The 51,903-nt window shown below is 33.6% G+C and overlaps 9 protein-coding genes and 1 pseudogene across 16 annotated transcripts; 1 reads left to right on the forward strand and 9 right to left on the reverse strand.

The window, feature by feature from the left end:
- Positions 1–459: 459 nt before the first annotated feature.
- On the reverse strand, positions 460–3,053 carry LOC103847293 (NAC domain-containing protein 78). 2 transcript variants are annotated; one of them, XM_018655719.2, is made up of 6 exons: positions 2,662–3,053; positions 2,309–2,586; positions 2,034–2,225; positions 1,302–1,859; positions 1,127–1,229; positions 460–1,039 (listed from the first exon to the last, which is right to left on the reverse strand). In XM_018655719.2, exons 1-6 carry the CDS (start codon positions 2,825–2,827, stop codon positions 669–671), a joined length of 1,668 nt encoding a protein of 555 aa, XP_018511235.2. In that variant the 5' UTR covers positions 2,828–3,053; the 3' UTR covers positions 460–668. The 2 variants fall into 2 exon arrangements, with proteins under 2 accessions (XP_018511235.2, XP_009122601.2); XM_009124353.3 differs by having other exon boundaries at positions 1,127–1,226; positions 2,662–3,041.
- LOC103847294 (zinc finger protein ZAT5) lies at positions 2,855–6,515 on the reverse strand. Its single transcript, XM_033282207.1, has one exon. It carries the CDS (start codon positions 5,047–5,049, stop codon positions 4,012–4,014), a length of 1,038 nt encoding a protein of 345 aa, XP_033138098.1. The 5' UTR covers positions 5,050–6,515; the 3' UTR covers positions 2,855–4,011.
- A 1,601-nt stretch (positions 6,516–8,116) lies between these two features.
- LOC103847295 (salicylate/benzoate carboxyl methyltransferase) lies at positions 8,117–14,680 on the reverse strand. Of its 2 annotated transcripts, XM_009124356.3 has the most exons (5): positions 14,365–14,680; positions 9,603–9,735; positions 9,072–9,464; positions 8,706–8,963; positions 8,117–8,627 (listed from the first exon to the last, which is right to left on the reverse strand). In XM_009124356.3, the coding sequence occupies exons 1-5, from the start codon at positions 14,400–14,402 to the stop codon at positions 8,268–8,270; spliced, it is 1,182 nt and encodes a 393-aa protein (XP_009122604.1). In that variant the 5' UTR covers positions 14,403–14,680; the 3' UTR covers positions 8,117–8,267. The 2 variants fall into 2 exon arrangements, with proteins under 2 accessions (XP_009122604.1, XP_009122603.1); XM_009124355.3 differs by having other exon boundaries at positions 9,072–9,735.
- A 111-nt stretch (positions 14,681–14,791) lies between these two features.
- Positions 14,792–16,793, reverse strand: LOC103847297 (salicylate/benzoate carboxyl methyltransferase). Of its 3 annotated transcripts, XM_009124357.3 has the most exons (5): positions 16,583–16,793; positions 16,348–16,477; positions 15,680–16,072; positions 15,328–15,585; positions 14,792–15,203 (listed from the first exon to the last, which is right to left on the reverse strand). In XM_009124357.3, exons 1-5 carry the CDS (start codon positions 16,618–16,620, stop codon positions 14,844–14,846), a joined length of 1,179 nt encoding a protein of 392 aa, XP_009122605.1. In that variant the 5' UTR covers positions 16,621–16,793; the 3' UTR covers positions 14,792–14,843. The 3 variants fall into 3 exon arrangements, with proteins under 3 accessions (XP_009122605.1, XP_018511136.1, XP_018511135.1); XM_018655620.2 differs by having other exon boundaries at positions 15,451–15,585; positions 16,348–16,751; XM_018655619.2 differs by having other exon boundaries at positions 16,348–16,714.
- Positions 16,794–19,564: 2,771 nt separating this feature from the next.
- On the reverse strand, positions 19,565–23,500 carry LOC103847298 (salicylate/benzoate carboxyl methyltransferase). Its single transcript, XM_033281476.1, has 5 exons — positions 23,401–23,500; positions 23,183–23,312; positions 20,545–20,937; positions 20,101–20,358; positions 19,565–20,006 (listed from the first exon to the last, which is right to left on the reverse strand). The coding sequence occupies exons 1-5, from the start codon at positions 23,436–23,438 to the stop codon at positions 19,647–19,649; spliced, it is 1,179 nt and encodes a 392-aa protein (XP_033137367.1). The 5' UTR covers positions 23,439–23,500; the 3' UTR covers positions 19,565–19,646.
- Positions 23,501–26,196: 2,696 nt separating this feature from the next.
- LOC103847299 (salicylate/benzoate carboxyl methyltransferase) lies at positions 26,197–28,767 on the reverse strand. 2 transcript variants are annotated; one of them, XM_009124359.3, is made up of 5 exons: positions 28,470–28,767; positions 28,236–28,365; positions 27,125–27,517; positions 26,745–27,002; positions 26,197–26,656 (listed from the first exon to the last, which is right to left on the reverse strand). In XM_009124359.3, exons 1-5 carry the CDS (start codon positions 28,505–28,507, stop codon positions 26,300–26,302), a joined length of 1,176 nt encoding a protein of 391 aa, XP_009122607.1. In that variant the 5' UTR covers positions 28,508–28,767; the 3' UTR covers positions 26,197–26,299. The 2 variants fall into 2 exon arrangements, with proteins under 2 accessions (XP_009122607.1, XP_033137366.1); XM_033281475.1 differs by having other exon boundaries at positions 28,236–28,671.
- A 52-nt stretch (positions 28,768–28,819) lies between these two features.
- Positions 28,820–35,588, reverse strand: LOC103847300 (pullulanase 1, chloroplastic). 3 transcript variants are annotated; one of them, XR_004452226.1, is made up of 28 exons: positions 35,290–35,584; positions 35,067–35,208; positions 34,945–34,997; positions 34,767–34,875; positions 34,527–34,666; positions 34,258–34,457; positions 34,008–34,157; positions 33,632–33,692; positions 33,342–33,462; positions 33,025–33,115; positions 32,859–32,952; positions 32,651–32,746; positions 32,425–32,565; positions 32,179–32,229; positions 31,986–32,056; positions 31,775–31,867; positions 31,530–31,620; positions 31,099–31,170; positions 30,820–30,876; positions 30,667–30,735; positions 30,516–30,572; positions 30,265–30,339; positions 29,941–30,107; positions 29,699–29,837; positions 29,440–29,549; positions 29,250–29,349; positions 28,966–29,135; positions 28,820–28,935 (listed from the first exon to the last, which is right to left on the reverse strand). XR_004452226.1 is itself a non-coding variant. In XM_033281473.1 (27 exons), the coding sequence occupies exons 1-27, from the start codon at positions 35,518–35,520 to the stop codon at positions 29,025–29,027; spliced, it is 2,892 nt and encodes a 963-aa protein (XP_033137364.1). In that variant the 5' UTR covers positions 35,521–35,584; the 3' UTR covers positions 28,820–29,024. The 3 variants fall into 3 exon arrangements, 1 of the variants encoding a protein (XP_033137364.1); XM_033281473.1 differs by having other exon boundaries at positions 28,820–29,135; XR_004452227.1 differs by lacking the exons at positions 28,820–28,935; positions 28,966–29,135; positions 29,250–29,349; positions 29,440–29,549 and having other exon boundaries at positions 29,718–29,837; positions 30,285–30,339; positions 35,290–35,588.
- Positions 35,589–36,811: 1,223 nt separating this feature from the next.
- Positions 36,812–38,110, reverse strand: LOC117128875 (annotated as a pseudogene).
- Positions 38,111–44,188: 6,078 nt separating this feature from the next.
- On the reverse strand, positions 44,189–45,986 carry LOC103847303 (S-protein homolog 9). The gene has a single exon (XM_033281477.1). The coding sequence runs from the start codon at positions 45,745–45,747 to the stop codon at positions 45,334–45,336; it is 414 nt and encodes a 137-aa protein (XP_033137368.1). The 5' UTR covers positions 45,748–45,986; the 3' UTR covers positions 44,189–45,333.
- Positions 45,987–46,673: 687 nt separating this feature from the next.
- LOC103847305 (zinc finger protein ZAT6) lies at positions 46,674–47,834 on the forward strand. The gene has a single exon (XM_009124366.3). It carries the CDS (start codon positions 46,910–46,912, stop codon positions 47,594–47,596), a length of 687 nt encoding a protein of 228 aa, XP_009122614.1. The 5' UTR covers positions 46,674–46,909; the 3' UTR covers positions 47,597–47,834.
- The last annotated feature ends 4,069 nt before the right edge of the window (positions 47,835–51,903 follow it).

Consider the following 51,903-nt stretch of genomic DNA (forward strand, 5'->3'; position numbering starts at 1 on the left):
CGAACCGGTCTTGCAACCACCTAAACCGGTCTTGCAAGTTCTTCTCTCTCTCTCATTAAAAAAAAACTCTCTGTAACTTGATCCTTAGGCGATGTTATTGTTTCTGCAGAGCGATACTAACTGATGAAGAAGAAAGACCATATGACTGTAGAGCTAGACGCCATGTGCGTGAGCTGGTTATGTGAAACTGATAGATCTTCTTGTACAGCCCCGGAATGCTTCTGACGTTGAAACTTGGTTCTTGTTGATGTTTCTTCATATAATCAAATCATATAAATATATTAATTTTGTTATTTTATATTAGTCTAGAATTTTGAGGATTTTTCCACCTTTTACTGGAGAACAGAATATACATTCTGCTGATAATATCATTTCAGTTTGAAACGTCTTAAATCAATGTTTCCAGCAGAGATAAGTTGATTAACTAACAAAGAGCAAGGATCACATAGTGACTGTCAATAAAGGAAAGAGATGATATGTTATTATAAGCTCAGGCTTAAAACTTTTAAAGAGAATTCGAGCTACACATAATCCTTACAAGAAAAATAAAAATATTGGGGGGAGGGGGCAGCAAAGCACTGCCAGAGTAACACCTATATAACTGGAGAGAGAGGTACAAACACCGAACGAAGTTTTTTTCTTCAGACGATTCAAACTTTTTGATGCTATCACCGAGCAGAGACCATGGTTACTATCTTGAAGCTAACGGAGAGTAAGAGAACCCATAAACACAGGAAGATTAACATAGCTCTTGTTGCTGAAGTTCCTCCTGTTTTGCTCATGGCATCATCCCGTTGGACCAAGCCAAAAGAAAGGACCACGTTGAGGTCACCACTCTTGTCATATGCCCAGCCCATGTCGCTATCCACTGCTGGAGTCATGTTCGATATTCTGATCATACCTGCAGTAACGTGAACCGAACCTGAAGATTGCGCTGCGTGTAGCCGGATTGCAGCGTCCTTTGTTTGGAACTGGGAAGCAAATGAAGGTGGAACTCCAAACATGTGGCTCGACTTTTTAAGGAAAGGGTACTTCGAATCTGCAGGATTGAGTTTCAGAAAGAGTTAGGATCTGTCATCAAACAATATGTTTGACGTGTAAATATATGAACATCTCCGAGCGTTACCTGAATCGAAGTCAGTGACATCTGCATCTTGTTTTGAGGAAGACCCTTCGCCGCTTTCCTTTTTCTCCACCACCTCCTTCTCCAATTCTTCAGGGGAAGGCTGGTGGTACAAAAGTAAGTTAGAAAGGGATCCAAAATGAAGAAGACATAAGCAAGTCGAAAGCAAGACTCTTACCTTCTGGTCGAGGCCTTCTTGTTCAGGAGGAGCATCTTGAGATCCCAACAACTGTGAAACGTCGAGAGTCAAATTCTGAGCTTCCTCATCGTCAAAGAAGTTGAGATAATCTTCAAAGTTGAAATCATCTTGTAGACCACCACCGCTGAGATCGTTCGTTTCCAGGTACAGATCATCACAGAGTGGAAGATTGTTGCTAGGATCCATGAATGGCTCGTCAGGCAGATAGTCAGCTTCGATAGGAATGTCACTGTAGCAAGGATCAGCCACAAACACATTATTGTTGGAAGTTTCCAGATTCACCGCGTTCTCATCTTCCACACCACACCCAATTTGTTCAACCGGATACAGAGAACAAGGCTGGATGCTACAATCCCGAATGATAGGCTTCTGATCCTCTTCAAAAGTTTCAGTTGGCTGTTCAATGTAACCACCGGAGTCAACAACATAGTTTCCAGAGTCTTCATAGTTTCCTGATTCAGCATTATTGCTTGATTCTCCATGACAATAATTAGTTTGAACAGGAATAGCATCATATACCACCAGATTCTCAGGCTTCTGCAAAAGAAAATCAGATTCGGACGTTTAGAATGCTAAAACCTAAGCTCACTAACATACATCCCTAAGCTCCACTCTTGAGCATAAGTGAAGCTAGTACATTATCTAGCAACATTCTAAAAACTCTCACACTATAAACTGACACCATAAAGAGAGATAATTTCATACACAAACCTCATCAATCTCGTCAATGTCGACATAGACATCATCATCAACAGCCAATCCTTCACTGAGAGCATCTTGCTCTGGTACAAACGTCATCTTATCCTCTTCCCACTCCTCCTCAAGATAAGGAGCACCGTACTGCTCCCCATTCTTAGGCCCAGTCCCGCTCTTCTGAAATATCCTACACAGCACAAACGCATCCTACACAAACAGAGACTCAAACAACGTCAATAACTTTTTAATCCATTACCGTAAAGAAACAAACTTTCATAATTTAAACTTACTAGTGGGGCACCAGCTCTCTTCAACTCCTCATCAGTAAGACGATACTCATGCATAACCCAATTAGTCCTCTCACCACGAGGAGCACGACCTTTATGATAAACAAGAGTCTTCTTCATCCCCACAGCCCTCGAACCATTACGAATCTCCCGATCCTTCCCCGTCGTCTTCCAGTACCCTTTCTCCGTGGCGCGATTCGTCTTGGAACCGTTGCTGTACTTCTTATCAAGCATACTAAAGAAGTACCACTCCAAGTCTCTACTTTTCAGCTTCGACTTATCTACAATCCACCCAAAAAAAACCCAAAAGTCAAAATCAATCGCAATTGAGCTAGCTAACCACCGAGAGAGTTAACCTGGTAGATCCCACGGCTCGGATTTGTAGATATCGGTGACGGAGATGGCGTCGAAGTTGAAGGGCTTGTTGCAGACCTTGCGCTTGAGGTAGTAGCGGACGAGCTCCTCGTCTGTGGGGTGGAAACGGAACCCAGGAGCTAGCGACGTCACTGAGCCAAGACCCATCAAGAAAAGTTTAAGTTTTTTTTTTTTTAATTTTATCGGCTGATTAAATTAGGGTTTTGAGAAGAATTGGGGGAAAGACGGAGGAGAGAGAGAGAGAGAGTCGATCACGATGGTGCCATTGGGGAATTAAACAACCGTGGAAAGAAGAAACGAAAGCAATGACGCGGCGAAGGTTTTTTTAAAATCGTCCACGATGGTGTGAGTTCGGAGAGGAGGTTACAGTGACGGGAAGGTGATAGTTGATCAGCGACCGCGTCTAGTTAGGTGACACGTCATCGACATTGTTGCTCTGGAACGTTCTAACGTGTCGAATTACCCAATTTAGCAACCTACGTGGAATCGAATTAATGTACTGTGGGCCGCATCATAGGCAGAGAGGCCCATTCGTTTGGCGTCAATGATAGATAAATCTTTACTGTGAATAGTATACTAGGCCTTGTATTTGAAGTGTGATTATTTATCCTTTCCAGCTGATTTGTATTCTGTAATGACTGTGTTAATATTTATATGAGAGTTTTATCTTAACAAGTGTTTGCTTCCATGAAATTTGATAAAATTGAAGTGATTATAGTTTCTTGGCGGAGAGTAATTTCAGAATATGCATATATTTTCTAAGGTAAATAAAGTATTATAAAGTTTAAGAAGATAATCAAATTGTTGCTCAACTGAGATCCAGGAATCTAGGAAAAGCATTCATTCCAACTAAACAGAATGTGAATAGAGTATATAATGTGACAACATTATTGTAAGCAATCACCACTGGCAATAAACTTTATTGTAACAGAAAAAGAATTAAAACAATAGACTCGACCTTCGTCACGCACTTATCATGAGCTTTAGTTTTTTCTTCGGGGATAAAGAGAGAAAATTAATTTTTTCGATCAGAAGTATAAAGAACGTTTTAATCAAAAAAAAAAGTATAAAGAGAACGTGACATCAATTTTTTCTACACATTTCTTTTTGTAACAAATCGAAACTAGCAAAGTAATTATATTTTATAATTCCTCTGAAAAAGACACCCCAATGGAAAAAAAGAATCTCGCAAGTCTTTAACAAGCAAAGAATCGGTTACATACAAAAAAAAACATTTGATATACAAACAATGAATTACCACTTTCCCAGTAAATAAAAAAGAAGAAAATATATTAAAATGATTTTCTGTTTTTTTTAGGTTATGATGTTTATCAGTAACGGCAATCCACCAAAGTAGGAGCAGACATGAGAAGACACTTTGGTTCTTCTCTTTGCATCGTTGGTTGATGTTCTTGTTCCTGTTTTTGCTTCAAAGCAAAGGTAAACCCGTTGACCCGATTCTCATCTTCGGATGCGGGTAGATTCAGATCCAAATCCAATGACACGACCGTCTTCTTAGCTCTCTTTGTAGCTGGCATCACCAAATGATCTTGACCGTCGGATATTTGATCGAACGACATAGAAGACAATGATAACTCCGTGTTGGCAGCAGCCGTGGCCACCGTCACGGTGGTAACCGGCGCCGCAGCAATAACCACTGCGCCTCTATGCCGTCTCATGTGGCCACCTAAGGCTTGCCCGGACGTAAACTCGGCTCCACAGACTCCACATTCATGAACCTTATTGCTACCAGCCTTACCATACACGGCAAGCGATCTATTGTTATTGTTCTTGTAAATAGTTGAGGTTGTGACGAGTGAAACGGCGTCACTTTCGTAGATATTCTTCTTAACGTCAATGTTGGAATATAAGGATAACGTGGCTTTAGGTTTCTTGTGGCTAGCTCTATGGCCGCCTAAAGCCTGGAAAGAAGGGAAGGTCCGGTCACAAGTTTTGCATTGATAAACGTAGTAACCGGCTTTGCCACCACCGTTAGATGAAGAAGTCTCTAGAAACCTCCTGCTGCTAAATCTAAACGTGTTATTGTTGTTTGCTTCGTGGTTAGGTATGGGAAGAGAGTGACCTTGAGACAAGAGGATCAAACAGTTGGCTATGTCTTGCTCTTCCTCGTCTTCTTCAGCCTTCAAAGTTGCGTTGTTGTTAGAGAACCAAGAGGCTGATGAAGATGAAGACGTGATCACACCATCCTTTTTGGATTCTTCTAGAATGTCACGTGCATGGGAAGAAACTATAGGAGGGGCGATAGAGAAAGGAATGGGAGACTGTGGACGTTGTCGCTTTGTACGCTTCCCTTTAAAGATTAATGATTGCTCCTTTGAAGCCGCTATGGCCTCTACAAACGCTTCCATCAAGAGATGAAGATCACTAAAGGAGAAGAGGATTTGTGTTGATGTTGATTATGAAGAAGTTTAAGAATGAGATATATGCATATATAGTAATGTGTTAAGAGGAAGATGTGTGTGGGATGGAGAGAGATGTGTGGAGAGATGGATACATAAATAGTGAGTGATATAGGAAGAGACAAGTCAAAGAGAGACACCAGACATATATAAGAAAAAACTTTGCAAGTGTGTGAATATGTTTGGACTTGTCTTTTTGTAGCCTCTAAAATTTTAGTAATTCTGTTATTGTCTCTCTCTTCTAGTATTTACCCAACTTGGCAAACTAATCACAAGACAATGAGATAAAGAGAGAGAAAGAGTGTGTGTAATAATTTGCAACAAAACGTGCCAATTTAGACAATATCTATAGTATTATTTGTTTATTCCACTTCATTATCCGTGTTGTTACTCTGTGTACCTATTTATTTTGGGTATGAACACATATCAAATAGTTTAGTAGTTTTTTTTGTTGTTGTTAAAATTAGTTTTCACTTTGATATGTACGTTAACAAATTTTAGGCATCACTTCAAAATAGTCATTACAAGATAGAATATCACAAAAGTATATCTAATTATATGATTTAACATTATATATTTAGTTTTAATATTTAGACATGATTGTTTTTGTAAATTTCAATGATAAAACTTCACTATTTTAAAAATTATCTTAGAGAATATGTAGTTTGTATCTTACATTGTAATTGTTGATTTATTTTTCTGACAAATCCTATCAAGTTTTAATCTACAATCTAGTTCTAAATCAAATCAAACGCATTCTAAATTTGTTCTAAAACTGTATATATATTATTAAAGAAAAAATAAATGAAGGAAGGGAAGGAGTAATGGTAAGTGCAATGCAAGCCTGTCCCTCACGGAATCTACGGCTCGCCCTTCATCTATCTCTACCACTACTCCACTCCATCTATCATTATTTGTTCCTTTCTTTTAAAATATTTCTCTTACATATATATACGTGTACACGTCTATACGTAAATGTGTATTGAAAAAACATTATCTAAAATTGTCTGAAAACTGACTCTAAACAACCAAAGGCCAACCAATTTGTCTCAAGGCTACGATAATTAGACTTCAAGCAAGATTCAAGTCAGTTGCACAAAAAAAAAAAGCAAGATTCAAGTCAATAATATTTGTCTAGTGATGATGTTTATTAAACCGGTACAAAATATCCTAAAGTTGTTTAAAAGAAGGGGGAATCGAATTTCACCATTATATATTGTAGGGGTGGGCGTTCGGGTACCCGTTCGGGTTCGGGTCGGGTATTTCGGATTTTCGGATATTTCGGTATAGAGGTGTAGAACCCGTTCGGGTATTTCTGTACTTCGGGTCGGGTTCGGGTATTTTAAGTTCGGTTTCGGTTATTTCGGATCGGGTTCGGATATTTAGATTTTGAAGAAAAAAAAATAAAAATTTTCATTTCTCAAATTTCTTGTATTTAAATATATAACTTTTCACTTAACTATTTTTTATTTTTAATAGATTGCATGGTTAATATATTTGGACATAACATTTTCAAACTAAAAAGACATTAATTTGGTTATTGTTTTTAAATTTTGGATGTAACTTTTTGTTAATTGCTGAAATAAGAAGTTTGACATGCATTTTAAGCGAATAGCAAATCATCTTCTACGTAATTGTATGTATATCATATGAATTTAAAGTATGTGTAGTATCAATATAAATATTTTATATAAAATGAAAGATGTAAACTATAAATATAAGGTTAATTATCATATGTTCGGTTATTTTTGGATATCCATTCGGGTTCGGATATTACCCGTTCGGGTTCGGATATCCAATCTCTCCTAATTCAATACCCGTTCGGATATTTTGCTACTTCGGTTCGGATTTCGGTTCGGATTTTTCGGATCGGGTTCGGGTGCCACTTCGGATTTCGGGTAAAATGCCCACCCCTAATATATTGTATAAATTCACTTTGCACATAGAATATTACGTTAATAAAGTGTAAAATGGAGAGATAAATACAAATTTATATCATAAATAACCACATGTTGGCGTGTGTATGTGCAGATCGAAAGTATATACGGATTCCGTTAACGGATGCATGATGCGAAGAGCACCCACTCCACGTAAAGAATATTACCAAGTAGCAAGCAATCAGCAAGTGCAGCTAATCGTATCTTCAAGAGTTAATTATCTTATTTTTATATATTTGTAATACCAGAAATCTATTGTACATGCTCCTCTCCGCCGCTTTAGTATTTTTCTGCGATATAATAATTCTCCCATGAAAATACTATTATTGATATGATTATGGATTAAAAGAAATCGAATGATATCATTGATAATGATGTGTGATATATAACAAATTAAGCTTAGAAGTTCTATTAAAGAAGTAGATAAACCAAGTTGCTTTGGTCTAGTGGTATAGGAGCTCCAGCTGGAGTGTCCGCCCCTGGGTTCGAGCCTTGGCCACTGCGGAATTTACATATGGGCTGCAGCATCCGAGACCGAAGACCGTTACACGGTGAGCCACATGGTGACGTCCTGGCAGCGTCCATGCTCACTTCGGTCTCTAGTCTGGACCACCTCGGTGGGGTCAGGATACTCGGTTAGCAAAAAAAAATTAAAGAAGTAGATAGATAATAAATTAAGCTTAGAAGCTCTTTTGTAGAAGTGGGGATTAATTGAAAATGTTAAGATGAAATATGCTATATATAACTAAAATGAGGCAAAAATATATCTAATATAGGGTCTACTATCCATTTATTGGGAGACTAATTAGGTTAGTAGCTAAATAATTATATAAAGAAAAAAGATAGTGGCTAGTCATTGCATGCGTACTCCCAATGATTAGGGAAGAGTACCGACTTGATAACATGGACGGCATGTAGGCATTGTATATCTATACATATTATTGCATATGTATATAGTTGATTAATAGGTACATGCAAAAATCCTTAACTGTTGATAAATAGAGCGAGAAAGAGTAGTGGGAGAGTTAAGGAGCACAACTCGTTTCTCTAAGGATCATTATCGAGTGTGTGTGAGCCTCTACTTAATCTCGTGTCTATTTCATGGTCGCACGTTCACAAATCCACATTTACAAAATAAAACAACAATATATGACACAAATTACAAGCCAATAAGTATATTTGATCTTGAATATGACACACACAAATTAATCATCAATACTTAAACAGAAGTTATTTCCGGATCAATGAAACGACTAGAGAGACACTCGTCTTGATCCTACAGCTTGCATGCTGAGACACACGAAGCGCATACTTGTTAAACAATGTGTCAATATTGATGTCATCTCCAAAGTGAGCAATGAGCATCCTCTCAGTCACTGCTCTTATGCAACTAGCTTCTTTTTGCCCTGCTTTAACTCCATATGATTGCAAGCTACAGTCTTCAACACTATGACCAAGATCAAATCCGTGTGTGTCCAAGTCGTTTATTTTGAAGGAATTCTCTTTTCTTATTAGATCTGTCACTTCTTCTTTGCTCGGATCATAAAACGGCATCTTGAACGAACTTACCTTCGATGCACTCACAATACCCTACATAAATAGACCACAAACGATTAAATATATGAAGTAAAAATATTTATATTTTTTAAACATATTTAAAATTAGTACCTCGAGAACTAGATCATGGAGAGATTCGGATAGCAGTGTCCAGAAATGGCAGCAATCCCTATACAATGGATCATCAAGAGTCTTTCTCCCAATTAACGTGAGAACCATGCGTCCATTAGATACCATCTCTTCAGAGCGCATTCTTAGAAATGTCGTAAAATCTTTTTGGAATTGATTCAAGTAAGCCTTGTATTCACTTAGAGGACTTGAACTTGTTATGTACACACTCATCTTGTTCTTCTCCAGTCCTTCCGGAACCTTATAAGACCAAAATTCCATTGTTAGAAGCTTATATTTATATATTGATAAATGTGTGTATAATTAAACGGAACGTTATAACTAAGTATTTATAATATTAATTAAGACCTTAGAGAGAAAGTGAATACTGTAAACTGAATGTACGAGATGGAGACTCTTGCGAGAGAAGAGCCTCGAGTAAAAGGAATAAGGTACGGCAGACACGAAGCACGATCCTTCTCTTGTGAGCTTCTTGTTGAAGGAAGTTATGAACTTGAAAGTTGTGTTGAAATCGTTACTAGGGAGATCATTCAGACAACAATCTATCTCTGGTGGGTTTTTGTTCCACTCTTTACATAATGCATTAATTGTGTTGACGATCTCAGACATCGCCAAAAATGTGTTTTGTCCGGATGAACATCCCAAGTCTGCTACTTTAATGCATCTAGGAAAGTCCAAGTTTTTCATCATTTCTTTGGTGTTTTCAACCAACACTCTTTTGGACCTTGATAAAACTCTTTTCTGAAATTCAAAAAACATATTGTATTTTTTTTTAATTTGGTAGCTAGTAAAACATTTGGGTGTCATATTTATATGTTCACACTTTGGAGAAGTAGTTAGGCAACTGATTATTTGTATATATGTATGCATATATAAAACCTGAAGAAGAGAATTGGTTGAGTAACTGTTGTCTCCATCTCCTCCGCTCATGCTAAGAGCACTCACAAAAGAGTATCCACTACTTCTCTCGTCATCGCCATTAGACTTCTCATTATCACTCTTACAACCACAGCTGCATGTATAATATACACACGCATTGAAGATGAATCCAACATTAAAAGAAGGAGGATTGGTGCGGATGAATATTTAATGACAAACATTATGCTTTTATAAATGCAACTAATAAAGTGATTATTAGATCAGCAAATGATTTACATATATAATTATCAAATAAAATTAGTATATGACATATAATTTGCTTATTTTTGAATAATATAAATATAAATATATATTTATAATATATATATGCATATTGATTTTTATTTTTATTGACAATAATGAATTATATTAACTATAAATTTAATTATATTTAAAATGTGAAATAATTTTATTTAAAAAATATATATAAAAACTAATTTTAAATATTATTTTTTAAAAGTAACTCTTATTTTAAAAATTAATTTAAAAAAATAGTTGGATATAAATATTTTTTTATATTATTAGATAATATAAATTAATTATTTAAATTATTTTAAAAAAAGTTTATATTCTAAATGCAAATAATGTACCAAAAGCTTTAAATGCTTTTTAATCATTGTTGATTGAATAATAAGAAGTATAATGTTTATTCTAATGCTATGCCAATCAAATCCTTATAGAGAGACAATTAGTACACTTTAATGTTGTAAAAAAGGAGCTGCAAAAATAAGAGAGCTGCAACTCTATTTTATAGAAGGGAACCTTGATGAAATTTCATTATAAATAAACAAAAAAATCTTTTTGATGGAATATATTGTTTTTAACGTGATATCTCCATTGTTCTTAAATGAGATTTCTTATCCGTATCTACAGAAAAATGACATTGGGAATCGTTTCTTCTTAGAGTTATCTGGACTAATGAACTGTAGAAAGCTTCTAGACGAAGATAATGTTAATGTAACACTACAAGAAAACAGCGACATACTGAGGGAAAATATCGTCGGTATGTCGTCGGAATAACGCTATTCCGACGACATACCGACGAAAAAAATCCTCGAAAATAACTCCTCGGAATTTCATTTTTCCTCGGAAATTCCTCGGAAATTTCCGACGGAATTCCGAGGAAACGAATTTCCGAGGAAATTCCGAGGACCACAAGTTCGTCGGAATTTCCTCGGAATATTCCGAGGAAGATGTTGTCGGAATATCCCGAGGGATACACTTCCTCGGAATATTTCCAAAATTAAAAAAAAATATAAATTTATTTTTTTAAATTGAAATTCGAAAATATAAAACTAAAATTGAAATAGAAAATATATTTAAAATACAAAAAAATAAAATAGTTTTTATAAATAAAAAAAATGTTTTATAAATACAAAATTAGTTATAATAAATATAAATATTTTTATAAATATGAAATCATCTTTTTATAAATACAAAATAGTTTTTATAAATACAAAAAAAACTAAAATAGTTTTTATAAATAAAAAAATGTTTTATAAATACAAAATTAGTTATAATAAATATAAATATTTTTATAAATATGAAATCATCTTTTTATAAATACAAAATAGTTTTTATAAATACAAAAAATAATAAAATAGTGTTTATAAATCAAAAAAATGTTTATAAATACAAAATTAGTTTTAATAAATATAAATATTTTTATAAATATGAAATCATCTTTTTATAAATACAAAATAGTTTTTATAAATACAAAAAATAATAAAATAGTGTTTATAATAAAAAAATGTTTTATAAATACAAAATTAGTTTTAATAAATATAAAATAGTATAAAAATTAAAAAAATAGTTTAAATAAATCACAAAAACAGTTAATAATTACAAAAAATAGTTTTAAAAATATTTAAAATGTTAAATAATTACAAAAAATAGTTTTCATAATATTAAAAATGTTTAATAAATATAGAAATTTATATTTTATATATAAAATACATAAAACGTTTTATAACCACAAAAAAATGATTTTAAATATTATATATATGATTTTTAATCTTAAAAAAAGTTTTATAGATTTTAAAAATGTTTAATAAATATATAAATGAATTTAAAATGCAAAAATAGATTTTATATACAAAAAACGTTTTCAATATATATATATAATTACAAATTCGATTTTTATAACCACAAAATTAATAAAAACTAAAAAAAAAAATTCAAATCAAGTGATACAAATCAAATCTACCATTCACCCTAACAAAATCTATAAATCTACCATTCACCCTAACAAAATCTATAAATCTCATTCCAAAATCATCAAATCTACTTAAAAACCATACAAATCTAACCTAAAAGAGTGGGATAGGGTTCATACATGAGGATTAGGGTGGAAATCGCGAGGGAGAAGAGAGAAAGCGCCGCAAATCGCAAGGGAGAAGAGAGGAGTCGACGAAATCGCAGGAGAAAGAGAGATTGCGGCGGAGAGAAATGGGGAAGAAGGTCGGGCTCGACCTAATAAAATGAGGGGTCCGACGGAAATTATCCGTCGGAATTTCCTCGGAAATATTTACTATATCCGTCGGAATTTCCTCGGAAATCATTAATTCAATTTTCGCGAAATATTTGGCGGCTTGGTTTACCCGGTTAAATGAAAATATTCCGAGGAACCAGGTTTCCTCGGAATTTCCTCGGAATTTACCGAGGAAATTCCGAGGAACCAGGGTTTGGGGTTTCAAAACATCGATTATTTTCGCCTTATTTCATTTCTTATACAATTATAATGCATACCATTGAGGATTCTTTGTATAGATGATCATAAACCATGAAATAACAAAATTTCAAAAATAATTGTAAGTATTCTCTTTACCGTTTGTTAAAGTGTATAAGTGTTTCTCTTATGTTGTATGGTTTTCGTTCATGCAATCGTAAAAGTGTTTGTTATTGGGTAAAACACCAAAGTTTGACTTCATAATCTGATTAAGACACTTAATGAAGGTTATATACGTGTTATTCAATCCGTAAAACGTTGTTTTCGGTTTAAAATCCCAAGTTCCTCGAAATTTCCTCGGAATTTTCCGAGGGAATTCCGAGGAAAACTCTATCGTCGTCGTAATTTCCTCGGAAAATTCCGAGGAAATTCCGAGGAACCAGGTTTCTTCGGAATTTCCTCGGAATTTACCGAGGAAATTCCGAGGAACCAGGGTTTGGGGTTTCAAAACATCGATTATTTTCGCCGTATTTCATTTCTTATACAATTATAATGCATACCATTGAGGATTCTTTGTATAGATGATCATAAACCATGAAATAACAAAATTTCAAAAATAATTGTAAGTATTCTCTTTACCGTTTGTTAAAGTGTATAAGTGTTTCTCTTATGTTGTATGGTTTTCGTTCATGCAATCGTAAAAGTGTTTGTTATTGGGTAAAACACCAAAGTTTGACTTCATAATCTGGTTAAGACACTTAATGAAAGTTATATACGTGTTATTCAATCCGTAAAACGTTGTTTTTGGTTTAAAACCCCAAGTTCCTCGGAATTTCCTCGGAATTTTCCGAGGGAATTCCGAGGAAAACTCTATCATCGTCGGAATTTCCTCGGAAAACTCCGAGGAAATTCCGAGGAAAAGGAATGTATAATCAAATCTCTAAATCGACAAGATCTATTCCGAGGAAATTCCGAGGAAAACCTTTCTGCCCTCGGAATTTCCTCGGAATTTTTAAAATCCCCCCAACGGCTCTCTAACGTCTATAATATTTCCTCGGAATTCATCGGTTTTTTCCTAGGAATACTATTTTCCTCGGTATTCCGTCGGAATATTCCGACGAACTGAATTTTCCTCGGTATTCCGTCGGAATATTCCGACGAACTGAATTTTCCTCGGAATTCCGTCGGTATATTCCGAGGAAATTCCGAGGAAGCCAAATTTTGTGTTTCCTCGGAATTGCCTCGGAAATTCCTCGGTATATTCCGAGGAATTCATTTTCCGTCGGAACGTCCGTCAGAATACCGCTGTTTTCTTGTAGTGTAAGGGTGCTGTGACGCTAGTTGATTGGTTCAGTGATCAGGTGATCAGTATCCCCCATGCCCTGGCCTTGTTGTGGGTTCGTACTCTCATATGAGAGCACACGAATATGTGATCTACATTTAGATAAGTGGCACGCGAAAAGAGACGAGCCATGTGTTAATAATGTTCACGTAGAAATATCAGTTTCTGTTTTTTGTTTTGTTTTTTTGGGGTAAAATATCAGTTTCTCTTCTCTGTTATCGAATAATTTTTACAAGCAAACTGAATTAGTTCTTTTTTAACCAAAAAAATATCTCCATACGACTTATTTACAGAAAATCCTTTGAATAATATCAGAAACATGGCTAAAACATATTTTCTTGTTTTTTAAACTTCCGTTTAGATGTAGCAACAAATATATTTGTTTCAAAAATAACCATCACTATAATATCCGAAAGATAATGATGCATACATAACTCTTTGAAATTTGATCTGAAATAACATTATCATCAAAACAAGACCAAATTTTTGATGAATTATTCCGAAACTTCACATCTACATATGATTGATCCTAAACAACTGAAAAACAGATGAACTAATGATTTATTTTATTGTAATGTTTGAATAGAAAAAAAAGAAACACAGCAAAATTCTTCATGGTTATTTGCAAGATCAATTGACTAATTTCCCCCAAGTACTTTACAATACCTACTCGACTACTGGACCAGGATAAAAGATGAATGGAAGAGACAAACCTCGAATAAGGATTGGTGTTGATGAATGTTGAATCCATTGTTCGCACTATCACTTTAAGCTAGCTCAAGTACTGAAATCAAAGACGATAGGTACCACTACACGTTATGTTGTATAAGAAGGCTATGTCCTCGCACACTTTATTTATAGAGGTGGAACTTGATAAAATATCTCTTTGTGATATACATCGTGTAGTGATTAAATGAAGTCATTTCAATATCCCACATGTTGCATGTCCCAAAAAGACCATCTGAATGAATTATGTCAAGTCACTTCATTTATCAATTTTCTAATCACAAGTGTGTATCTTTGTCGTTTTAACTTTTTAATTTTTATAATAAAAAATGTAGTGATTATTTTTCAAAAAGTTTGTTTATATTATTTTTTTGTCGGTGTTTTATATGGATTTAACCCTGGCACATCACACGCATTATTATTTATTAATTATTTATATTAAAAAAATATTATTAATTATTAAGTTTTAGTTCCGAATCAGTGAAACGACTAGACTGACAGACGTTTTGTTCTTGCAGCTAGCATGCTGAGAAACATGATGCGCGTATTTTTCAAACAATGTATCGATATTAATGGCATCTCCAAAGTGAGCTACAAGCATCGTTTCAACCACTGCTCTTATGCAATTAGCTTCTTTTTCCCCTGCTTTAGCTCTATCTGATTGCAAGCTATAATCTTCGTTACTATGGCCGAGATCAAATACATGTGTCTCCAAGTCCTTTATCATGAATGAACCCTCGTTTCTAATAATTTCTCTCATTTCTTCTTCGTTCGGATCATAAAACGGCAGGTTGAACGACTTCACTTTTGATGCACTCACAAGACCCTATACAAGAATCATGATAAACGTGTATAGATCGATGAAATTAACCATCTGTCTACATTAAAAATATCAATAAACATTTTTTTTGTAACACTATAAACATCAACGTAGACTAATAATTCAATACCTCGAAAACTAGGTCAGAGAGAGATTGGGGTAACAACGTCCAATAATGGCAGCAATCTCTATACAATGGGTCAACATGAGTCTTTCTGCCTAATAATGTGAGAACCATGCATCCATTACATACCATTTCTTCAGAGCGCATTCTTAGAAATGTCGTAAAATCTGTCTGAAATTGATTCAAGTATGCCTTGTGTTCACTTATAGGACTTGAACCTGTTATGTACACACTCATCTTGTTCTTCTCAAGTCTGTCGGGAACCTTACAAGTCAAAAAAGCAATTGTCATAAGCTTTGTACTTATGAAACAACTAATATATTATTATTAGTGGTACGCAATAAAGTACTTATGATACCTTAGAAAGGTAATGAAGACTGTAATTTGAATGAATGAAATGGAGACTCTTACGAGTAAAGAGCCTTGAGTAAAAGGAACCAGGAACTCCAGAGACAAAGCATGGTATTTTGCTTGTGAGCATATCTTTGAAAAAAATCATGAACTTGAACGTCGTGTTGAAATCATTACCAGAGAGATCGTTCAGACAACAATCTATCTCTGGAGGTTTTTTGTTGCTTTCTTCACATAACGTATTGATTGTGTTGACGATATCAGACATGACCATGAACGTGTTTTGTCCCGAAGAACATCCCAAATCGGCTAGTTTAATGCATTCAGGAAAGTCCAAGTTTCTCATCATTTCTTTAGTGTTTTTAACCAGGATGGGTTTGGTCATTGATAAAACTCTTCTCTGCATATAACAAAGAAAGCCGCAAATATGTTGGTCCTTGTGTTTTCTTTTTGAGTTGTGTTGTTGTTGTTTCCTTTTCATGTAATAAGTTGTTATCAACATTGTGAAAAACTGAAAATGGTATAATATTAACATTTTACCAAAAAAAAAAGAAAGCGGCAAATATGTTGAAGTCAAAATAGGTTGAGTATAGAATATTATAATATATAATGATACATTAGTTTGTGTATGCATGTCCTACAAAAAAAAAAAATGTATATAGAAGATGAAAGAACCTGAAGAAGAGAGTTGGTGGAGTAGCTATTGTTTCCATCTCCTCCACTCATACTTAAAATACTCACAAAAGGGTATTGACTACCCTCCTGATCGCCTTTGTTCATCTGGGTTTCACTCTTCCCATCACACCTGCATGTGATCGCATGTATAGACAAAAACATAGATAAATGCATACATCTATGTCAAATTAGCATATACAATCATGTAATATGAAGATGAATTGGTGAGAAGGACCTTGAGGAAGAAATCGAACGGGTGAATCTTGAATTCATTTAGCACTGCTTAAAGAAAATTGTTGAAAAAAAGAACCATAAAAATATGATATGTTTCTTGAGGGAGGCTACACATCATTAAATTTATATATTGAATGTGGGACATGTCATCTTCAATTTGAAACACACCACGTTGTTTCAACACAAAATTCTATCTAAATCTCTAGAGATTTCTGAGAATGATTGCTATAGAAGATGGATATACCTACTGATTTTTACTGATATACAAAATTCTATCTTAATAATAATAAGGTATAAATAGTACTTTTAAGATTTAACCATTTTAAGACTCATTAATTATTTATTAAAAATTATTATTTATATTAATTTAATATAAATTAAACCACTAACATAAAATCAAGTTGAAATAACAAATTATTAAATCAACAAAACCATAATGCAGATCTGAATTATCTCAAATCCTTAAAAAATAGTTCCATTTAAAATAAAAAATAAGTTATATAAACTAAATTTAATAAAAGTATAGAAAAATGTTTAAGACACAAAAAATGAATTTACTTTCATTTGAGATAATAATTTGAAAGTTTTAAATATAAAATATTTTATTTAAATTAAAATATTAAAAAGAAAATTAGTTTGAAATAAGTTTAACAACGGGTTAAATAAATAAAATTATAATACGAATCAGAATTATTTGGAGTCTTCAAAAATTAGTCTTATTTAAAATAACAAAATAAGTCATATAAATAAATTTAAGATAAAGTTCATAAAAAATAAAAATATATAATTTTTTAAAAATTAATACGTAAAATAATTTTTCAACAAAATATATTAACTCCACAGTTTTAAGTGTAGATATAGATTGATTGCCTTGTTGGTTTGCTTCCTTCTGGCAACTTGTTATAGTATTATTACAATATTTCCGTCGTTTAGGGTGCCGACAATTTGTCACCTTTATGGTGGGACATATATCATAAACGTGAAACAGGTGAGCTGTTGCAAAATACACCACAACATTCTTACCCAATCAGTATAGAGATTTGTTGAGTGTGATTGATATATGTGAGCGTAAATGAGAGTAGTTAGTATAGAGAAGAGAATAAATAATAGGGCAATTCTCGTAAATAGATCATTTCTAAGTTTTGATCACAAAAATAGAACACAAAGAGGAAAATGACCAAAATATTTTATTTAATAGGTAAAATGACACCAATACCCTAGATAAATAAAAAATATAAAAGAAATAAAAAAAATTAAACAAAAAATGTTTTTTAATAGTTTTAGATTATATGTTTTCAAATTCGAACTTTTTTATAAATTTTAATTTTCTTTTGAATTTTTTTTAATTCTTTTTTAAATTTTTTTTTTGTAATTCGAAAATACTTTTTGAAACTATTTTTAAAATTTTATTTTAAAATTTTTAATATTTATTTTCTATTTTATAAAATTTTAAACCTCAAACCCAAATCTCCACCCCTTAACTCTAAACACTAAGGTTTTAATTAATACTCTAGGGGTAAATAAGTGTATATTTTCCCTTTTTAATGAAATATTTTGGTCATTTTGATTCTTAGAGTTTATATTTGTGATATAAACTTTTTTTCTGCTATCCTAAGGTATTTCCCTAAATAATATAATAAAGAAAAATAAAAAAATTGAAACCAGCGTAATATAATGAATAAATATTGGTAAAATTTAATTTGATCTGTTATTCGTTTCGATTTAATCTAAATATCTAAGTATCTAATATTTTACAAATCAAAGCAAATACTTATATTCAGTTTCCGTCAAAAACATAACAAATCACAAATACTAATATTTTTAAAATAGATATCCGATCCATTATATAAATATATGTACATATATATAAATTATATGATTTTTTATCAAATATACGTACATATATATATATATACTATATATAAATTATGTACTGATGGCACACTAAAAGAGATACACATAAGTCATATATGAATTAATGATGAATCTATTCCTCGATCAATTTGTATCGATTTTACTTATGTTTTGGTTACAAAATAGATATAAATCAGGTATTTTAAAACCAAATAACTGATTGGGACCCGAACCCAAAAGTACATTTGGTTATACCGGTTCTTTGAAGATTTACCCGAACCCGAGAGAACCCGAACTAAACTTTGATATAATCCGAATGAGGCTGATTTTGATAAACCCGAAAAACCGAGATCCGATTAGACAAAACTGAAACCCGGTTGGGACCCCAACTGTTGGGTATCACCTATTTTAGATTCTTTATCTATTCAGATTTTCTAGGTTTTTTGTTTTCTTTCGATCTTTGAATAAATTGGTGGTCTTTGACACTGAATTCCACTGTTTTTTTTCTTCACACAGGTACTAGCACCGTACCAATTTGGTGGGTTCAACGAAAGCTTCGACATTTTGCCTTCTTAATTAATAAGATATGATTAAGGAAAGTTATGGATCCACCACAATTATTATCAATTAGTATTAGATTCTTGGTAGTGCCTTCTTCTTATAAGAAAAGTATAGACTAAAGGTTTTAGAACTTCCTAATTATAAAAGAAGATTTTGTTGAACTATATATTATAAGCTTGATCTCTATAATCTTCTCAACAACAAAAAAAAACACCAATCTTGCAATATGAAAAGAAACATAAAGTTTTTTTTTAATGTATAAACATAAAGTTGTTTGCGCGGCCCTATCTCCAAATTTGGGAACGTGAGTGTTTCCCAAGGCCATAATCGGTGGTACCATGTGGTTTCTCCATTATTATGTTCATCTCTACAATGCTTTTGAGCAACAAGACAAAGATAACTCCAAAGAAGCTGACAAATCTCTATTGTGATTACTTCATGTTGGACAATAGACAGATCAAAAGAGAAGATAAGAATCATCATTGTAATGATACTTGGGTCCATTCTTTTACAATACTATTTTTGATTTTTTGACATTTAAAGGACAAATGTTTATTTGGTTTATACATATTCAAAAGTTTATTTTATTTTTGTCGGTCTTTTATATGGATTTAACAATGGCCACATCACACGGGTTGCATAATAAAATTTTATTTCCGAATCAATGAAACGACTAGACTGACAGATGTTTTTTTCTTGCAGCTAGCATGCTGCGACACATGATGTGCATATTTTTCAAACAATGTATCGATATTAATGGCATCTCCAAAGTGAGATACAAGCATCATTTCAGTCACTGCTCTTATGCAATTAGCTTCTTTTTCCCCTGCTTTAGCTTTATCTGATTGCAAGCCATATTCTTCGTTACTAAGACCGAGATCAAACACATGTGGCTCCAAGTTGTTTACCATGAATGAACCCTCATTTCTAATAATTTCTTTCACTTCTTCTTCGTTCGGATCATAAAACGGTACTTTGAACGAATTCACCTTTGATGCACTCACAAGACCCTATATAAAGATCATGATAAAAAGTAGATATAGGTCACTGGGATTATCCATCCGTGTAAATTTAAATATCAACAAAATCTAATGATTTTATTACCTCGAAGACTAGGTCACAGAGAGAATCGGATAACAATGTCAACCAATGACAACAATCTCTATATCGTGGATCATCAAGAGTCTTTCTGCCAATTAATGTGAGAACCATGCGTCCATTAGATACCATTTCTTCAGAACGCATTCTTAGAAATGCCGTAAAATCTCTTTGGAATTGATTAATGTAAGCATTGTATTCACTTGGAGGACTTGAGCTTGTTATGTACAGACTCATCTTTTTCTTCTCCAGTCCGTCAGGAACCTTATAAGACCAAAATTGCATTGTTATAAGTTTTGTACTTGCAAAGAATTTTGAATGTCTATAAGCAGAAAAATGTCTATAAGTTTGAATGTCAATAAGTTTTGACATTCAAAATTCAAAAAAAAATTTATAGACATTCAAATTTCAAAAAAAAAAGTAAAAATTAGAACTAAGTACTTATGATACCTTAGAGAGGTAATGAAGACTGTAATTTGAATGAACGAAATGGAGACTCTTGCGAGGAAAGAGCCTTGAGTAAAAGGAACCAGGTACTCCAGAGACAAAGCATGGTATTTTGCTTGTGAGCTTATCGTTGAAGAAGGTTAGGAACTTGAAAGTCGTGTTGAAATCGTTATTAGGGAGATCGTTCAGACAGCAGTCTATCTCCGGCGGGTTTTGGTTCCATTCTTGACATAATACATTGATTGTGTTAACGATTTCAGACATCACCAAGAACGTGTTTTGTCCTGAAGAACAGCCCAAATCGGCTAGTTTAATGCATTCAGGAAATTCCAAGTTTGTCATCATTTCTATAGTGTTTTTAACCAGGATGGGCTTGGTCATTGATAAAACTCTTCTCTGTAGAAAAAAAGAAAGATGCAAATTATTTAGCAGAATTTTTTGAAGGCATCTGGGTTGTGGGAGCTTCATTTTTGTCTAGCCATGCCTGGCATATCGCATAAGCCACATAAACAGCTGAGTAGGGCCTTGTCACTGGATTTTAAAATTTTCATTACAGATTTCCATTGTTAATGATTAATTGTATTATTTATTTATTTTGGCTTATTAAACAATTTTCGTTCTTCTAACAACTTAGTTCATGGCAAGATTCAAACTCATGACCAATAAGTTTACGCCATTTAGCAAATATGTTGAAGTCTAAATAGTTTAAGTATTGAATAATAATAATATACTAGATTTTGACCCGCGCACCCGCGCGGGTGTATTTTTCAAAAATATTTTGCTACTTGTTTTTTATGTTAATATTAGTGCTTGAAAAAAAACAAAATCTGAAGAACGAAACCGATCTTGATCTGAAAGTGTAATACCAAACCCAAACCAAAATTGATAGCAAAATATTTTGAAAAATATGTTAATATTTGATCTGCGCGCCTGCGCGGATGTATATTTTGAAAAATATGTTGATATTGTTTTTCATGTAATTATTAGGGTTTGGCAAAATGAATCCGAGGAACAGAACGGATACCGATCCGAAAATATAGTACCAAACCCGAACATAAATTGATTAAATATTCAAATTATTCAAAGTTTTGTTATTTAGAGATCCAAATCTGATCCGAACCGAAGTATTCGGAGACCCGAATTTATCTAAAAATATATTTATATACTTATATATATTAATTATTTTTAGATTTAACGTATATAAAACATCAAGAATGATACTTTTAAATTGGTTTAAATACTTGAAAATATATATAGATAGTCAAAAGTAAGTATCTGAAATAGTTAAGGTATACTCAAATCACCAAAAATACTTACAATAATTATTGATTTTGTATCCAAAAATTTTAAATCAAGCCAATTGATATGTTAAGCTTAGGTATTCTCACATATGTTATTTAAATTTATAGGAAATATATTATTTTATTTATAGATTTTGAGAAATTTAAAATATATAATGATTTAAAACTTTAAAAATAATTTAAATGGATCCAAACTCGAACCAAACCCGCAAAGGTCTGAATCACACTCAAACCAAAATTTAAAAACATCCTAATAGGACTGAAATCTTTGACCCCGAAAATCTGAAACGCAAATCGATCAGAACCAAACTCGTATGGGTAACCGAAAGCCCATCCCTAGTCATTATTATGTATCGTATATTGTTATCATATAATTAATCGTATTTTATATGTATCATCATATAAATAATTACATATATTATATTTTTAAAACTTAATATGAAATATAAAAACCATAATTTGAGTTGGTATTTCAAATTGGGCTTTGTATTGTATTTTTCTTATATATATGTTGACAACATTTTTAATAATGGTTATTGAAAAATAGTTTAGTAAAAATCCATTTTTGAATATATGTATATTTTTCAATCAATTTATGATATAAATCAATTTTGAATTATTATTTTGATTTGAAATATGTATATAAAGTTTAAATTTTGTTTTATGGTTAGTTTAGAAAAAAAAGTTTTAGGCAATTAGATTGACTCATTTTAAAACTGGTTCAAATAGATAGTTTCTTATAATATGATGGACTTTCAATTTTTATTAATAACATAAGCCCATTACTTTTTTGCTTAATAATAATATCCTTGTTTTCAAACAAAAGTAATGGTTATTGAAAAATAGTTTAGTAAAAATCCATTTTTGAATATATGTATATTTTTCAATCAATTTATGATATAAATCAATTTTGAATTATTATTTTGATTTGAAATATGTATATAAAGTTTAAATTTTGTTTTATGGTTAGTTTAGAAAAAAAAAGTTTAAATGATTTGACTCATTTTAAAACTGATCCAAATAGATAGTTTTTTATAATATGATGGACTTTCAATTTTTATTAATAACATAAGCCCATTACTTTTTTGGTTAATACTACTATCTTTATTTCCAAACAAAAGTAATATTTTTTTAAAAGACTACAATCCATGTTACCAAACACTCTTATTTTTTAAATTCATATACATGTTTCCAAACAATCTCATTTTGTACTTCAGTTTTAATAAGATAGATGTGATCGATACAGGTGTGATGGAAAGAGTGAAAATGGAATACATTATTTTGTGTATGCATGTCCTACAAAAAAAAATGAAAAATAAATATATAGAAGATGAAGGAACCTGAAGAAGAGAGTTCGCGGAGTAGCTATTGTGTCCATCTCCTCCACGCGTACTTAAAATACTCACAAGAGGGTGTTTACTACTCTCTTCATCGCCGTTATTCATTTCATTTTCACTCTTCCCATCACACCTGCATCGATCACATATTCACATGAACACATCTATGTCAAATTAGCATATACAATCATGTAATGTCGAGATGAATTGGTGGGAAGAACCTCGAGGAAGAAATTGAACGGATGAATCTTGAATTCATTTCGCCAACTGTTTCAAGAAAATAATTAAAAATGAGAACTATAACATATGTTTTCTGAGGGAGGCTACACCTCATTCACTTACTTTATATATAGAAGTGGGACATGTCTTCGATGCGAAACACACCAAGTTGTTTCTACATAAAATCCTATCCAAATCTGTGAAGCGATTTCTGATAATTATTGCCATAGTACAATCAATAATTCAGAAGAACAAGATGAATTTCTCTTCAAAATTTAAATTCCGATTTTTTATATTTTATCTTGAACCATTCTATTATTAGATTATACAGATCGTAAAAGAGTAAGGACCATTAAAACCTGTCCTACACTTTCGATCATTTTTTGCTACTTGTATTATCTTGATTGTGGTTCCGAGCCTTTGAATGTAATAGGAGTGGCACAAATGAGATATCGAGTTTTTGAAGGTATTCGTGGTCTGATCCGTTTTGTCCAAATAATCAATTATCCGATCCGGTTCGATCTGTAGCCACTTAGATATTCGATGTCCCGGATATCCAACTTTTTTGTATTTTTAACCGAATATCCGATTCGATTCGTAAAAGTAAATAAAAAATACAAAAATTATTAAAAATTTAAAATAATAATGATATTTTATTACAAAAATAAAAGTTATTTACTTTTAAAATTTCTAATAACTAATATAATAAATTTAATAAAATAGAAAACTATAAAATTTATATAAAATATATATAATATTTGTATAACATATATATATAGCTCTTTAAATATACATATATATATATATATATACATATAACGGATCGGATCGGATATCCGTTCGTAGAAATATTAGTATTTATGATTTGCTTCATTTTTACAGATAATGTAAATTAGTATTTGCTTTGCTTCGTAGAGTTATGTATATCCGGATTTTTCGGTTTGAATGGAAACATATAACAAATCGAATCAAAATTTACGGATATCTTGCCCAGTCCTTTGAGGCATAAGCATTTTAAATTAATTATTTCAAGGAGAAAAGATTTACTTCAACTGGAATCTAATTCATGGCCTCTTAAATTTCTATTAGATAATCCAAAAAATTTATCCACTAGACCAACTCTTTGTTGGTGTCACCTGTTATAGTATTAAAATTGCAATTATAATGTTTTAGTGGGATTCTAAAATTTCTTTTAGCTATATATATTTGGTTTGTTGTCACGTTTAAAATATGATTAATTGTAATGCTTTAGTTGGTTAGGAGAAGACAACTTGTTCACTTCACTTCATTTGCAAAGATAAGACATAAATATCTTAAACGTGAAACACGTCGAGTTGTTTGCAGCATTCTTACCCAATCAGTATAGAGATTGTTGTGAATGTCGTGAACTTATGAAATATCATATAGCACCTATAGTCATATACATAGAGAATTCAAAGACCATGCAGTATGACGTAGGTTGTAAATTAGAATTGTGGCTAAGATCATGAATAATAAATATGCCAGCCCCATGATATTCTTATTCAAAAAAAATTACATAATGAAATCACAGCCAAATCATATGTGCTAAACATTAGGCGGAATCCATGCATATTTAATATATTAGTTCAAAAAAAAGTTGCTCGTATTTGTCGAACTCTGAACTTTTTCAATGGTAATGCCTGAGAACCGGTGAGGAGAAGAGGAAGAATAAGAGAGTTTTCTACTGATATGTTGAAAGATTGGTTGTATGGTTCTATAAGTAATCCATACATTGAAGTCTAACCTATTGAACCAATCACCGGATTGTAAGAATCACGATCAAGTGACTTCGAGCGTAAAATCTCGTCCCCAGCGTGGAAGAATGGTGTACCCTTCACATGCAGAATATAACTATAAAATTTGAAGTTAAGGATAATGAGCCAAACAAGAAACATACTCGACGTAATATGACACTGGTTGTAAAGTAGAACTATGGCGAAGATCATGAAGAATAAGTATGCCACCCCTTAAGGTTCTTATTAAGATTGGATTATAACAATTACATAATGAAATCGCATGTAAGATTATGCATGGATTGCATGCAAAATATATAATCAGAAGATATGTTTCACTACAAGAGAGAAAACAAACCTATTGAACCAATCAACGCAGTTGTAATTTTTTTTTTTTTGGAACATTATGGAGTTGTAAGATTAAATAACTTTTCTTAGATTAAAAAGTGCATTTCACGGCATTGTTTTAAGATAAGGTATCTTTTTTTTTTGAAATTAAGACAAGGTATCTTACTACATAGCATTTTATTGATTCAAATGTTTTTGCTTAAACAAGATATGTTCAACCGTTACGCAATTCAACAAGCAATAATTAAAAAAGTAGTATAAGAATTTGTGACAATCTCCAATGTATTTTGTTATTTTCAGCTTTAAAATAGAAATTTTTTATAATAAAAATGAGATATACTCTAACGTATTTCTTAAAATAATAATCTCTAAATATAAGATAAAAAAAATAAAAGAATGTTATTTTTTTCTCTATAAATAGAAAAAAATAGATATATCTATTATAGAAAAGGAAATAGAGATAGGTTGCAATTTTTTTATCTCTAAATACTATTATAGAGATGAAAATAGCAATGAGTTAGAAATGCTCTAAATATGATCCACAATTGCCTCAAAGATTTGAACCCGAAATTGAAACTATAGATACTGATACTAATAGCTGAAAGAATTATAATATATTATAAATTAAATAAGGGTATGATATCATAATCTTAATCCTTACAAATATAAAATATTTTTATACTGAGTATATAAAAATATATAAATGGTATGTGTCAATCCATTTATTGCAAGTAGTTTTGAATTGGAGGCATAGCAAATCATGAGCACAACACAAGTTATTCCTTGATATATAGTAAGATTATTTCCGAACCAATGAAACCACTAGTATGACAGACGTTTTTCTCATGCAGCTAGCATGTTGAGAAACATGGTGTGCATATTTTGCAAACAATGTATCGATATTAATGGCATCTCCAAAGTGAGCTACGAGCATCATTTCAAACGCTGCTCTAATGCAATTAGCCTCTTTTTCCCCTGGTTTAGCTCTACATGATTCCCTATTTTCTTCCTTACTATGGCCAAGATCAAATGCATGTGTCTCTAAGTCGTTTATTTGGAATGTCCCCTCATTTCTAATAATTTCTTTTAATTCTTCGTCGGTCGGATCATAAAGTGGCATGTTGAATGAAATCACCTTTGATGCACTCACAAGTCCCTATACAAGGATTAATGGAAGCGAATCATTAAAGCCAATCAACCATGCGTGGACATCTAAAATGGATATCTTATGATATTTTACGTACCTCGAAGACAAGGTCGCGGAGAGAATCGGATAGCAATGTCAAATGATGACAACAGTCCCTGTACAACGGATCATCTATAGCGTTTCTGCCGAGTAATGTGATAACCATTCGTCCATTAGATACCATCTCTTCAGACCGCATTCTTAAAAATGTCGTAAAATCTTTTTGGAACTGATTCAAGTAAGCCTTGTATTCACTTAGAGGACTTGAACTTGTTATGTACACACTCATCTTGTTCTTCTCCAGTCCTTCAGGAACCTTATTAGACCAAAATTCCATTGTTATAAGCTTTGTACTTATGAAGAATTGTAAATGTTTTTTATAAAAAAAAAACACTTTTTAATATTAAGTAGAAAGCTAAAATTAAATACTTATGATACCTTAGAGAGGTAATTAACACTGCAATTTGAATGAATGAAATGGAGACTCTTGCTAGGAAAGAGCCTTGAATGAAAGGAACCAGGAACTCCAGAGACAAAGCATAGTGTATTGCTTGTGAGCTTCTCGTTGAAGAAACTTATGAACTTGAACGTCGTGTTGAAATCATTACCAGGGAGATCATTCAGACAACAATCTATCTCTGGCGGGATTTGGTTCCGTTCTTGACATAACGCATTAATTGTGTTGACGATCTCAGACATCGCCAAAAATGTGTTTTGTCCAGAAGAACAGCCCAAATCTGCTACTTTGATGCATTTAGGAAAGTCCAAGTTCGTCACCATTTCTTTGGTGTTTTTAACCAATATGGACTTGCTCATTGATAAAACTCTTCTCTGCAGAAAACAACGAGAGATACAAATATTACTTAACAAATTGTTTCTTTTTTCCCTTGCGCTCGACATTTACGTTTGAAAATTTTCTTCCGATAGCACTTTTTTTGCCAAAAAAACCTCTAAAAAGTCAAATGACCCAAATTCTTTTTATTAAAGAGTAAATATACACTTATACTAGATTACTAGTAGGATTAACTACTCAACTTATGGTTAGAGTTGAGGGATTAGATTTTAGGATGTGGGGTTTAAAATTTTAATAAATATAAATAAGCATTATAACATTAAATTTTCAAAATAAAAATAGCTTCAAAAATAGATTTTGAAAAAAAATGAGAAAAATTCAAATTTGAAAACATATAATTCAAAACTGTAAAAACTATTTTTTATTATTTTATTATTTATTTAAATAATTATTCATATTTATATATCTATAAAGCAAAGAGTAAAAATAATCTTTTGCCTCGTTAATGAAACATGTTTTGATTATTTTCTATTTTGTAGAATTTTTTTATAACAAGAATTTAAAAATGACTATTTGAGAGAATTATATTTTAAGTTTACATTTTGTAAAATATTTTTTTACATGCAAAGCTTATGAAGTCTATAACTAGTTGGAGTATAGAATATATGATGAAATATTAGTTTGTGCTTATGTCTTACAAAAATTAAGGAAAAAGATATATATATATATATATATATATATAGAAGAGGAAAGAACCTGAAGAAGAGAGTTGGTAGCGTAACTATTGTGTCCATCACCTCCCCTCATACTTAAGATACTCACGTCAGTGTAATTACTACTCTCTTCATCCCCTTTGTTCATCTCATTTCCACTCTGCTCATCACACCTGCATCGATTGCATGTATAGACAAATACATGGATAAATGCATACATATATGTCAAATTAGCATATACAATCGTGTAATGTGAAGATGAATTTGTGAGAAGGACCTTGAGGAAGAAATCGAACGGGTGAATCTTGAATTCATTTCGCGCACTGTTTAAAGAAAATTATTGAAAACTGAGAACTATAACAATATGATATGTTTTTTGAGGGAGGCTACTCCTCATTCAATTTATATCTCGAATGTGGGACATGTCGTCTTCAATGTGAAACACGCAAAATGTGAAAAAATCCTATCGAAATCTCTAGAGACTTATGAGAATGATTGCTACGGAAGATGAATCTGCCGACTGATTTTTTGTTTTTATCTTGAAAAATCCTATCGAAACACTTAAACGTGAAACACGTGACAATGCAATATGACACTGGTTGTAAAGTAGAACTATGGCGAAGATCATGAAGAATAAGTATGCCACCCCATGAGGTTCTTATTAAGATTAGCCATGTATGTGCTAAATTGTTGGCATTATCCACGCATATCCTTATGAATTAGGGATAAGATTAACTAAGTATTTTTTTTTGGTAGACAGATTAACTAAGTATTTTAATTATATTAAAATGTTCTAGACATGTGACTCGTTCTGATTAAAAGAACATAAGATTCAGCCCTTCCTCACTTCAACAAACACTGTAGTTGTTCTTGCCGGTACAGTGAAGCCGCCGGAAAAAGCGTCATACACTGATTTTCTTACTATTTCATCTCCCGACTTCACCTGTAAATTGAATTATCATTTAAAATGCTTAAACTTATCTAATACACACGATTGAATTAACCAAAAGGAGGAAGCTTATAATGTTGTCATATTTTGTAAAATGTGCAAATTTACCTGTATTGGATGTAATTCGAGATTCCTGTCTTTCAGAGCGGGACTGAAAAATGAGAACTCAGACGGGCGAGCATTGAAGATAACCACAATGAATGAGTAGCTGTTGTAGGAGTAAAAGTACCATTACAAAACAATATATACACGAAGCTTTAAAAGATACGTTTATCATGTTGTTGCTTATTTTACTTACACTGGATCGATCTGAGATACACTTGTGATGCCTTTGTGACCATCTTCAATGCTCATGATGATGGCTCCAGGGACTGATGAGGGGCCTGTGTTATGAAACCGCACTCGGTCCTGAATTTACCAAGAAAAAACAATGAAGTCATCTCCTCTTTCGGTCTTTGTGACATTTCACCGCACTACAAGAGATTGACACTAAACGAATATTTTCATAAGAGAGCAGAGAATATAGTGAAGAATAATAACAGAGTAGTCATCCTGACCTGGATAGCCTTTGCTGTATCTAAACGGAAGAGAGGTGATGAGTATCTGATGCGTAACAAGTCTAAGAAACTGTTGAGTGTGGCAACTATGTGACTGCTCTGAGGCTTGAAGGATGGATCTTGCAACCTCGGTTTAATCCTGGAGACATATATTGCAAGAGCTGACTGGTTTCAGAAACATGCATAGGTTCTACGGTTCAATAAGTAATCCATACATTGAATGCAATTGAGTCGGTACTTACAGTGGCCAGCTGTGTTCATTTTTCCCTTTTGGAGGAAGCCCAACACCCCAGTTGTTGGAGTTGTAGCTGAAGTCTAACCTATTGAACCAATCACCGGAGTTGTAAGAATCACGATCAAGTGACTTCGAGCGTAAAATCTCGTCCCCAGCATGGAAGAATGGTATACCCTTCACATACAGAATAGAACATATTAAAATTTGAAGTTTGAGATAATGAGTCAAACAAGAATTCTACTCGTGTAAGATTCCTTATTAGCACTAATCTGCCGTCCCTTATTCTACAAAGTGATTTGTCTCTGAGTCAAGTTGAGAGATAGTAGAGAACCTGCGAGAGAGAAATCATACTTGATGCCAAATGATTAATTCGACACCTTTCATCAACTGATATTTCCATCGGTGTCTGCATGAAAACGTTGGACAAAGCAGAAATAAGTCTACAGATAAACTCAAGTAGGAATGCTGAGTGAACTGAGAGCATTTCAGATTTGAATTTTAATCAAGCAAAGTATACATTGAGCTAGAGATTTAGAAGGTGGACATCTGCCTAAAAATTTAGAAAACATATTTAAATATTACCTTCAAACTGATAATGTCAAAGAGAGTTTCATTGTCATGAGCTGAAACGTAGTTAATCTGAAATCACAGAGAAATGCTGATATGAGCGTCACACATTTATCACTGCTTGATTCACTCAAAAGATGCAAGTGGTATGAATAACGTTTCATACAGTTTCTGTAGGCTCTGAAGCATATGCAACAGGTGTGGCATCATGCATTAAAATCTCTGATCCCTTCACCTACAAAACGACAGCAATAGACCATAAACAGGGAGACAAAGTCTAAGTGAATGGTTAAATAATAAAGTGGGACTATTTTTACACCTCCTTTCCTTCATGATTAGTTAACACATAATCCTTCAAATTTGCAGCCATCCCAATCTGATCCATAATGAAAGAATAAGGAATATATTATCAAATAGTTTCTACAACTTTGTCTTTTTCAATATATCCATACCATTGTTACAATTCAGATTGTAAGATAACAAAATTTGGCAACTGAAGCGAATTAGAGATTAAAAATTTGGGTTTGCATATCCTTAAGCTTTGACCGCTGAAATATGATTAACGTATTGTATATGATATCTAACGGCAATCAATTACCTGGATATGATCTTTGGCAGTAGAAAGCATCAGCTGCTGGGTAGCTTCTGAACCATGGTCATGACCATTAGGCTGTCCCAAAAAGGAAAAGTAAAGAAGAGACGAGAAGAAGAGCTACATATTCTAAGCATACTTCTCTACTCCCAATAATAAGTTACCCACTAACAAATAAGGGAATAAGGGATAAACAATTCTTGATAGCATGTGAATTCGATGGTTCAACCCCCAGATTCAAACACTTGCATGGGCAAATATAAAACGTGATGTGATGTTTATTTCAGAAAAACTTACAAAATGTATTGTTGGTATGGAAAAATATGTATGTGATGTTGTCTAGTACCATATTATTCAATCTAAACCTTGGTTGGAGCTAAAACAATTCAATGATTCAATATCTTGATGGCTAACTGCACAGATAAAATCCAAAATACCTGTAACAATAAACCTGTAATGAATCCTTGTTGAAGAGGATGACCAAATGGAGATCCACCAAGAGTTGCATCTCGTATACGGTCATTAAAACTGAAAGGGACATAAAGTTCCAGGTAAAAGAAACAGAATCAGGAAGATGCTGAACAATCATTGAAGAAAGTAATAAGATCGCCAGTTCAGGGAATCAATAGCTAAAACATGAAAAATCTCTCTTTCAAACGTATTGAGGCAATTAACTTCACACCTTCCAATTCCAGTCCCAGTTAAGTTGAACTGTGAAGCATTAACTCCACGTCCATTGTTAGCGACTTCCCCAAAGTTCCATCCTTCGCCATATCTGATAAAGGATGGCAGAAAAACATTATATGGGCCAAAAATATTTCATAAGAAAGAAAAAGGAATATGCAATTAATGTTAGGAAAAACTTGCAAGTCTAGTAGTGAGGCAAGACTTACATATAAATTCTTGAACCATCAACTCCATCTGTTTCCTTTCTCAAGTTACCAATTGCAGATTTTGCGTTTACCTGAGGAACATGAACATTACAACGCACGTTAAAACTATTATAATATCACAACAGAACCTAATGAAACCATAACTGAAAGGACACTAAAGGATAACCCTTAGAGGAGTAGGAGAGAGGCTTACCATTGTATCTTTCATAATGTGACCCATGAGATCAAAACGAAAACCATCAACCTAGCAGAATCAGCACATGATCAGCCAGCCAGATGACAAGAAAACTTAGCGTAACAGTGCGGAATATAATAAACCTTGTCATGATCAGTTGATCATAGGTCGAATATACATGAAGAATGATAATAGTTCTTTTCTGTGGGAAAGAGAAGAAAGTAGATGACGGAAAAATATTCAGTATATCTGACAAGCATGTACCTTATAGTTAACAACCCAGTTTAATAGATCATCCCGTATCAGACGATCGACCATATAATGCTCGCTAGCAGTGTTGTTTACGCATGTACTGTTTTCAATAAAACCATCATTGTTCCTTCTCAAATAGTAACCTGGAACTATCTAAGCAAATACATTTTGTCATGGACGATAGAGAACTCACACTAGACAGTTATCAGACTAGAATCAGAAATATATCAGTGCTCACCTTATCAAGAACAGAGTCTTTGTCGTGTGGCCCATTTGCATGCAAGTGGTTGTAAACAACGTCTAAGACGACATTAAGACCGACATGATTAAGAGCCTGCCAAAAGAAATCATCAAATCATTGACACCTTGTATGAGTCACTACAATATTTAGCTTTAAGAGAGCTTATTAATGAGCAAAACACTCGGAGCAGTGGAAAAATGCAAACCTGAACCATTTTTCTAAATTCAATTATACGGCATGGACCAGTCGGATCACTAGCGTAGCTTCCTTTTGGGACTCCCCAGAGCACAGGATTATACCTTCACAAAACAGAGCTTGTGATGAAGGTGATTGCTTTATAATGAATGGAGTAACTTGCTATAACAAACTACCCCCAGTTAAAACCATCATCATTCTGGATTTCTGTAATACGAGCTTGTGCCTCAGCTGAATCAGGTGGTAATCCTTCCAGCACACTGGTGTCTGCAAACAAAAAAGTCAGAATTATGTGTACAATAAAATTCCAGATACAGAAAACAGAAACATGATAGACGACTTTGCTAGTTTGACGTGTATGTCCTTCCAACTATTGAGCTCTAACTTTACTGCAATGAATAAGGTCTCTTCAATTTAAGGGAAATTTTCATCTCAAGCGTGACTCGCGAGAAATCTATTAAGTAAGCGCTTGAGACATCAAAGATATCCCTACCTATATACTTCCAGGTCTCCTTCTCATCATCAACATCACCAAATTGATATGTGGGAAGAAGATGTAGATGGGTAAGACCTGCATCCGCTAACTTTTGAAGATGCTTGACACCTGCACAATCCTGTCAATAGATCTAATGAGATATGATACAAAACACGATGATACCAAGAATATTTGCAGAGCAACGAATGTCTCAAAAAGTATAACTAAAATTTGGTATCACCAGTAAAGCTTGTGAATTTACACAGACTATAGCAACTGAGATGATAAAGTTATGCGCATATTTGCACCTTTAAAGTGAAAGCCAGATATCCACCACGATGTTCAGGTTCGACAGTCTCATCATAGACACTGAAATAGCAGGTAGAAATTAGACAAACAAGAAGAAAAGGAAAACCTGCAATTGGAAAGTAAAATGACTTCACAGTTTCAATAATGTAATCCAAAGATAAGAGTAAACAATCTTAAGGCACAAAATGTATCCTTCTCGCTTGTCTTGCGGGTAGAAAAGGAGAGCAATGAAAAACATAGTGCGTAAGAGAAGAGTACGTATAGCTATGTCTGCAGCCGGAATTACTTGCTAAGTTTTGCCTCATAGTAAAAAATTCAATAGTCACAAGCAAAATTATCATCTAGGCATAAATCTGCTAAACAGGGTCTAATTACCTGAAATCCCTCACATGCAGCTCATAAATACTTATATCTGAGTAGGATCTTAGGCATGGCTTCTTATCTGCCAATTTCTCCCATCCTTCAGGCTTTAGATCATCGGAATCAAGATTGACCAGATAAGTTTTGCTCGCATCAGCTGAAAGCCTGCTTGAGTACATACAAATCACACATGACTCATACGGACAAAAAAAAATTGTATGAAGAATATGCCATTAAGTTCAAGCTTAAATGCAGAATACCATACCCCCGTGCATAAGGATCATTTGCATAGCAAGTTTCCACTTTCAAGGTGCTTGGATGATAGACTGATACTTTATACACATAGTAGCATCCTTCCCAACTACTAGGTCCCTGAATGCTCCACACACCATTAACTTCTTCGAGTGGGCAGGTTTCCATCGGACTCTTGTCAAGTGGGTTTTTGTAGATGCACACAGTAACCTCCTACTTAAATGCACAAATCAGGACCGTAGTAGTAAATAAAAAAAACATTTTCCAACATGAACATCATACTTGAGCAGTGGGAGCCCAGAGGTGAAGAGAGACACCTCCTCCTGGTGTGAAATTTGCACCTAGGGGACCGTCATATGAGAACAGTTCATCTAAGACACCAGGCAATTGCAACCCAGTTCCGTCTATAAGCCGTCCTTCCGCTGCAGAAAATTAAACAACCATTAGTGATACCTCAATCTCCACAGTTTCTAAGTGATGCCAATGAGGTAACCTAAGCAAGCAAAGGGAAACAACTCTCACCATCAAAGCAGACAATAGCTAACTGGCTTTTGACAAGATCCTTGACCTCCAAATCCGAAGGAACTTTAAACGGTTTGTAATTCCCAATATGTGGAAACTTCTCAACCACCTGAAATCAATACTTCCACTTTGAATTTTTTTTCTTATTAAAATACAAAGCAGAGAATGTACAACTGACATTGGTACGAAGTGATCCGGATTCAGCTTCAAGCTTGACTCTAAAATCAAAACCTGAAAACGAATGAATTTGATTTAAAAAGACTGTGGTAACAAAACTAGAGAGATAAAAGGTTAAAGCACCATCGATTCCATCTTCGCTGAATGACAAACCAGCGACTCTGCTCGCATACAAGTAACACGATCCTTCACCAACATCCACATTCCAAGCTATTACGCCTTCCGTAACCCAATACGCTCTTGAATAGAGCAAACTATCGAGAAACTGATCACAGTTCCAACAAAAAATCAGCAACACAATCGGTCAATCAGAACACGATTCCCACGAGATCTTAACAATCCAGACCTGAGAATTCGGAGTGGAGACTTCGAATTGCATAGGAGATGCAGCGGAGGAGGACGAAGAGCAGAGGCAGCGAAGCGACTCGCTGCGATGAGTTGTCGAAGGGAATCCGAGCTGGAAGCGGGAGATCGACGATGAAGGCCGTCGAAACCGAGATCGGAGAGGAAAAGCTGCGGCGAAGATGCGCGAGAGAAGAGGAACGGAAGTGGTCAGTGTTAGTAGTGTCAGTGCCATTCTTCTTCCTCCTTCCTCTGTTGATGGATAGTTCCCACTCCTTTTTGGACCCGTTAATTTATAAAATATCTATCTTTTTTTGGTTTTTTTATTTATAAAATATCTGTATATTTTGCTTTTGGTCCTTGATTTATCTTAGATATTAATAAAACTACTCATTTTTTTCTGATCGACCCTATGTAATTTAAATTATATTAACTTTTAATTGTTTTTGGAGCATCATCATCACGTTTTTTTATTTTTTGGTCAAAAACGTCATATATAACAATGTTTTTTTTGAAAAAGGTTTACTTGATCGTTTCAATGAACCAAACAAGTTCGAATAAAATAGCAGATAGTTTAGCAAAAGCGGCTTGATGATGGTGTTGATTTTATATTTCATTTTTATGTATCGCAGTATTTGCATGAATAATTGTTTTCAATTGCTTATTTCGTAACAAACACATGTAAGGTCATAATATAATAATATTTTTATAATAATTAATACCATAATAATATACTATAGCAATCAATATCTCATACGATACAAATATTATAGATATCAACTCAAAATATAGAATTCTAGTTTTTGAGGGGGAGAGGACTATTCCCACTCATATCTCTTCAGAAGAGGGCTTCCATCTATAGAAAAGTAGATACCATCTTCTCTAGCAATCCATTTACACGTAGCATCAAGACCTTTGCCCCTGCTCCACCTAGCGTTCAACGCCTCAATATTGTCTTGGATATGTTTGAAATTAGGACCTTGTTCCATTGAACACGTGTACCCTCTCAAAGAATCTGTAGGAGGTTGTCGTGGATAAGTATATTCTTCACCGATTTTCAACATCAATATCCATGACCCTTCGTCGTTCCAACAATCAATCTTGAGGAGCTTGTTGTGTTCCAACTGGTTGATTAATGTGAGCCTGCTTTCTCCTAAGCCGATGCATAGGCCCAAAAGAACCAGTACTATCAAAAGATTGTTCATTTGTTTAGTCTGCTATATTTAGGAGACACACTTAAACTTTTTGGATATATTTTTTGTATGTTTCTACACTACATGTGTTGTGTATTTATATTTGACTTGTTACATGAAATATGAGTTTTACTTTTACACTATTATTCTTTTCCAAAAAGGAATGATTTCTAATTAATTAAAAAGGAAAGGGTATCTCTATAATAGGAGAAGATCTGATAGCAATCTTTTCTTTCAGGAAAAAAAAATTGTTTTGAACAGAATTTGGAATTTCAGAATTTGTGAAAAGGAAAGTGAGAAGATGAACGGAAGTGGTCAGTGTAGTGTCAGTGCCATCTTCTACTTCTTCCTTCTCCTATTGACACGTCTCTTTGAACGTTGATTTATAAAATCCCTTATATATTAAAAGAGGTGCATTGGAGTTAATGCTTTCACACCAAGTTGGACACGTGTCTATTGCAGAGACACTCTCACAAATAAGTTTCCTTATTTGTTTCTTCTATAAGCAAAGTTTTTAAACAATTTCCTTACTCTACAAAAATAAGTAACCAACTAATGCTTTAGAGTTTTCACGTAAAGCTAATGATAGAGATTTGTCTCTTCTTCATTCTTTCCCACCTTTTACTTCAAACGCACTGTTTTTAAAGAAAGCTTTGGAGTTCTACGTGGAGACAGATTCAGGAAACGACGACCCAGTGACCCCGAAGCTCGGGACGTTAATCACATATCGAATTAGCTCTCTGCCAAAGCATGAAGAAGTTTGTCGTGACAGCTTTATCCGTGGCGGCACCTTCCTGAACTGCCGCGAGGAATATGGGTGCAACCATTCCTACCAGAGCCTCTAACCGGACCTCTTTGCAGCACCTGCAATAGCAGACTGATCTCATCGACGGCTACCGGGAAAGACATCGTGGCTTCAATTTGCGTAACGTCCTAGACAACGACGAAAATAACAACCAAGATTATTACGAGCACTAATTGTCTCCTTATCATACTTAGTGGCAGTGACATGCAATGGACTTCACATGATATGTGTCATACACAAACTAAAGCGACATGTGAAGTCTATGGCGTATGAGTATGTAAACAATAGAGTTTTAGGAAGCCGTTTATTAGTTGCTAAGACTTTGTTAAATAAGTATTTACTGAGAATCGTAAACCACACACGAAGAGGAACAGTTATTGAGGACGAAGTTGATGAGTTCTGACGTTGATAATCTATAAATGGAGCATATGAAATTCATAATGTTCATTACTCTATTTTATTGGTCTCTGTTATATTATACTCTGTTTTTATATAAATTGGATGAGTGTTCAGACACAACATTGAATAATTCATTGAATGGTATCGTGTTCCAGACACACAGTTTCAACTCGGTTGTGATATAAAAAAGTTTCGTTTATGTAGCTTATGTTGTTTCCTCGAAAAACATGGTGGTTTTTAGTATGGCCAGGCAGCGTGAATCGAGAAGAAGAATAGGCGGGACCATCGTCGATGAGAGGCTTAAGGTTTGGAAAGAGTACAACGACAACAAAGAACAAGCTTCTTCCCCCACGAAGTATTAATTACCTGCGAACTGATCCAAAAAATGCTGCATTGAAGGAAATTAAGGGTCAGAGAAGATTCAGTGTAGTTTCAGGGAAGTTAAGACTTCGTTTAGAAGTTCAAGATGGACTGGTGTATTTAGGTTAACTGCTTCAATGTAGCTTCGGTGTCTTCTTACGAGTTAACGCATGTACGTGTGTGTTCATGCACCTACGTTGTTGGCCAACTAAATTTCGAACGGAAGATTTGTTTGTATTTAAAAAATTCACGTACAAAATAAAAAAACCGTGATTCAATCAATAATAAACAACCCAAATAAAACCGAACTTAATTGCTTGGTCCGAATTTTTATGTTTTGAGTGTTTTGCAAGGTTATTTAATGATAGTATAATGCAATATATATTTATAGTTTTTAAGTTATGGTAATATATAGATATTAGAGTGATCCGCAAGGTAAATATATTTGCTATTAAATTTTCATAAAACGACATATCTTCTCCGTTGAATTAGGTTTACGCTTCGCTATATAAGATCCCTTTCTCCCATACGTATCTCATACAGTCGAAAACTTACAATCTTATATCATTCTATTACAATGGCTGCGATAACCAACGTGTGTGATTTGAAACCATTCAAGTCAATATGGAAGATAGGGTGAAGATCCTACATTTGTGGAAACAGTATTCTGCTTCTGGTGGTTTGATGATCAAAATGGTTCTAATCGACTCCAATATAAGGCATTTTTACTCTTTTTGTTCTGTTATTTTTATGTGAAGAAGTATCCTTATTTTTGACGTGGATTGTTATACATTTATGTAGGGTGTTAACATTTATAATTATGCATCTTAATAAAAATGAGCTTTTTAGTTATAAGAGAGTTTTTCTATTGTTTAAATATGCTTTTACCAAAGGTATACTTCAACTTCATCAATCTTACATTTTTGAAATTTTTCTCTGTTGTTATAAAGTCGTATTTCATCAATGATATATTGCAAATACATATTCTATTTTTGATTTCAAACATTAAATCACCGAGTGAATTTACCCTGCGCAGGGCGCGGGTATCACCTAGTATCTAAATATTTGGCTACCATTGATTTATAAAATATATGTATATTTAGATTTTGGTCTCTGATTTGTCTTTAATATTAATATAACTACTCATTCTATTCAATCGACCCTACCTGTAAAAGTTTTATTAGTTTTAATTTATATTACTTATAATTTGTTTTAGACCATCATTACAACGTCTTATATAACAGTATTTTGTTAATCGTTTAGATCTCTATAATAAGGTTCCAACTGATGACCGCATTTTAGAAAAAAATATATATTTTATCCTTCTAATTTTATATCAATTATGTTAAACTTTTTATCAATTTTATTATATAAGCTCTACACAATTCTTCTCATTCTGATTTTAGAGGAATTAATGAAAAACAATTTCTTTCTAAATTTTGATGAGGAAATAAAAAATATTTTAAAATAATCCATAGTTAATATTATTTTATATTTATTCAATTCTTCAGATAAAAAAAATGTAAATTAATTTTAACGACAATGAAAACCATCGAAACCGAGATCGGAGAGGAAAAGCTGCGACGAAGATCCGAGGACACGCGACGGAGGTAAAATCGAGAAGATAAACGGAAGTGGTCAGTGTTAGTAGTGTCAGTGCCATTCTTCTTTTCATTCTTCCTCTGTTGATGGATAGTTCCCACGTCTTTTAAAGCCGTTGATCTATAAAATATCTATTTTTTTTCTTGGTTTTTGGTCTATGGACCGTTGATTTATAAAATATCTGTATATTTTGCTTTTGGTCCCTGATTTATTTTAGATATTAATAAAACTATCCATTTTTTTATCGACTCTATGTAATTTAAATTATATTAACTTTTAATTGTTTTTGGAGCATCATCATCACGTTTTTTTTATTTTTTGGTCAAAAACGTCATATATAACAATGTTTAGTTGATCGTTTCAATAGACAAAAAGAAGTACGAATAAAGTAGCAGATAGTCTAGCAAAAGCGGCTTGATGATGGTGTTGATTTTATATTTCATTTTTATGTATCGCAGTATTTGCATAAATAATTGTTTTCAATTGCTTATTTCGTAACAAACACATGTAAGGTCATAATATAATAATATTTTTATAACAATTAATATCATAATAATATACTATAGCAATCAATATCTCATACGATACAAATATTATAGATATCAACTCAAAATATAGAATTCTAGTTTTTGAGTAGGTGAGAACCATCCCACTTAAGAGGATTATTGAGTAGGCGAGAACTGTAAATACCATCTTCTCTAGCAATCCACTTACTCGTAACCTCAAGACCGCCCTCGCTCCATGCATCGTCCAACACTATAAACTCTTGGCGATATTTGAAATTAGGACCTTGGTACAGTGTACATGAGTACTGTTCCTCGTACACCGGGTCTGAAGAGTCGAGAGAAACATTAAAATTATAATCTTCGCCGATTTTCAACATCTGATACCCTTTGTAGTTGTCACAAAGAATCCCGAGGAGCTTGTTGTGTTTCAACTGGTTGCTTATAGTGACGGTGCTTTCTCCTAAGCCGATACATAGGCCCAAAAGAACCAGTACTATCAAGAAATTGTTCATTTGTTTAGTCTGCTATATTTCGGAGACAGATTTAAATTTTTGGAAATATATTTTTTGTATGTTTCTACACTACATGTGTTGTGTATTTATATTTGACATGTTACATGAAATATATGTTTTACTTTTACACTATTACCTTTTCCGAAAAAAGTAATGATTTCTAATTAATTAAAAAGGAAAGGGTATCTCTATAGTAAGAGAAGATCTGATAGCAATCTTTGCTTTAAGGGAAAAGAATATTGTTTTGAACAGAATTTGGATTTCCAGAACTTGTAAAAAAAATTAGAAGAACGGAAGTGGTCAGTGTTAGTGTTAGTGTAAGTGCCATTCTTCTTCTTCCTCCTTCTCCTATTGACACGTTTTCTTGGACTGTTAATTTATGAAATATCTAAATATTTGGTTCTTGGTCTATGGACCGTTGATTTATAAAATATCTGTATATTTTGGTCTTTGATTTATCTTAGATATTAATATAACTACTCATTTCTATTCAATCGACTCCTAATGTAAAGGTTTTATAAAATTTAATTTATATTAACTTATAATTTGTTTTAAATCATCATTACAATGTCTTATATAGCATTATTTAGTTAATCGTTTAGATCTCTATAATAAGGTTCCAACTAGATTTTAACCCGCACAGATATTTTTTCATTTTATAAAAGTAGTTGATATTATTACATAAAATATACAATTTTTCGTTTTGGTATTATATATTGTATAATTCTATAATATTATTATTTATATTTCTTATTCAACATTATTAATATATAGCTATTTCTTTAATACATTTTACTTTATTATTATTTTTATTATTTATTAATATATTTTTGAGTTATGTACGATAAAATAGCAATATAAAATAATCAAATATATTACAAATTTTAACCTATTTTAATAATGAGTGACAATTTTAAATGAAAATAAAAATTTACCTATTTAATATAATTTCCCCTATGTAATTCATTTAGCATTGCTATTTTTATATGATACAAAATATAATAATAGAGATTATAAAATAGTATAGAATTCTTATTTTCTTGTTTATAATTAAACTTTAGTTAACATTGATTTATAATAATATTATATTGGTAATTACAAATTTATTTATGTGATATTTTATAAAAAAAGTATATTTAAATTTTCAAATTTGTTAGATTTTCTCTCAACATATTTTGCTTAACTAAAAATAAAATTCAAATTTTAAAAAAAATTGTCACAAAAATAGATCTTAAAAATTAAAAATGATTAAAAGAGTATTTTTTATTTTAAATTTCTTTTATTTTTTTCAAAAAAATTTAAATCATATCCCTAAACCCCACTCTTCAACTCTAAACCCTAAAGTCTAAACCCTAAATCTTAAATCTCAATTGTTTATTTCATAATGAACACACGTAAAATTATAATGTAATAATATAATAATTAATGCATCATAATAATATATTATATAGTAATCAATATCTCATACGATACAAATATTATAGATATCAACTCAAAATATATAATTCTAGTTTTTGAGGAGGAGAGGACCATTCCACTCATATCTCTTCAGAAGAGGGCTTCCATCTGTAGAAAAGTAGATACCATCTTCTCTAGCAATCCATTTACACGTAGCATCAAGACCTTTGCCCCTGCTCCACCTAGCGTTCAACGCCTCAAAATATTGGCTATGTCTGAAATTAGGACCTTGTTCCATTGAACACATGTACCCTCTCCAAGAATATCCAGGAGGTTGTTTTGGAAAAGTATATTCTTCACCGATTTTCAACATCAACATCCATGACCCTACATCGTTGCTACAAATAATCTTGAGGAGCTTGTTGTGTTCCAACTGGTTTCTTAATGTGAGAATGCTTTCTCCTAAGCCGATGCATATATAGGCCCAAAAGAACCAGTACTATCAAAAGATTAGTGCTGGGAATGTGAATCATTATCCGCGGGCCCGCTCCCATTTGACCCGCTGCGGAGCGGGTGCGGGTTGAGTGATTTGAAAAATTTGTTCGCGGGTGCGGGTGCGGATTGAGTGACTTTTATGCGGGGCGGGTGCGGATCAGTCAAAATTCTGTGCGGGTACCCGCCAATCCGCAAAAACTATATAAAAAAAAAGATTTTTTTTTTAAAATATTATTTTTAAATGGAAATTTTTTTAAAATAATTTAATTTTAATTATAAATAGATTAATATTTATTATTTTTAATAAAAATTATTAAAAATATTAAATTTTATTGTTATTTTTAATAAAAAAATATTTAAATAATAAATTTTTATTGTTATTTTTAATAAAAAAATATTTAAATTAATAATTTTTAATATTATTAATATTATCCGCGGGTCTAGCGAATCACCCGCGGGTTTAAGCGGGGCGGGTGCGGATTTCATATTTTCTTCTTGCGGGTCAAGCGGGTCAAATTTTTTGAGTAAAAAAATCAGTTTATCCGTGGGTTGGCGGGTCAGCGGGGCGGGTTTGACCCGCAACCCAGCTCTACAAAAGATGGTTCATTTGTTTAGTATGCTTTTTTTCGGAGACACGCTTAAACTTTTTGGATATATTTTTTATTTTTTGTATGTTTCTACACTACATGTGTTGTGTATTTGTATTTGACTTGTTACATGAAATATGAGTTTTACTTTTACACTATTATTCTTTTCCAAAAAAGGAATGATTTCTAATTAATTAAAAAGGAAAGGGTATCTAACAATAATAAAAGCCAAATATATTCAATAGAGAAGATGTCCACATCATCTATTAAAATCGTCCAATAGGGGTTCTCCGTTCTACCACGTCAGGATAGCTTAAAGTCATGTTGAAACCCACTTCAGATTACGTTACGGCCCATGTTTCGTTGTCATGATGCAGGCCTTCTGGATATATACGGATATGGTTATGTTACGCCTACGTCAAGCCCACTTCAGACCATAAGAATCGTCCATCTACTCTATCCGTCAACTTCGTCTTCTCCGTTTCTTCTTCATGCATTCTCCGTTACCGAGCCTCCTCTGCCATAAATAATCAATTGTGTTATTAACTCACTTTTAATGATTTCCTTTCACTAAGATCTGATAGCAATCTTTTCTTTGAGGGAAAAGATATTGTTTTGAACAGAATTTGGAATTTCAGAATTTGTGAAAAGAAAAGTGAGAATATATGTATCTTTTCTTCTTAGGCCCGTTGATTTATAAAATATCTATATTTTTTGGCTTCTGGTCCATGGACCGTTAATTTATAAAATATATGTATATTTTGCTTTTGGTCACTGGTTTATCTTAGATATTAATAAAACTACCCATTCTTTTCGATCGACCCTATATAATTTAAATTATATTAACTTTTAATTGTTTTTGGAGCATCATCATCACGTTTTTTTTTTATTTTTTGGTCAAAAACGTCATATATAACAGTGTTTAGTTGATCCTTTCAATGGACAAAAAAAGTGCAAATAAAGTAGGAGATAGTCTAGCAAAGCGGCTTGATGATGGTGTTGATTTCATATTTCATTTTTATGTATCGCAGTATTTGCATGTATTGTTTTTTTTTGTCAACTTTTGGTTTTATTAACCATGCTCAATGGGTCATATTTACAGGCAGATTCAAACTAAGATACAAAATTAATAAAGCCCAAACGGAACCCAAAAAAACAAGAGATTAGGATTCTTGCATGTATGACACGTGCTTGCGCGTGGGCCCGCTATTCCATGAACCGAGATGTCGGAACAACCAACAGTCTCCATCTCTGATTCGTCTGAAGCTGCTTGCTTGCTCTTCAAACCTTCAATCATCGCCAACCAACGAAGATTTTATCTCCAATCGGTAGGGATTTAAACCAAGGAAAGTTTCAGAAGTGAAACGAGAACAGAACCTTGCTGGAACACTAACCCCTGGGCAGCTCCAACTCTTCTAAGCTCTGCATCGAATCTCCGAAACATAATCCACACCTCCGATCTTGACCATCTTGGATACTTCGGTTGATATAAAACGAAGATTGATTCCAAATCAGAATCAAGAACCGAGCTTTACTAACAATAAGAGAAATCAATTCTCTTGATTGAGCGGATAAAACACATTAAAACAGAAGGATGAGAGCAAAGATTTATTAAACTCAACCCATAATCAAAGAACACAACAAATTCATGAAGAAAAGCTTTGATTTTGAGTCGGTAACACCACAAAATCGCCTAAGCGAAACAACAAAATCGCCATAGCGAAAATGAAATCCGATATATGGAAAGGAAGATCGATCTCATCGATCGAATCTATTTTACAAACCAAAAAACATGACTCTCTCTCCCTCTGACAATTTCTTTCCCTCTGAAAGATGATAGTGTGGTAAGAGGGAAGAAGAAATTACAGAGAGTTTTCTCTTTCTAAGAGAGAAGAGAGAGAGTCATGATTGGCTCTATTTGCATGTATTGTTACATGACGATCATATTCATTCAAGCTAAAATCAATAAAGTAGATGTTGTTATAAAAAAAAATAACAGCGTTTAGTTGATTGTTTAGACCTTCGTAATTAATTGTTTTCAATTGCTTATTTCGTAATAAACACACGTAAAGTCATAATGTAATAATATAATAATATTTTTATAATAATTAATGTGTCTTAATAACATATTATAATAATCAATTTCTCATACGATACAAAGATTAGAGATATCAACCCAAGATATATAATTCTAGTTTTTGAGGAGGTGAGGACCATCCCACTCATATCTCCTCAGAGGAGGGTTTCCATCTTGAGAAAAGTAGATACCATCTTCTCTAGCAATCCACTTACATGTAGCCTCAAGAGCTTTGCTCCACGAAGCGTCATACGCCACAAACTCTTGGTGATGTTTGAAATTAGGACCTTGGTCCATTTTACACGAGTAACGGGTCGTTTTGAAAATGCTATCACCAAAAGTGAACTCGTATTCTTTGCCGATTTTCACAAGCTGCTCCCCTTCGTCATTGTCACAAAGAACCTTGAGGAGTTTGCTGTGTTCCAACTGGTTGCTGAACGTGACTTTGCTTCCTCCTAGCATGTCAAAACCATTGCTTAAGCTGATACATAGGCCCAGAAAAGTCAGCACTATCAGGAGATTGTTCATTTGTTTAGTCTGCTATATTTCGGAGACCGACTAAAACTTTTTGGACATATATTTTTTGTATGTTTCTACACTACATGTGTTAGGTATTTATATTTGACTTGTTACATGAAATATGAGTTTTACTGTTACATTATTATTTTTTGCCAAAAAAATGAATGATTTCTAATTAATTAAAAAGGAAAAATATCCACAAAAAATAATTCGTATCTTTTTAGGGTATCTCTATAATAGGAGAAGATCTGATAGCAATCTTTGCTTTGAGGGAAAAAATATTGTTTTGAACAGAATTTGGATTTCCAGAACTTGTGAAAAGGAAAAATCTTCTATGAAATAAGTGAAAATAACGACCGAGAGATCCTTTTGAATGAAATTTCAGTTTGAACCCACTTTAAGTTTTTTTTGAATAAAATTTCAGTTTGAACAAAAAAAAACAACCAAGAGATCCTTGACCAGTTAACTTTAACTAAAAGATTTTATTTGATCAAATTGTATATTATTTTTTTCTGTTGGAATGTAATATGATTTTTTTTTTGCTTAAGCTTTGTGTAACATTAAATTAAAACCTACAAATCCAAACGCTTAAAAAAAAAGACAGTCAACATTTAGATTCATAGTATCAAGGTACAATCTAAATCCATTTGCTGGGATTTCTTGACTATCTTTATATATAGTTAGTTGTATGTAGTTCGGACAAGTAGATAGACACGACAGTTTGGACATCTAGTAGCCGACTTGATTTGGCTTTATATCAGTCCACTTGTTTGGTCAGCATAACACCCAAGTGAGCTCAGCTCTCTCTATAATATTCTTAACTGATAAGAATGCAAAACAATAAGGCGGCAGAAGAGAAAGAATCTGAGAACAGGTCTTCTTAGCCGACTTCCACACACGTGTACCAAGTCAAACCAAACGTGCCCAAACTTAGATACTTTCATTTTATCATCTGGTCCGCACACATATAATACAACTAAAATTAATTAAATCAAAGGTTAAGTAGTTATCGCCTCCACTCTATTCTTCACGCACACACTTTCGCACTTCTTCACACGCAACTTCCTCTCTTATAACCTCACTGCTATATATACTCACACTTGCGTTCTTCTTTCTTCAACTTAAAAACACTTTTACTACTCTTCACTGAAAAAGAAAGATAGTAATAATAATGGCACTTGAAGCTCTAAGTTCGCCAAGATTAGCTTCTCCGGTTCCAACTCTGTTTCAAGATTCTGCTGTTGGCTTCCATGGTAGCAAAGGCAAACGATCTAAGCGGTCAAGATCCGAGTTCGACCGCAGTCTCACTGAGGATGAGTATATCGCTTTGTGTCTCATGCTTCTTGCTCGCGACGGGAATCGAACCCGCCACCTGCCTTCTTCTTCTTCCTCGCCGCCTCTGCTTCCTACTCTTACTTCTACTCATCTCCACAAGTGCAGCGTCTGCGACAAGGCGTTTTCTTCTTACCAGGCTCTCGGTGGGCACAAGGCGAGTCACCGGAAAAACTCATCGCAGACTCAGTCTAGCGGAGGAGATGAGAAATCCACGTCGTCGGCGATAACCATCGCGAGCCACGGCGGCGGCGGAGGAGGAAGTGTGAAATCTCACGTTTGCTCGATCTGCAACAAGTCTTTCGCGACAGGTCAAGCGCTCGGGGGCCACAAACGGTGCCACTACGAAGGCAAGAACGGGAGCAGCAGCGAAGGTGTGGGGTCCACAAGCCACGTCAGCAGCGGCAGCCATCACCACCACCGTGGGTTTGACCTCAACATCCCGCCGATACCGGAATTCTCGACGGTCAACGGAGAAGAAGAGGTGATGAGCCCCATGCCGACCAAGAAACTGAGGCTCGAGTAGAACTTATAAAGGAGTTACAGATTCAGCTAGCAGTTACATGAATTTGTTATACTGTACATAATACCAATTTTTAGATTCCACTTCTTGTTATTCTTCATTGAATCAGTAGTATTCCTTCTTGTAATATTTTTGTGTAGTTTTCTTGTCTTCTTTACCTAAAGTTATCGTTTAAAGAAAAACGACCTTGTTAAAACTATTCAAGTACGTTTCAGTTTCTAAAGAACATAGATTACAACCTTATTGGTTCGTTGGACTAGTGTCGTGGGGTGGTAAGACCTAACGTACAAAGTCTCAGCCCATTTAACTGATAACATGTTAAGAGATTCGTTTGAAGTAGATAATGGGTACTAATTACGTACTGTCTGATGTTTCTATGCAGAACATGACTTCAATTTTATTTTATACAATACAAAAACGAAAGATTACCTGCAGCATTCAATGGTCTTATAACAACATCCACATTATTCTTTTTAGACTTTCCATAGCTATATGACTATATCTGACACAGAGAGCATACCTTTTTAAGGTAACAAGTGAGTTCGCAAACTGTTGTCTTTCCAACTCCCTGGAGCCCAGCCACGTGACTTAGAAAACTGTAGCTGAGATGTTTCTCCACCCATCAAATTCACAAGCTTATCATCATGCACAACATGCAATAAAAAACCATAATACTCCCAACACTTTCGAGACTAAAATGATCATCCCAGAATGAAGTCAACCAATAAATAGTATATTATTTATTCATCGGCAGTTTTACAAATCACTTCTTTTATATTATTTATTTGTTTGCTTCTTTATGAAACTTTCAATGGATAAGGATTCTAGAAACATCCCTATCATGGTCCTGGGGTTGATCATTCTCCTGAACCACAGCTTCCTTGGGGATCACATGTGCTCCCCATAAGAGTTTAACATTTTGGCCATTGATAACAACCCATGAAGAGTGCTCTAACATGGCCTTCTCCGCCCCTTCTCGGGTCGTGTATGTGAGAAACGCACCGTCAACACCTCTCATTGCAAAATAGACGATAGATTTGATTTCTCCATAAGGGTTGAAACGGTCACGTATGTGCTGCTCGTGGACACTAGAGTTGAGGCGACGGAGGTAGAGCGTTTTAAGTGTTTGATCCAAGGGTGGATCAACAGGGCCCATGTAAACATTTCTAGCCAGTAACTCGACGGTTTTTGGATTGTCTAAACTGCCAACAACCAGAAATTCACATAATAAAAGTGTTTGAGAAAGGCAACAAAGAGAGTGAGAGATAGAGGTTACCCAGTTCTACTATCAAAAACTCTGGGAACTTTATGTGCGAATGGACATGTGGCACCAGCCATACACGTACGACCCGATTTAAAGAAACCGCAAACTAATGGATGGCCATCAAAACGTCCAAGTTGGCTCTACATAGATCAGATACAAAAAAAAAACATGAAAATCATACAGACTATTCGAAGCAGCCATTATATGTTAGAAAAATTCGTATCCAAACACAAAAGTTCCTCACAAATTTCCAAACCCTAAACATAGACTATTAACACAGAAAACATCAACAACGAGAAGAGGTGATATCCACGAAAATTCATTGCCTTTGGACGACGATCTATAGGGTTTCTCTGATCCATTCTCTTCTACTCCAATGGCGATAAACGCGGCTACTTCTCTTTGGATGAACAGAGGCAAGGGCTATATTTATGCCGGACGTTTCGTTTTATAAAGAGAAAAAGATGAATATGGTAGGAAAAAATGAGTTAAAACAAACTTACGGGCCTGTTTGGTGGGCTAGTATGATCTAACCTACACGTTTCCCCCATTTAGTTGATCATTATAATTGTATACATTATTATTATCAAACAAAAGCACCCTTGTTTTTTTTGAACAAAACACCATCGTTTTTCACGAGCCATTCATTCGACAACATGACAAATATATTGACCTACCTTATAATTTGAGATCTGTCCAAGTGCATACATTATTATGTATATACGTCCATATGGTAAAATTGGGCTCAATTCCTTGGCAAAAAAAAAATGGGCTCAATTAAGATTATTGGTTGGTTTGGTTTATCCTTTTTTGTTGACCATCATGTTGTCCCAAATCAGCTCTTGATGTGCTCTTCATTGATCAGTATTCTTTCTTGTATAGGGTATTTTTCTTGTTTTCTTTAATTTGTATTTAACCTAAAGTTGTGCTTCAAGAAAAAATCCTTCCAATGTTTCAACACCAAGATACATAGAAAAAGAAGATCTCAACACAATGGTTAGACAGTGTAATTATTATTGGAAAGCTATACTTTTATGTCATTTTTTTGTCAATTTCTATATGTTTACGTGTTTAGCTTTTGTAAGAATGTGTTTTTTTTGCATCAAGGCAGAAACCTTGTCATAATATCTTACTACTTGATAAGTTTGGTGTTTTTTTGTTTTTTCTTTTGAACTTTAATCTGTTTTGTTTGATGTTTGGACGTCGATGCCAACTATCTAAATTTTCTCTTCACTATTTTTCTTACATCAAATTTTCTTTTTACTTGAATAAATATTTCTAATCGTACTAATATTTCTACAAAAGCACACGATGTTAAAAGATGGTCTCTTAAAAACAATCCAAATTATAAGATGTATTTAAACTCCTTTTACAAAAAAAAAAATGTATTTAAACTCCAACATTTAAAATGTCACATTACCAAACAAAAGCACCATCGGTTTTCACGAGCCTCCCACGATGTGATAAATATGACCCACCATCATCCAATTATATGCGTCCAAAGTGCATACGTTAGTATGTATATTGATATACTAATGGATCTCTTAATTATTTTTGCATAAGAGCATCATTATCCTAGAGACCCATAATGGATCTCTTAATTATTTTTTTATAGTATTTAAGGAATAAATTTGGTCAAGAGACTTTGTTAAGAATTTTCAATTTTTATGTCCTCCATTGCAAGTCTTGTATTTTAGGATTCTTAAAAAAAAATTTGGTTAAAAGAGCTTTCATCACACTTTCATTACATTCGTCTTGTGAAAACCATCTTTTCCTAAAACTGAGTTCAAAAGAACATTTCAAATCTTGATGCAAGTTTCTAAAGATGGACACAAAACCAAATCAAAAGAAGCTCTTAAACCAATCCAAAACTGGAGCAAACCAAACAAAAAAAACGGACTGTAAAAGTCTAGCGGAGGAGATGAGAAATCCACGTCGTCCGCGATAACCATCGCTAGCCGCGGCGGCGGCGGAGGAGGAAGTGTGAAACCGCACGTTTGCTCGATCTGCAACAAGTCTTTCGCGACAGGTCAAGCGCTCGGGGGCCACAAACGGTGCCACTACGAAGGCAAGAACGGGAGCAGCAGCGAAGTTGTGGGGTCCGCAAGCCACGTCAGCAGCGGCAGCCATCACCACCACCGTGGGTTTGACCTCAACATCCCGCCGATACCGGAATTCTCGACGGTCAACGGAGAAGAAGAGGTGATGAGCCCCATGCCGACCAAGAAACTGAGGCTCGAGTAGAACTTATAAAGGAGTTACAGATTCAGCTAGCAGTTACATGAATTTGTTATACTGTACATAATACCAATTTTTAGATTTCATTTCTTGTTATTCTTCATTGAATCAGTATTCCTTCTTGTAATATTTGTGTAGTTTTCTTATCTTCTTTACCTAAAGTTGTCGTTTAAAGAAAAAGACCCTGCTAAAACAATTCAAGTACGTTTTAGTTTCTAAAGAACATAGATTACAACCTTATGGTTCGTTGGACTAGTGTCATGGGGTGGTATGACCTAACTTACAACCTTATGGTTCGTTGGACTAGTGTCATGATAGTTTCTCTTATGCTTTCTCCTGGTGCACCTAGGGGATCGTCATGTGAAAAAAATTCATCGAGGACACCAGGCAATTGCAAGCCAGTTCCCTGTATAAGCCGTCCTTCCGCTGAAGAAAATTAGATAATTCAATCTCCACAGTTTCTTAGTGATGCCAACGAGGTATACCTAGACAAGCAAGGGAAACAACTATATATTACCATCAAACCTAACAATAGCGGCTAGCTGGCTAGCTATTGACAAGCCAGGGCCATTCTTCTATTAATTTTTAATTGGTCTTGGACCATCATTACAGCATTCGACAAAATAATATATTTCCATTAAATTACAGGTTCGGTTATTTAGTTTTAAGAAAACTTAAACCAAAATCAACCCAAATTAGTTTGGTTTGGTTTCTGTTCGGTTTGGTTTGATTTTCATTCGGTTCGATTTGTGTTTGGTTCGCTTTTAGTTTGGTTTGGTTTGTATTTAGTTCTGTTAAACTTGGTTTT

Source organism: Brassica rapa, chromosome A10 (genome assembly GCF_000309985.2).
Source record: "Brassica rapa cultivar Chiifu-401-42 chromosome A10, CAAS_Brap_v3.01, whole genome shotgun sequence".
Classification (NCBI taxonomy): Eukaryota; Viridiplantae; Streptophyta; class Magnoliopsida; order Brassicales; family Brassicaceae; genus Brassica; species Brassica rapa.

What these genes read in the sequence shown, in the direction of transcription:
- LOC103847305 (XM_009124366.3), top strand. Translation starts at nt 46,910, where the DNA reads ATGGCACTTGAAGCTCTAAGTTCGCCAAGATTAGCTTCTCCGGTTCCA.
- LOC103847299 (XM_033281475.1), bottom strand. Translation starts at nt 28,412, where the DNA reads ATGTATGCATTTATCCATGTATTTGTCTATACATGCAATCGATGCAGG. An exon ending in CTACCAACTCTCTTCTTCAG is followed by an intron (nt 27,518 to 28,235) that starts GTTCTTTCCTCT and finishes TGTTTTCTGCAG; the next exon opens with AGAAGAGTTTTATCAATGAG. An exon ending in GTGTTAATTACCTCTCTAAG is followed by an intron (nt 27,003 to 27,124) that starts GTATCATAAGTA and finishes TGGTCTAATAAG; the next exon opens with GTTCCTGAAGGACTGGAGAA.
- LOC103847297 (XM_018655619.2), bottom strand. Translation starts at nt 16,521, where the DNA reads ATGCATTTATCTATGTTTTTGTCTATACATGCGATCACATGCAGGTGT. An exon ending in CCACCAACTCTCTTCTTCAG is followed by an intron (nt 16,073 to 16,347) that starts GTTCTTTCATCT and finishes TGTTATATGCAG; the next exon opens with AGAAGAGTTTTATCAATGAC. An exon ending in GTCTTCATTACCTTTCTAAG is followed by an intron (nt 15,586 to 15,679) that starts GTATCATAAGTA and finishes TTGACTTGTAAG; the next exon opens with GTTCCCGACAGACTTGAGAA.
- LOC103847303 (XM_033281477.1), bottom strand. Translation starts at nt 45,747, where the DNA reads ATGAACAATCTCCTGATAGTGCTGACTTTTCTGGGCCTATGTATCAGC.
- LOC103847300 (XM_033281473.1), bottom strand. Translation starts at nt 35,520, where the DNA reads ATGGCACTGACACTACTAACACTGACCACTTCCGTTCCTCTTCTCTCG. An exon ending in ATCTGGCTTTCACTTTAAAG is followed by an intron (nt 33,463 to 33,631) that starts GTGCAAATATGC and finishes ATCTATTGACAG; the next exon opens with GATTGTGCAGGTGTCAAGCA. An exon ending in CTTCAGAGCCTACAGAAACT is followed by an intron (nt 30,573 to 30,666) that starts GTATGAAACGTT and finishes CTGTGATTTCAG; the next exon opens with ATTAACTACGTTTCAGCTCA.
- LOC103847298 (XM_033281476.1), bottom strand. Translation starts at nt 23,438, where the DNA reads ATGAATTCAAGATTCATCCGTTCAATTTCTTCCTCGAG. An exon ending in CCGCGAACTCTCTTCTTCAG is followed by an intron (nt 20,938 to 23,182) that starts GTTCCTTCATCT and finishes TTTTTTCTACAG; the next exon opens with AGAAGAGTTTTATCAATGAC. An exon ending in TCTGTGACCTAGTCTTCGAG is followed by an intron (nt 20,007 to 20,100) that starts GTAATAAAATCA and finishes ATCTTTATATAG; the next exon opens with GGTCTTGTGAGTGCATCAAA.
- LOC103847293 (XM_018655719.2), bottom strand. Translation starts at nt 2,827, where the DNA reads ATGGGTCTTGGCTCAGTGACGTCGCTAGCTCCTGGGTTCCGTTTCCAC. An exon ending in AAGAAGGCCTCGACCAGAAG is followed by an intron (nt 1,230 to 1,301) that starts GTAAGAGTCTTG and finishes CTTTTGTACCAC; the next exon opens with CAGCCTTCCCCTGAAGAATT. An exon ending in TGTCACTGACTTCGATTCAG is followed by an intron (nt 1,040 to 1,126) that starts GTAACGCTCGGA and finishes TCAATCCTGCAG; the next exon opens with ATTCGAAGTACCCTTTCCTT.
- LOC103847294 (XM_033282207.1), bottom strand. Translation starts at nt 5,049, where the DNA reads ATGGAAGCGTTTGTAGAGGCCATAGCGGCTTCAAAGGAGCAATCATTA.
- LOC103847295 (XM_009124355.3), bottom strand. Translation starts at nt 14,402, where the DNA reads ATGGATTCAACATTCATCAACACCAATCCTTATTCGAG. An exon ending in GTATTCACTTTCTCTCTAAG is followed by an intron (nt 8,964 to 9,071) that starts GTCTTAATTAAT and finishes TGGTCTTATAAG; the next exon opens with GTTCCGGAAGGACTGGAGAA. An exon ending in TCCATGATCTAGTTCTCGAG is followed by an intron (nt 8,628 to 8,705) that starts GTACTAATTTTA and finishes CTATTTATGTAG; the next exon opens with GGTATTGTGAGTGCATCGAA.